Source organism: Acomys russatus, chromosome 5 (genome assembly GCF_903995435.1).
Source record: "Acomys russatus chromosome 5, mAcoRus1.1, whole genome shotgun sequence".
In the NCBI taxonomy this organism is placed as follows: Eukaryota; Metazoa; Chordata; class Mammalia; order Rodentia; family Muridae; genus Acomys; species Acomys russatus.
In genome coordinates, this window is record NC_067141.1 from 49,698,597 (window position 1) to 49,759,544 (window position 60,948).

The 60,948-nt window shown below is 42.1% G+C and overlaps 1 protein-coding gene across 1 annotated transcript; it reads left to right on the forward strand.

The window, feature by feature from the left end:
- The first annotated feature begins 29,122 nt into the window (after window positions 1-29,122).
- Il33 (interleukin 33) lies at window positions 29,123-60,514 on the forward strand. Its single transcript, XM_051146325.1, has 8 exons — window positions 29,123-29,179; window positions 51,016-51,123; window positions 53,829-53,954; window positions 54,470-54,577; window positions 56,239-56,346; window positions 56,861-56,911; window positions 58,316-58,416; window positions 60,249-60,514. Exons 2-8 carry the CDS (start codon window positions 51,027-51,029, stop codon window positions 60,429-60,431), a joined length of 774 nt encoding a protein of 257 aa, XP_051002282.1. The 5' UTR covers window positions 29,123-29,179; window positions 51,016-51,026; the 3' UTR covers window positions 60,432-60,514.
- The last annotated feature ends 434 nt before the right edge of the window (window positions 60,515-60,948 follow it).

Here is a 60,948-nt window from a genome sequence, read left to right on the forward strand (position 1 = left end):
AAGGAAGAAAAGAAGGAAGGAGAAAGAAGGTGACAACAACAACCTACTTGAATGTCCTCATGCTCCTGTGCTCCAGTGGCAGCCCACATGACAGAATTCTGCAGGGTCCTAGAAGTGCTCCAGGTAGAAGGTAGATAAGTTACAGACAAGGGCTGTCCAGTGTTGTGGGAAAAGCCTGTGACCTGTTATAAAAAAGAAACTTAGCTGTAAGTGTAGGGAAATCAGAGGATAGTGAGAATGAACACAGTATTATTGGTAAACGTCCCCTTCTGTCCAAGTGACCTTGCCATGGGGCAGGACTTTCTCAACTAAAGTTAAATCTATGTCCAACCACATAAGCGTCTGTTTTAAACATGTAGCTTATAGATCTTTAAAAGTTTTGTCTTAATCTAATCAATATCCATGATCAATATCAAGGCTAGGCAGCATAAGAGAACTTTATTTAAGGACTCTAGGAAGTGTGATTTGGTAGGCAGATTGGGTTAAAACCAAAAGATTGTTCTGAATAGGGTGGGAACCTACAGTAATGGGTTCAGATAACTACTAGCATGCATGGGTCCATAAATAACTGTTCACTGATAGTCTCCAGGAACAGATGCAATATCAGTTAGGCAGCTTGTAGTTATAGCTGTAGGCAATTCTGAGAATCAAGATGGTAGAGGATTAATCTTTCTGCCTAACTTGGTTCTGGGTTAGTCTAAATGAAGCCTATCAGATAATCTGAGGTTTGATTTTGGAATGCTCTCTCTGACCAAAGCAATTCCATGATTTCCCAAAATGAGGAGCCCACCTGTACCTTCTGGCATCTATGTCTCATCTCCTAAAGCAATAATCTCCCAAGATATACCCTGCAACTGCCAGTGGGCTGTCCCAGTCAGATTTTAAAACAGAGATATGTGTCTGGGTTGTGACACAGATTTGAGAATCACTGACTGATAAGACAAGACAGTTGTAGATGTGAATACGGAATAGTTCTGGGGAAGGACATTACATAAGGAGAAAAGATGGTCTGGAACGGAGGATCACCAAGGCCCTTTTAAACATGGCAGTTACAGGAGTAACAGCCTGGGTCCTGCCCACCCCAATAAACCAGGTTCAGCCACTATTGTAAGAATTTCGTGGGGAGATCCAAGATGGTGGTGCCTACCACAGACCTTGTTTGATCAGCAGGGCAGCAGTGACTATTTAGCAGCCTAAGGCCCAAACTGAGAACCACAAAACACCAGTACAGGTGACCCACAGGTGAGAGGGGTCCAAACTGTGTGAAGCATGGTTGGGTCCTGCCTCTGGCCACCTGGCAGAACCACAGAAAACTCTCGGGTCCCCGCAGAGACAGGCACAGAGCCTCTGAAGCCTAGTACCACACGTCTGATTGGCAGGCAGCTTCTGAAATCCTGGGGAGCAGAGTGAGCCTTGGCTCACAAAAACACCAGCATCTGTGGATTCTAGCACCAAGCAGACACCATAGTCAGGAACACAAGTGGATCTGACCTCAGGTCACTCAGAAAAGACACAGAAAGTTCCAGGGTCCAAGCAGGCACTGGGCACATGCTCCAACCAGATACATTACCGTGGAAGAGGTCAGCATAATAACACAAGTAACAATCCTCAGGACCATTTGATACCACCAGAAACCAGCAGTCCCACCACCACAACAAGCCCTGGAGATACTATCACTGCTGACACACAAGAAAAGGATTTCAAATCTCAGGTTATGAAAAGGGTAGAGGTCTTAAAAGAGGAAAATAAATCTCTCAAACTAGAACAGGAATACACAAAGAAACAGATGAAAGAATTGAACAAATTGCTTAAAGAAACTACAATCAAACAGGAGAAGGAAATAAATAAAAGGTTTCAAGACCTAAAAAAGGAAAAAGAAGCATAGAAAACACAGTCTGAGATAATCTTGGAAATGGAAAACCTAGAGAAGAGGACAGGATCTACAGACACAGGCATTACCAACAAAATTCAAGAGATGGAGGAAAGAACATCAGGGATAGAAGATATGACTGAAAAGATGGATACATCAGTCAAAGAAAATGTTAAGTCTAAAAAGCTACTGACACTGACTATCCAAGAAATCTGGGACACAATGAAAAAAACCAAACCTAAGAATCATAGAGATAGAAGAAAAAGAAGACTACCAACTGCAAGGCCCAGAAAATATTTTCAACAAAATTATGGAAGAAAACTTCCCTAACCTAAAGAAAAAACTGCCCATAAATAAACAAGAAGCCTACAGAATTCCAAACAGATTGGACCAGAAAAGAAAATTTTCCCACCACATAATAATCAAAACACTAACTGTACAGAACAAAGAGTATTAAAAGCTGAAAGAGAAAAAGGTCAAGTCACATCTAAAAGCAAACCTATCAGAATTATACTTGACTTCTCAATGGAGACTATAAAAGCCAGACGCTCCTGGACAGATGTCATACAGTTACTAAGAGACCACAGATCCCAACCCAGACTACTACATCCAACAAAACTTTCAATCACCATAAATGGAGAAAACAAGACATTCCATGACAAAACCAAGTTCAAACAGTATCTAACCACAAATCTAGCTCTATAGAAGATACTAGAAAGAAAACTTCAAGCCAGGAAGGGTAATTTTACACAGGAAAACAAAGGAAATACATAACCCCACATCCACAAAAACAAAAGAAAGGAAGTTCACACACACACACACACACACACACACACACACAGAGAGAGAGAGAGAGACGAGAGAGAGAGAGGAGAGAGAGAGAGAGAGAGAGAGAGGAAAGAGGAGAGAAGAGGAAAGAGAGAGAGAGAAAGAGAGAGAGAGAGAGAGAGAGAGAGAGAGAGCAACATCAGAATAATAGGAACCAATATCTCTCAGCATCAATGGCCTCAATTTCCCACACAGGCTAACAGATTGGATGTGAAAACAGGACCCAGCAATCTTCTGCATATAAGAAACACACCTGGGGCCTGGAGAGATGGCTCAGAGGTTAAGAGCACTGTCTGTTCTTCCAAAGGTCCTGAGTTCAATTCCCAGCAACCATGTGTGGTGGCTGACAACCATCTATAATGAGATCTTGTGCCCTCTTCTGGCATACAGACAAACATGGGGGCAGAATACTGTATAAATAATAAATAAGTAACATTAAAAAGAAAGAAACACACAGCAATAAAGTTAAACATTACCCTAGAATAAATAGCTGGAAAAAGGTATTCCAAGCAAATGGACCCAAGAAACAAGCTGGAGTAGCCATTCTAGTATCTAATAAAATAGATTTTCAACCAAAACTAATCAAAAGAGATGGGGAAAGACACTTCATACTCATCAATTGAAAAATGCACCAAGATGATGTCTCAATTCTGAACATCTATGCCCCAAATAAGGAGCACCCACGTTCATAAAAGAAACATTACTAAAGCTTAAATCACACATCAAATCCCACACATTAATAGTGGGAGATTTCAACACCTGACTCTCAACAATAGATAGATCATTGCGATGGAAACTAAATGGAGAAACAACAGAACTAATAGACATCATGAATCAAATAGACCTAACTGATATATACAGAACTTTCCACCCAAACATGAAAGAATTCACCTTCTTCTCAGCGCTTTATAGAACCTTCTCCAATATCAACCATATACTTGGTCACAAAGCAAACCTCAACAGACACAAAAAGATCAAAATAATCCCTGGATCATTAATCCATGGATTAAAGCTGGTACTCAATTAAACAACAGAAACAACAGAAAGCCTACAAACTCTTGGAAACTGAGAAACTACCTACTCAGTGAAATCTGGATAAGGAATGAAATAAAAAAAAAAAAAGAATTTAAAAACCTCCTAGAATTCAATGAAACTGAAGGTACAACATATCCAAACTTATGGGACACAATGAAAACAGTGCTAAGAGGAAAGTTCATGGCACTAAGTGCCTTTATAAAGAAATTGGAGAGACCCCATACTAGCAACATAACAACACACATGAAAGCTCTAAAACAAAAAGAAGCAGACTCACCAAAGAGTGGTAAACAACTGGAAATCATCAAACTCAGGCCTGAAATTAATAACTTAGAAACAAAGGGAACAACTCAAAGAATCAATAAAACCAAGAGCTGGTTCTTTGTGAAAAATCAACAAGATAGACAAACCCTTAGCCAAACTAACTAAAAGACAAAGGGAGAGTATTCAAATTAACAGAATCGGAAATGAAAAGGAAGACATAACAACAGACATTGAGAAAATCCAAAGAATCATTAGGTCATACTTCAAAAGCCTATATATCACAAAATTAGAAAACCTAAACAAAATGCACAATTTTCATGACAGATACCAACTACCAAAATTGAATCAAGATCAAGTAGACAAATTAAATAGTCTAAAGCTCCTAAGGAAATTGAAGCAGTCATCAAATGCCTCTCAACCAAGAAAAAAAAAAAAAAAAAAAAAAAAAGACCAAGGCCTGATGGATTGATTCAGCATAGAATTCTACCAGACCTTCAAAGAAGTGCTAATACCAATTCTCTTTAAACTATTCCACAAAGTAGAAATGGAAGTAACATTACCAAACTCATTCTATGAGGCAACAGTCACCTTGATACCTAAACCATAGAAAGATTCTACAAAGAAAAAGAACTTCAGACCAATTTCTCTTATGAATATTGATGCAAAAATACTCAATAAAATACTAGCAAGCTGAATCCAAAAACATCTCAAAAATATCATTCACCATGACTAAGTAAGGTCTCATCAATGTAATTCATCATATAAGCAAACTAAAAGAAAAAAATCCGCATGGTCATCTTTTTAGATGATCCAAAAAAGCACTTGACAACATCCAACACCCATTCATGTTTAAAATCTTGGAGAGAGCAGGGATATAATGCACACACCTCAACATAATAAAGGAAATATATAGCAAGACTATAGCCAACCTCAAACTAACCAAAAAGAAACTTTAATCAATTCCACTGAAATCATGGACAAGACAGCCTGTCCACCCTCTCCATATCTCTTCAATATAGTACTTGAAGTTCTATCAAAATCAATAAGACAACTAAAAGAGATCAAGGGGATGCAAAGAGGAAAGGAAGAAGTCAAACTATCAGTATTCACGAATGACATGATAGTATACATTAGTGACCCTAAAAATTCTACCAAGGAATGCCTGCAGCTGATAAACATCTTCAGCAAAGCAACTGGATACAAAATCAACTCCAAAAAAAAAAAAAAAATCAGTAGCCTTGCTGTATACAAATGACAAATGGGCTAAGAAAGAAATTAGGGAAACTACACCCTTCACAATAGCCAAAATAATATAAAGTATGTTGATGTAAGTCTAGCCAAGCAAGTGAGACTTAAATGAAAAAAAAACTTCAAGTCTCTAAAGAAAGAAATTGAAGAAGATATCAAAAGATGCAAAGATCTCCCATGTTCGTGGATAGGAAGAATCAACATAGAAAATATGGCCATCTTACCAAAGGCAATTTACAGGCTCAATGCAATTCCCATTAAAATACTAAGACAATTCTTTATAGACTTTTAAAGATCAATTCTCAACTTCATATGGAAAAACAAAAAGCCCACAATAGCTAAAACAATCTTGTACAATAAAAGATTTTCCAGAAGAATCTCTATCCAGACAGATCTCAAGCTGTACTACAGAGCAACAGTAATAAAAACAGCATAGTACTGACATGGAAATAGGCTATTTGATCAATGGAATTGAATAGGAGACCCAGAAATAAACCCACACACCTAGGGCATTTAATTTTTGACAAAGAAGCGAAATCCATACAATGGAAAAAGATAGCATCTTCAACAAATGGTGCTAGTCTAACTGGACGGCTACGTGTAGAAAAATGTAAATAAACCCATCTTTAACACCGTGCACAAAACTAAAGTCCAAGTGGATTAAAGACCTTAACTTAAAACTGGACACTCTAAATCTGTTAGAAGAAAAATTGAGGAAGAGCCTTGATTTCATTGTCACAGGAGACAACTTCCTGAACAAACACCAATAGCTAAGGATCTAAGATCAACAATTTATAAGTGGGACTTCATGAAATTGAAAAGCTTCTGTAAGGCAAAGGACACAGTCAACAGAACAAAATGACATCCTCCAAACTGGGAGAAGATCTTCACCAAGCCTATATCAGACAAAGGTCTAATTCCAGAATATACAGAGAACTCAAGAAATTAAACATCATCAACCCAAATATCCCAGTTAAAAAAAATGGAGTACAGAGTTAAACAGAGAATTCTCAACAGAGGAATATGGATTGGCTGAGAAACACTTAAAGAAATGCTCAACATCCCTAATCATCCCCAGGGAAATGCAAATCAAAACAACTCTGAGATTCCATCTTATACCTACCAAAATGGCTAAGATTAAAAATTCAAGTGACAGCACATGCTGGCAAGGATGCAGAGAATGGGGAACACTTCTCCACTGCTGGTAGGAGTGCAAACTTGTACAACCACTTTGGAAATCAAACTGGCACTATCTCAGGAATTGGGAATAATTTTACCCCAAGACCTAGCCTACTTCTGGGCATACATCCTGAAGATGCTCCACCATACAACAAGGATATTTGCTCAACTATGTTCATAGCAGTTTTATTTGTAATAGCCAGAATCTGGAAACAACCTGGATGTCCCTCAACCAAAGAATGGATAAAGAAACTATGATACATTTAGACAATGGAATACTATTCAGCTATCAAAAACAAAGAAATATTGAAATTTGCAGGCAAATGGACAATCATCCTGAGTGAGGTAACTCAGACCCAGAAAGACACACATGGTATATACTCACTCATAGGCAGATATTAGCTACTTAATACAGGATAACCACATTATAATACAGAGACTGATGCGCCAACTAAGGACCATGTACGATGTGGACCTAGACCCTCTGCTCAGATGGAGTAGACAGAAAGCACAATCTCCTTGTGGTTCTACAATGTGGAGAGTAGGGACTACTTCTGATATGGACTCTAGCCACCCAACGTTGTTCACTTCCCGTCTGGCAGGATGGCCCTGCTAGGCCACAGAGGAAAAGGGCACAGGTAATACAGATGAAACTTGATAGACTGAGTTCAGATGTTAGGGGAGGAGGGCTCCCCCTTCTGAGGACTAGGGGAGGGAGGGAGAGGAGATGAAGGAGGGGGGGAGGGTTAGGGCGGTGATGAGGAAGGGGGCTATAATTGGGATGTAAAGAGTTCAAACTGTAGAACAAGCAGGTACTTTATATTCCTAGTCCTACTACATGGGAACAGCTCTGAGACTGGCTGAGACATGAATGTCTGTGCATAGCCAATGCTTCCTATTGGTGAAAGAATCCCTGTGATTTAGGATTAGATGCCGTTCTTCATACGGCATCAGTGAAGATCTACAGATGTCTTCCTTCTGCTCATACAAAGAGCAGAGGCCTAGCCTCAATTGTTCTGCTGCAACCTGCGAACCTTATATGTTTATAATTATAGGACTGTATAGTGCTTGTGAGAAATTATATGTTTTCAGAACAAAAGAACTGGACACTGATGCTGGATCAGACCTGACAGGATTCATTTCTCTCAGCATGCTGGATGCTGACATCTTGCATCCTTCATGTTCCTGCCCCAAGTGCTTCAGTTGCTGTTACTCATCAGAACAGGACGGCTCCCAGGACATCTTTGAAGAAAGCTTCCAATCCTAATTGGTCCAGAACTTAAGACTGTCCCACACAGGACTCCTATTAAACCTGGAACTTCTCAACATTTAGAAACTGGACCACAAATGATATTTCTGACTTGTTTAACCGTTTCCCCAAATTTTCTTTGGGCCCCGACAAAGGTATTATTTGCCCCAAATCAGCCAGAAGAAACCATAAGAGAATGATGCCCCATTTCCTTTAATGGCAGGGTTGGGTAGGTTTTTGTTTGCTCTCCTGTGCTACAGGTGCTTATTTTCATTGGGAGTTGGTTTTATAAGTTATTGTTTGTCTTATTCAGAGAAAAAATGAGGTTGGACTCAGGGATGTCTCTCTTTTCCATTATCTTTCTTTCATAGGTATGGAGATAGGTGTTGAAAAAAATAAGGGGATCTAGGAATACATAGGGATGATAGGACAAAAAGTAAATTATTGAATCTATTCAACTTAAGGCCTTAATTGTTACTCACAAATAAGGTTATTTTTAACTCATTGGTATAGAATTTTGTATATTGATGCAAAGTAAGTTTACTTTTGGTACATTGGTATAAAATTCAAATTTAAGATTATTCTTCACACACATTATATATATTTAAACTCTAATATGAGCTATTGTACCCATACACCTCAAGTAGAATACATTTACTTCCAATATCTTGAAAGTGCTATTACAGGCTGTTTAGGATAATTAAATAATACAAGCTAGTTGCTAGTTGATCAAATCATGGTCAGGTCAATTACTATTTTTATCATAAGGATATACATCCTAGGTTAAACAGATAGATATGATTGTATAAATATATAAGGTAAAATAGTTAGATAAGGTTTTCAAAAGCCTCAGAGACCTACACAATATGGAATTTAAAGATGCTTTTATTATTTTAAAGATTCTTCAACAAAACAGGTTAACTCCTGGCAACACCCAGCCTACCTCAAAGAAGATGAACAGAATCAAAGAACCTCCTTATAGAGATAGCTTCAAATGCAGCAAACAAGCCCCTGGGCAAAATGTACTTGTTTCTGCCACAGACAGAATTCTGCCTAAAAATAGGCAAGCCTAGATGCAGGCAGAGTTGATGGCCAAAGTCTGCCAAGACAGGGTAAGCAAATCCTCAATAGTTCCTGCCTCACAGATATGTCTGCCAGATATACTGGGACAGAAGGCTGAAGATGATGCTCCAACATTATAGAGAGTTTCAGGGGATTGTTCAGGCAGCAAACTGACTCTGTCATTTTTTTTTTTCATTTTGGAAGCTGCTCACCTGCACTTCTAGTTTACTCAGGTAATTAATTTTATTCATTCTCAAGTCTCTGATGGGGCTGAAGGCAAGATACTTTATTCTTAGAATTAAGCTTAGCTGTTTAGTGGTTTAGATGTTTTTATGTCTAGATAGATGTTTTAAGTTGATAGAGATGAGATATGACAGATAGTGATTTACATTCAGAATTTTAGATGCACCAGGATAGGAAAGGTGTTTCCTTTAAGATTGCCAAATACAAATAGTCAAAACACTATGAATGTAACATTTATATAATTCCTGATTGTTTCATGGTTCTTCTTGCTATAGGTAGTGTATTGTATTCATGTGTAATAATATAAATGTATATGTAAAAAAAGAAATAAAATAAAATAATTTCTCATAGTGAGGAGAAAGTCAGCAACATCTGCCTCCCTTCCTTATAAAGTCCCAAACAAATTGAGGTACAGTTCCACAACAGTTTACTCTGGGGAACTAATGAGGGTATCAGGATTACTTAGAGAGCGATGGGCAAGAAGTTAGGAGGGTGGGTGTCCTTGAAGCAGCCACACTAGAAGGTCTGCACCACACATGAATGATAACCCCTCCCAAAGACGGAGCTGTATTCTTTCCCAGCCTATGTACTTCTAGCCCGTTCCTGGGACCATTTACAATTAGAGAAGAATTGCATACAAGTGGATGGAGAGGCTGGATATTTGGGTGGGAGTCCCATGACCTCCACTGCCTCTCCTTCTATGGGGACTATCAGGAGTCAACAAACCCATAAGCCTAGAAGCCCACCTATGACGACCTTCTGCAATTGACACAGCTGAAATTGTGATGGATCATTGATGATGGCAGTTTGCTCAGAGCAGAGTCCTGTACATATTGCATGACTGTCAACTAATGTACTGTGAGGTTACCAACAGTCAACAAGGTCAGCTGTGGTGACCTCTTATCATCAGGCACAGTTGTACTGGTGACAATGGTGGCAGTTTGGCTTGAAGATCAGTTCTGCATCAGAGCCACCCATCCTTAAGGAGCCAGTGATGCAAACAACTAAAAAAAGCAGAGAGAGGATATCTGTTCTACATGGTCACATTGGGAAGAGTGACAAAGAGATCCAACGACCCAGCCACGTTAAGTAACTCTTCAAACCCCTGCCCACACCCCACCCACACCCCCGCCAGCCTTTGGCTTTGTACTATACTTGCTTAATTGGTTTATTGAAGAAGGGTGGCTCAGCCTGGTTTATTGAGTCCATGAGGTCTTTGGCTCTGACTTTTAATAAACCGTGAAGAGACAAAGGTCATTTTTAGATGTCTGCCATAGGCAGCACACTGACCTCAGAGGGGGAAGAGGGCTAGACAAGAGTTCACACTGTCATTTGGGAGAAATACTTTGGGAACTCAAAGGAATAGTCTCTGTTACAACTGGTCGAAATACATAAGAAGAACTCACTATTCCATGAGTGTAACATTAGCGAGTGAGATGAGCAGAGCTGCTTTCATTTGGACGCAGAATCCTCCTTGGATCTGTGAAGATAAAGTGCCATAAGCTATTCAACTGACTTTTCAGATGACTTTAAAAACAGATTTTTTTTTTCCTGTTTACATGCCTGTTTGTGGTGTGTGAGTATATGCGCATGCATATACACGTGTGCAGGAGTGGACGTATGTGCGTACACCTGAACGTGTAGGCTAAGCCTGAGGTGTGGAGTCTTCCTTAACCTGCTGCTCCACCTGAATCTTTCTGACAGTCTCTCAATCCGTCCTAGAGATGACTGTGACTAGCCTTGCTGGCCATCTCGCCCCAGGGATTCGCTTTCGGAGGCTGGAACCACAAGCCAGCCTTCACATCCACCTGGCATTTATGTGCATCCACAGATCTGAACTACAGTTCTCTTGCTTGTTTGTCAATGGATTTACCTGCTAAGCCTGGAACTGAAAACAAAGTGCAAGAAGGGAATGAATAAAAAGAAAGAAAAAGGCAGGAAATAGAAGGCAGGCAGGCAGGAAGGAAGCAAAAACACACACTCAGTCATTTGAACTAACTTTCAAACTAATGTTTTTACTACACGTGTCAAGTACAAAAGTGTGTAAGTTAAAGCAAACAGGAAGATGGTTTTCCTGGCTCCTCTATTTGTTTCTGTCACCACATCCCTTATGTCTAAAGTGTTCTTCTGAACAAAGACATTTCAGGGTCTTTTAGTAGTCTTTCCAGCTTTTCTTCCATTTCCTGTGTTCACATCAGGCGGCACAGATCCCATCCCAAAGCATAAGATTTGGGGTCAAGCTGGCTTCGACTCAAATATGAATGTCAGAATTAGCCAGAGATATCACCTTGGATCAACTGTTTAACCTTGCTGACCCTTGACTCTGCTTCTTTTACAGTAAGAATATTATTGAGGTTTTGATGCAAATTAAATGAAGTAAGTATAAAGCCCCAAACAAATAGATAAGCAAAAAAATGTCAGCCATGAAGGTATTTAATGTGGATATAAGATCAGCCAGAAGACAAAATAAGCCAGAAAACATTCCTTGAGAGAAAGAAAAAAAGGTGTAGACAGAACAAGAAAACCTCATCACTTTCTATTAGGGATGCTGTGTTAGTTCAGAAGGTCACTCAGGATGTTGACGTTTGCAGACTGTAACTCACACTGTGTCTGTCAACGGATGCGCTGTTTGAGCTCATTGCAAGGCTAGTTACAGCAACGACCTTGTCCCTCCACTTCAGACCAAAGCATGTTTGTTTAGAGTGTCCTCCAACAGCCCTTGTTCAGGGATGGGCTGGTCACACATCCCTGTTTAAGGAGAACAAGAGAACAATAAAACAGCCCAGGGTAAGAATACCTTGGCTTAAAAACAAACAAAAGAACAAAATCCTTTGAGTTAAAACACCTTGTTACTTGACTAGGCAGATGATCCTCTCCAATGTTCCATGTGAAATCAACTATCTGGTCCAACATGTATACAGAAACCTGATGTATTAGTTGTCCCCGCCCCCTTTTAGCTGCTATGATAAATTACCTGACAAAGGCACCTTGCAGGAGGAGAGGTTCATCTGGGCTCACAATATAAGGGGTTCAGTCCACTCTGACAGTGTGTACTGTAGAGAGCTGGGACTTCTTATGTCCCCATGGCAGAACAGGAGCTGAGAATGACACCTGGAGCAGGGCTGGGACATAAGCCTCAAGGCCAACTTGTAGTCACTCACTCCCACAGTGTCCATTCCTGAGTCCTCAGAGGTCCACAGCTCCCCAAAACAGCACCGCCATTGTTGGTTAGCCAGTGTTCGAACACAGGAGCCAGTAGGGGCATTTCACATTCAAACCGTAATGAAGACAGCTTCAAGGGAAAAGTGGTTCCTAGGCAATGTGTCTAAGATGACTCACCAAGCTCCAGGCCACCAGCTAAGGGGGAAAAGACAGTCCTGCACTCATCAAGGAAGACTGGATCCATTTATCCTAAAGCAGGAGCTCTCAACCTGTAGAGGACACTGTGATTTGCTATTCTGCATCAGATATTCACATTACAATTCATACTAGTTGCAAAATTACAGTTATAAAGTAGCAACGAAACAATTGTGGGGGTCACCACAACATAAGGAGCTGTATTAAAGGGCTGCAGCATTCGCAAGGTTGAGAACCACTGTCCTAGAGGAATATGAAATGACTCCTGTGGAGCAAGAGAAAAGAGACCCAAACGTCTGAGAGGACCTTCAGGGCCAGCTAGTTTTGCCATTCTAGTTTTTGTTTGTTCATTCGTTCATTCGCTTCTGCCTGGGAACAACTTTCATATCTTTGAGTGACATAATCTCTGCATTGGTTTGAAAAACTGCCTCTCCCAGTGAAGAGACTGCCTCCCAAGGCTGAGCTGTTTAGTTCTCTTCCCTAGGACTTTGAATCTTTCAAAATCTAAAGATGAAAGACTGGTTATAACGACTTCCTTTGACCAGGAGCACTTTGCAGTTTCAATGCCACCCCTTCCTGGTTCCCAGTCCTGCTGCCTCTGAAACCGGTTTCTACAGATTTCTTGGATTAGTATGAGTCATCTGGTGTCCTGCCAATAAGTTCCCTTTCTCCTGAAGTCAGGAGAGAACCCCAAGCCACTCATCCTTGGAACACTGAATTGGCACACAGTTTAGACAAAAAGGTGTTTGTAAAACCAAGTGGGTGACAGGAGTCTATGCTATGACCCTACTTCCTGGTTGGGGGAGGGGGGGAGGGTGCCGAAGGATCTGCCTACTGATGTCCTAGGCTTCCTTGCAGTTGTAGATAGATATTCTTCAAAGGTTGGTATTGGGGAAAGACTAGAAGAATGAAAGACTAGAGATGCTGTGGTAGAATTGGGGGTGGAGAGGACCATGGAGTCCCGGGGGTTTTACAGCTTCAGAGGATTCAGACTTTCAGCTTCCGGGATGATAGTAGCCCCACTGTTTAATGGCAGCAGCAGCTACAGAAAGGCAGCGCTGTGTAGAAACCCGTCTCCTTTATCTGTTTACACTGTTATCTCGAGCAAAGAAAACTAGCCAAGCCTCAGTGTCCCTCGTAGGGATAGTATGTAGATGAAATGGCATAAAGTTGTGTACATAATGATATAACACATGAAAAGTGCCTGGCATTCAGTAAGCACTTTAGGTATTTCAGTATTCTGTATTACCCGCACTTGGCACTTGCCAGAGCGTGATTTGGATTTATGAACATAGATCCCTAAGATTTCATCTCAGTAAATCTTATCCTAAGAACTAAGATGCAATAAAAAAAAAAAACAATGACAAAAACATCAAAAGCTAGGTCACAACAGAGATGGATTCTATGAGAAAGACAAATATAAAGGAAATCAAGTAGTGCATTTGGCAGGGAATGTCCAGTGAAATTTCTAGAAAGCCTAGTTCTCAGAAGAGAAATGTTATGCCAAAACAAAATCCTCCCTTTGGGAAAACCTAATTCAAATGTAAGTGAGGAGTCCTCCTTAGAAAAATTATGGCCCTGTGTAAGCAGGGAAAATACATACATTTTTGGAAGAAAGAAATTGGCCGTAGCTCTTATTATAGATGTTTTTATAACTGAGCTATTTTATCCATTTCTACAGAAATTTCGTATTTCTTAATATATTTTTTGAGTTGTAGCCAATGTTAGGAGAGAAAACATATCCTATCACAGGCTCTCCTGCAAGCTTTCAGAGCACAGACACCAGAGAGAAGCATTTGGAGTCAAAAGGGAATAAACAGAAATGACTGAAAGACCTGGATAATGCCTTTGCACAAAAGGATGCTGCTCTTTGATACCAGCTCACACAGTACCAGTTGGGGTGATGCTTTCAGGACCCTCGCCTCTGACCATCTACGTTTAGATGAGAAAACAAGAATCTGTTCCTAAGTTACATGTGACTCTGCAAGGTCACCTGCACTTGGCAGGTGATCTTGAAAGGCACTATCTCTTGGCTACTGTGGGCTGGCTTCTTGCCTCTAAGAAGAGTATGAGCCTGTTGTGCCTCTGGCTAGTGAGGAATCCCCTGTGCCCCCAACACACACGAGAACACACCAACCTCTGAATGCATCCACTTATTTTCAAGGTAGTCATCAATATAAACGTACTTGATCTCACATTTTTCTTCAATATATTTCACCATAACTTGAGTTGTCTTAACTACAAATGATCAAAAAGGCCTCACTTTCGACAAATGTGCATAAAACTAAGAATGTCTGCTGTTCTCTCTGGCTTAGCAAAGGATAGGGTTTGGCCTGGAAAGTCAAAATCTCTCTCCTCCCAATCTTGGATAGGATCTTGCTATGTAGCTCAAACTGCCCTTGCAGTGACAATCCTGCTGCCTCCGCCATTGGAATGCTGTGGTCAGGGATCACTACACCTGACTTGAAAGTAGATTTCTTGATTCCCAGGTCAATGTTCTTCAAAACCCAGACCAGTGGGAATAAAAGGTATTAAAATATAGTGTTCTACACATATCTGAGAAGCAATCTTTGATCTTTTTTGAAATTTAGTTGTAATAAGTGCTCTAAATTTCACCAAGCACAGCAAAAGAACTTGAAGCAAATGCTTTAATCTTATACAAATGGTCACGAGTAGATATCACAAAAGTACTTACTTGGGGATAACTTAAAAAATAAGCATGACAGGAGAATGAAAAAGTAGATACAGAACTGACACTTTATGTGAGAAACCAGACATGGGAGTGGTTGTTACAACTGTTACAATCACTAGTCAAAAACTAACAGCTCCCCTGACATACAATTTATGTGCACGTGAATATACCCATGTAAAGACAGGCAGATCAGTATTTGAAAGCATTTTCATAGATATTCATCCATCACCAACATCGATTTTACGTTTCCATGATCTCATGAAATGCCACACCGTCTACAGTCACCCCTATTTCTTCCTTTATCCAGTCCACACAGAGGCCACCACTCACCTATTTCTGTCTAAGAATTTGCAAATTCTGGGCCTTTTGTATGATTGAAACTAGACAACACACTACTCATGCGTGGTCTTCTCTGTTTAGCATCCTTCACTTAACCTAATATTTTCTGGGTTATTTGTATTGTCATACGTACCAGGACTTCACTATTCTAGTCAATGAACTTTCAAAATTCCCTTTCTGCCATTATGAATGGCAGTTGTAAACATTCGTGTATATCTTGTTTGTTTGTTTGGTTAGGTTGGTTTGGTTTTTGTGGATACGTGCTTTTATTTTTCTCCCCTGTGTACTTAGGAATGCAGTTCCTGTTATCTATGGGAGGCATTTTAAATCTTTTGATGGACTTCCAGACTGATTTCCACAGTGGCTGCATCATTTATATTTCCATCAGCAGCCAAAATGGTGGATCTTTGTAAACTGTTGGTGGGAGTATAAATCAGTATATCCATTATCGAAAACAGAATGGGGGGTTCCTCAAAGAAGTTTGAAATAGAGCCAGTTGTGGTTCTCCTCTTCCCTGGGGTGCTATTGGCCACCAGCCCACCAAGGCAAGAGGTGGGTCATATGGAAGGCCATAAGCACGATGGAGAATGAACACTCTGGGAACCACCTCAGGAGATAGTTCAACTTTGATCAGGGAGAACAACGGCTATATAGCCCTTGGGGAGTGGGTGGGTGGGTGGGGGGCTTCCAGGATAGGCGTTCCTAAGTGGTTGGAACCAGGTGCTTTAAGGATGCTTGTTTTGCATTTGGCAGTATGCTCCTATGACATGAATGGGGACACAGTACTTAACTATCCTATAGGTGCTGGGAGGGGAGAGCTACCAGGGAGCTGTGTCAAGGGCCATATATCAAATGTGGTTAGGGGCATCTATGTCTAAAGACACTCTCCAGATGGAGTCAGGCAGAGAGCTGGAGGCCCTGCTGGGGAGAGGGAGTCCTGCACTTAGTGCCGAACTCAGAGTGGCTATGCAGACTGGGAGAACTGCAACCTCAAGGAGCAGGGTTATTCCAACACTAGTCATGGTGGCACACGCCTGTAACCCCAGCACTCAGGAAGCAGAGGCAGCAGGATTATGGCAAGTTCAAGATTAACACATTCTAGGCCAGTGAGGGTTACACAATGAGAGTCTGTATGGAAACAAAAGTTTCAGTAGATGCTGGAGACCTGAGGTGGGGACCACATCTTACTCTGGGTTAGGCCAGAGGCACGTGGGAAGTTCCACATCTGCAGCATCAGTGGGACCTGGGGGACCGAAGGTGGAACCATATCTGACCTGGAGGGAAGGCTCAAGTTCTGCAACTTCTTCAGTGGAGTCTTGGGCTCAGGGTGGGGACCATATCTGACTCTGGGTAAGGCCCACACGTACACACTGAGTTCCACAACCAGCAAAAGCTGTGGATACATGAAGGAGGCATGAGCTGACACAGGACAAAACCTGACCCTCAGAGGAAGGCGTAGGATGGAGCCCCTGACCCTAAATACCAGGACCACAGAGGCAAATGACACCTAAACCCTACTACGACTCAGTTCTCTCCTGAATATCACAGATGCCACCACTGAGAAATGAGGCTTGAACTTAAAAAGTAAAAGTAAAAAATTCAAAAGAAATAAACCTCAATGAGCAAACTAACTCCAGATGTTCAGAAAAGAAAAAAACAAAAACAAAAACAAAAACAAAAACAAAAAACAACAGGAAAACCAAGAGAACATGTCTTCCTCAAAGATTTCTAATCCTACAAAAATTGCTCCTATGAAAATGACTTGGAAAAACTCCCAGAAAAAGAATTTAAAAGAGTGTAACTGTGTTGAAGAAAGTTAAAGAAGACATGAATGTACTTGAAGAGAATAAAACCTGAAGGAATGAAATAAGGAAGTCAACACAAGGCATGAAAATTGAATTCAGTAAAGAAATAGAACAGCTGAAGGAACACAAAATTGAAATGATGCTGGGGATAAAAAAACAAACAAACTCAGTGAGCCAAAAGAAAAGCTCGGTGAATAGCCTGAGCAAGAGAATCGAACCTGTGGAAAATGCAATATCCAGGCTGGAAGACAATAAAGGAATTGGATCATACAATAAGGACATCAGTGTATATCTACCTCTAGCTCTAATATATATATATATATATATATATATATATATATATATATATATATATGCATGTCTGTGTGTGTGTGTGTGTGTGTGTGAGAGAGAGAGAGAGAGAGAGAGAGAGAGAGAGAGAGAGAGAGAGAGAGAGAGAATAGGAAAATGCTGAGACAACAAAAATACTAAATCTTCAAATTATGGGCATAGAAGAAGGAGAACAATAGCACAGGAAAGCAGAAGCATAGGTCATTTTTTTCAATAAAATCAAAGAAGAATATGTCTCCAAACCTAGAGAAAGAGCTGTATAGCCAGGTACAAGAAAGGCAGAGAACACCAAGTAGACAGAACCAGAAAATAAACTCTCAATGATGTAGTACATTTAAAATACTAAAAACATAGACCAAAAAGAGAAAAACATTAGAGCTGTGAAAGAACAGGATCTAGTCACCTTCAAAGGCAGTCCTGTCAGAATAATACCTGGTTATTCAACTGAAAAAAGAAAGGGGCTGGAGAGAGGACGTTGGAAGCCAGAGAGCCTGGGAAGATGTATTCCATGATCTGAAAGAGTGCACCTGCCAGCACAGACACAGCTGCCACACCCAGAAAAAACTGCAGTAAAAATAGAACTTGCCATGGTGAAAACTGACTAAAGGAATTAATGATCACTGATGCAGCTCTACAGAGGACACAGGAAGGAATATACCTCAGTTCAAAGAGAAGGATGAACACACTGAAGATTCCAGAGGAATGAGTAAATAGTACCAACTTGGCAACGACAAGTAAAACACAAAACAATAGACAAGGAGAAATAACCAAAATTGGCAGAAATAATCAATATAATTCTATTTAAAATTAATGAAATAGAAACAAAAAAATACAAAGAGTGAATGAAACAAAGAAATGGCTCTTGGAAAAGATAAAGAAGATTGACAGCTCTCGGCCAGAGTAACCAAAATCCGGACAGAGAAGACCCAAATTAATAAAATAATAGTTGAAACTGGAAACATTACAGCACACACCAATAAAATCCAGAAAATCATGATGGCATACCTTAAAAACTGTACTTGATTAACGGGAAACTTTAAGAAAAGATGAATTTATAGATGTTTATGACATATTAAAATTAAACCAGGATGAAATAAATCTCTAATCAGCAATGAGATAGAAGCAGTAACAAACGTATCTTAACTTAAAGCATGCCAGAATACACAGGTTCACCACAGAATTCTACCAGAAATTCAAACAACTACAAACACTACTGAAATTGCTCTATGTACCAGCTATAATAAGCTGTCAGGTACCAGGGTAGTTGGTCCCCAGTTGGTGGCACTTTGAAGAAACTTAAGATGTGTAGTGCTGTTTGGAGGAAGTGTGCTGTTGGAGGTGGATTTTGAGAGTTTAAAGGCTAAACCATTTCTAGGCACTCCACACTTCCTATTTGTAGTTCAAGGTACGAGTCCTCAGATCCCTGCTCCAGCTGCTACGCCTCTCAACACGATGGACTCTGAACCCTTCTGGAACTGTAAGCCTAAATCAGTTCTTTCTTCTGTAAATTGCCTTGGTCACGTTTTTTTTTTTAAATCACATCAATATAAGAGTAATTAATAAAAAAAGAGTAATTAATATATTCCATAAAATAAAAAAGCAAAGAAAAACTTGCAAAATTCTTTATAAGGTGAGTATTATATAAAAACCATGTGAAAATATCACAGAAACCAAGAAAACTATAAAGAAATCTACCTGACAAACAGTTAAATCCTCAATAAAATGCTCACAAATTGAAGTCAACATCACTTTTAAAAGATCACTTATTATGACTGAATTGGCTTTATTCCAGCAAGCCAGGATTGGTCCAACATATATAAATCAATAAAGGTAATTCATCACATCAATGGAATAAAAGACAGAAATTGCATAGTCATCGTAACACACACACACACACACACACACACACACACACACACACACACACAGAGACCCTTGGACAAAAGTGAATATTTTTTCATGATAAAAGTCATAAAGAAGAAAAGGATGAAGAAAGTATGCTTCAATATAATAAAATCTGTATGTGACAAACCTATAGCCAATATCATGCTAAGTGGAGAAAAACTCAAAGCATTCCCAGTAAGACCAGGAACAGGACAAGAGTGTCCACTCTTCTGAGTTTTATTCAATATTGTGTGTGAAGTCTTAGAGCAATAAAAAAATAGGAGAAGTTAAATATTTCCATTTTCCTGATTATATTATTCTATGCATAAGAGACCCTAAAGATTCCATCCAAACCTTTTGGATCTGGTAAAGATCTTTCGGCAAAATGGTAAGACACAAAATCAACACACACAAAAATCAGTAGCCTCCCTATTTATCAATGACAAATAGGCTGAAAAAGAAATTAGGGAAACAATGCCTACACACACACAGAGAGAGAGAGAGAGAGAAAATAAGGCTTATTATGGAGTAAAAAGTCTCTACAATGAAAAAGTTAAGACACTGAAGAAAGAAAGGAAGACACTAGTAGATGAAAAGATAGCACATGTTCATGGATTGGGAGAATTAATATTCTAAAAATGTCCACTCTACCAAAAGAAATATATAGATTCACAGAAGTCCCACTCAAAATTCCTCATAGATATAGGAAAAATTTTAAATTATGCAGAGACACAAAAGAACAAGAATAGTCAAAGCAACCATGAACGAAATGCTACAGGAGTAATGGCCATACCTGATTTCAAATTATACTACAAAGACATGGTAATAAAAACAGACCAATAATGGCACAAAAATAGAATAAGAAAACTGTGGCCCATACATTCAATGGCATATCACATGGCTTTAAAGAAAAATTAAGTCAAGCCAGGCATGGTGTTGCATGCCTTTAATCCCAGAGGCAGAGGCAGGCAGGTTGCTGTGAGTTCGAGGCCAGCCTGGTCTACAGCAAGTCCAGGACAGCCAAGACAACATAGAGAAAACCTGTCTCGAAAGACCGAAAAAGAAAAAAGAGCAAAAGAAAAAAGAAAAGAAAAATTAAGTCATGAAATGTGCAGATAAATAACTGGATCTTGAAAGAAAATATGCTAAATAAGGTAAGGCATACCCAGAGAGATAAATTCTGCGTGTCCCCTCTCGTGTGAGGATCCTAGGTTCAAATCTTTTGTTTTGTGTGTTTAAGTTGGAGCACAAGTGGAAGCCAGAGAACTAGAAAGGGGTCTTTTGGTGTGGGGGGACATACATGTGAAGGAGGGGGAATAGTAGGTTGTAAGTAAAACAAAAGTACATATGTGGAATCCTAAAAGCAGAAAGGCTTCGCAGGGAGGGGTGTAGGGGTGTGGAGGAAACCAGGCAGTGGAAGAGAGAGCTAACCCAAAGAATCGACTATGTGAAAACTCATAGAAGCCTGCTATCTCACAACCCAATCAAAAAACAATAATCAGAGCCAGCCAAAATTACAGGATAACCCACATACCCAGGCTCATATGGACAGCAATAACTAGTCTTAGTGGAGTGTGTGTGTGTGTGTGTGTGTGTGTGTGTGTGTGTGTGTGTGTGAAGTTGGGAAGAGGCTATGGGTAGAGATGGGGGGATAAAATGGCAATATTTAATGGCCATTTTAATAAAATATGCATGAAACTCTCAAGAATAAAGTTTGTTTTTCCAGAAATCAGTAGGGAAAGACAGTGGTCCCATTGTTCATCTGAGACAAACCCATTGCAGAGCAGAAGAATGCTCCTCTGTGTTGAGGGCAGGGATGACACATACATTCCATCAGCAGCTGTCCGACGTTAGGAGCAGTGTGCAATTCCAGGAGCGGAAGGGCCTAATTAAATCAATTCTGCTAAAAAAAAGTGACAAGGGGATTCAGTGAATTCAGAGCTCGCCAAAAGGCTGCCAGTGTCCACAGTATCTTCAGCATCTCACTTGCACACAGGGCCACCTAGCATTGCAATTTGTTTCCTTCTGTCTCCTCTCTTAAGCTGCAATGTGAGCACTGCACTTGGGCTATGATGGGCGAGTGCTGTGGGACAGAAATGCACTTGCTTTGGCTACAAAACAGTAAAAGGATAGTCCCTTTGGACACTCAATTCAATTCACTTAGACCTAGCATGCTAAGCAGATGCAGATGATTAACTAACACAGGACGCAAGCGGATATCTTTCTTTTTATGTCCCATTTGTAATGTGATGGCAAGTCAACCTCTGCTGTTCTGAGACTCACAGTCTTTTCAGTGTAAAGGTTTTCTGAACACAGAGATTTCTACTAGTAATGGAATATTTGTCAGCTAGACTGCACTATATTTTCAGGTTCAGAAGTTCTTTGGAAAGGTCTTTGGTGTTCACGACGTAGTGAGCTACAGTACCATGACAGATGCAGTGACAAGGCAAAATGGTTTAAGGGATATTGTTCTGGTGAGAGGGCAAAGGAGTAAAGAATGACAATTGGTATTTAAGGCATGATCCAGTATTGCCAATACCGCGCTCCATGGAAGAAAAGATCTGTGATAGAAGAAATGCTACCACACATTCTAGCAACTTGGTTACTGTCTTGTTATTGTTTGAACGTTACTTAAAATGATATATTAAAAACATCACATAACCTCACTATTATGTACAATTTTGTTCATAAATATTACATTTCTCACTTCAGACTCTTGAATAGAGTCATGAGGAGCATTGGAACCTTTCTTAGAACAACAGAATCCTAGGATCACAATGTTCTTCCTTAATACTATGAAGACATTAGAGTAGACAAAAAAGGGAAATTCAGAGCATAAGCAATCTTTTATACATGGCATGTGTTATTTTAAAGGATAATATAGGCTATGTGCTTAGGCAGTGATAATAAATCTAAATTCCTGGCTAGAAGAAGAAGAAGAAGAAGAAGAAGAAGAAGAAGAAGAAGAAGAAGAAGAAGAAGAAGAAGAAGAAGAAGGAGAGTTCCCCATGCCCCAACAATCCTACTAGCAGGCACACAAATAGGAACTGGTCGTTGCAACATAATACCTAACAAATGGATGGGACTTAAGTGCTGGTCAATGATAAATGAATTAAAAATGTGGCTTATAAAGCTGAAGAGATGGTTTGGTGGGTACAAACATGTGCTCCTCTTGCAGAGGGCCTGGGTTCAGTTCCCAGCACCCAGGGGGTGGCGTCTATCTGTAATTCCAGTTCCAGAGACTCTGATGTCCTCTTCTGACATCCACAGAAATCAGGTGCACATGTGGTACGCACAACATGCATACAACCCAAACACACAAAATAAAATACAACATAACTCTTTTTGAGACAGTTTCTCTGTGTAGCCCTGGCTATTCTGGAACTTGCTCTGTAGACCAGGCTAGCCTTGAACTCAAGAGATCTGTCTGCCTCTGCCTCCCATGTGCTAGGATTAAAGGTGTGTGCCACCACTGCCTCTGATTTTTATATTTTTATTATTTTTTTGTAATGGGGGCATTGCTGTCAGTTTGTATGGCGCAGCTTATGTCTTGGCAGCAGCCTGGGTTGTTTGGGGATTTCCATGGGACCCCTTGGCCAGCAACTCAGTTGGATGTAACCCAGTCTTACTGGAAGCTTCATCTGGTAACAAGAAATGGCCAGTTGGAACTCATTGTTTCCCTTGTTATTTGGAGGCTTCATTAGGATCACCTTCATTTATTTTAGGAAGTTTCCACTGCGCTAGGTTTCCAATATCCCTCAGTTCTAGCAGTCTCAGATCACATTCCCTCCCTCAACTCCCTTTGCCCCTCCCTCTCCCCTTCTCAATAAAGGAAACTGACCTATATGTATTCATGTAGAAAAGCATTTAAATGGTAATAACATCCCGAGTATGCTCATTTTAAGGTTTGTAGCTCAAGAAAGAAAGATCTCTGGGTTGTGCTGTGGTTGGGTTCCTTTTACTACAATAAACTCCATGACCAAAATTAACTTGGGGGAGGAAATAGTTTATTTCAGCTTAAAATTGTAGTCTGTCAACTGTAAGGAAGTCAGGGTAGGAACCCAAGGCAGGAGCCTGGAGGCAGGAACTGAAACAGAGACCATGGAGGAGTGCTGCTTTACTGACTCAGACTTTATGACCGCCTTAGCTTGTTTTTATAGTTGTTGTTGCTGTTTTTGTTGTTGTTGTTTAAAAATAAATTTCAGAACCACCCACCCAGGGTTACTCTGAACCCACAGTGGGCTGGACCCTCCAACAGCAATCATTAATCAAGAAATCACCCAGGTCCTTTTCTTCTTCCTCCCACTTTTCCACAAGGCTCCCTACGCATCACCCAATGTTTGGCAAGGAGTCTCAGCATCTGTTTCGAGGTGCTACTTCTGTCTACAAGCATAGTGAAAATCATTAATAGTATCAAGGGCTGGTTCTCTCCCGTGGGGTGGGTCTTGGGTTGGGCCAGGCATTGGTTGGACATTCCCTCAGTCTCTGCTCTGTCTTTATCCCTGCACATCTTGTAGGCAGGGTGATAGGAGCTCATGAGAAGACCAACAAAGTCAACAACCCAGGGCCAAGAATGGCTTGCTGAGAACAAAACATCAACCAAAGACCTTGCTTGGACTGAACCTAGGCCTCTTAACAAAGATGTAGCTGATGGGCATCTCAGGCTTCGTAAGGGTCCCCTAGTAAGGGGAGCAGGGCAGGAGTCTCTCTGACATGGACTCTCTTGCCAGCTTTTTGATCACCTCTCCCTGGCAGGACTGCCTTGCCAGACCACAGGGGAAGGGGACATACTTAGTTCTGATGTGACTAGATGAGCTGGGGTGCATGGGAATGGGGGTGCTCCCCTTTTCTGAGAATAGGGGAGGTAGAGGGAATAGAGGGAGGGAGGGTTGAACTAGGAGGTGAGGAGGGATGTGGCTATGACCAGGATGTAAAAATAAATAATAAATAAATCCCCACCCCCGGCCCAGGCACTTTCTCATTGAGGTTTCAAGATGACCCTTCTTAGGTCAAGTTGGCAAAAACTAACCAGCACAGCATGGAGCACGTGCAGTCAGGGACAGCTTTAGGCATGCTCAGGCTTTGGTTTTGATGACTCATTGGCTTTTGTACCCTCTCTGCTCTGGTATAGTGAATCAGACTAAGCACATAGAAGAGAAGGGATCTGCCTAAGAGCGGGGTCTCACTGCATGACCTCAGATGAATTTCCAAAGAGGAAAATCTAGGAATACACTCTCTACAAAGAAAAACTTCACACACAGATTGAAAGTATTCAGATAAAAAAAAAAAAAATACCTCTCTGGCAATCACTAAGACTCAGAAGGCTGGATGTCACACCCATGGAGAGACATGATATCACACCCTCGGAGAGATGTGCCTGATGACCAGTATCTTTAGGAAGTCCTTAGGCTGTGGCTGAGTGGCTTCTGTGTGCTTCTCTACGGCCTGAGCCCTTTGACTCTGCTCTGGGTCCATAGAGTTGCTCTTGTGGAAAGTCTCGGGCAAGATGACAGGGCTTAGTAAGCTTTCACTGTGTGACGAGGTGGTCACAGGAAGTGCTTATTCCTGTCTCTTGAACAAGGGGTCAGGGGAAATGACACATCTGTGGTTATCTGGCTCAGCCATGGGTGTGAGACACTGGGGATCTGTAAACACATCCATCTTTCTGAGGGACTCCAGCTGAAGTCACTCAGGGAACAGATTCAATGAAAGATCCTTTCTTTGCTGGCCTCCCTCTTACCTGGTCTCTGTTCTGGGCTGTAAATCCATTCCTGGAACAATGCTTCCTCGGTTCAGCCTCTACTACCAGCTCATGATTCAGAAAAGAAATGAAACTACAGCAAAACTTTCATCAAATGAGTGTGATAGGGACTCCTGGCCTTTAGCCATGTAAGATAATAAGCTTGTGTTCTTTTCAGGCACTGGGTTTGTGGTAAGTCAGTATGACAGCAATAGAAAAGCGTTGGTTTCCAGTTTTAGGTGGATGAAACTGTGAGTCTTGGGAAACAAACCCTTGAGGTTATTGGATCAAAAAGAAAACATGACTCTTTCAAATAATCAAGAGCCCCACAAGGAGGCCATCAAGGCCGGTGTATCTGGACCCAGGGGGCCTACACAAACTGTTATACCAACCAAGGGTAATGCATACAGAGAACCTAGGTCCTCTGTTCAGATCTAGCCAATAGACAGTGCATTCTCCATGGTTGTGGGGAGAGTGGGGGACTGCCTCTGACATGAACTCTGGTGCCCCTGATTTGATCACTTCCCCTTGGTGGGGAGGCCCGGATGGGCACACAGAGAAAGGGGATACAGGCTATCCTCATGAGACCTGATAGGCTGTGGATATATGGTGAGTAAGGGGGTCCCCTTCTGTCAGAGGTCTAGGGGAGGGGAACAGAGTGAAAGAGGGAGAGAGGGAGGCTGGGAATGCAAAGATACAAGTGAGAGGATAACACTCAGGATGTAATCAGAATAAATCATAATAAATTTTTAAAATAGCACAGCACTGATAATAGTATTTATTGAATTATTGAAAATGAGTAAATTGGAGCTGTAGAGATGGCTCAGCAGTTAAGAATTATTTGCTGCTTTTAAAGAGGACCCAGGTTCAGTTCCCAGCACCCAGAAGGTGGTCCTCACTCATCTATGCCTCTTCTGACCTCCACAGGCTCCTGCATATGCATGCATCACAGGCGCACACATGTACATAAAGCGTACATCACAGGCGCGCACATGTACATAAAGCGTACTTTTAATTAAGAAAAAAGTGAAAAAATGTGCGTGCTCTATAAAACATTAGTTACACTGTGGTTGGACTCACTCGTGATCCAACAATGGAGCCTGTACAGGAAATAAAGTGAATGTGATTATAAAGCAAAGAAGTTGGAAATGCCTCTGCAGAAGGGCGTGGGATGGGCAAACAACCAAACTGGACAAGAGAGTCAAGGTCCTGCTGTGAGGGTAAAGTTGCCCAAAGCCTCTTTGCACTAAAGGAGCAGGAGGAAGGACACACTGGCTGCTCAGAAGCTGTGCCTATGGCCAGAGTACAGATCCTCTTCTTCAAGACATCCTCAGCCCAGCAAAACTCCAAGGACGCACACTTTTGGTGTCATTTCACCTATATCCTCTCTCTTGGCCTGTCATGTACACGTGCAGCAACACTCTGGGAAATGAAATGCTGAAGGCTACCTCTCACAGAACTTTCCTTAGATGTGGGACACAGTAGGACATCCTGATAGCTTGCCAGTTGTTGCGTCTCTTCTGCAGAACTCTAGTGTGTGGAAGCCTCCCTAGATGAGAGGGCTGGAAGCAATAGTGCTAGTCGCTTTGACTGCAGGGACTCTACACACACAGGTTGTCATACATGAAAGTTTTGGTTCATATTTTATCTTGGGGTCTACCATGGTGGCACACGTCTTTAATCCCAACAGGGAGGCAAAGGCAGGTGGATCTCTGTGAGTTCCAGGGCAGACACTATCTCAGAAAAAAATTATCTTAGAAAATGTTTGTGAGCTGGGCATGATGGGACATGCTTGTAATCCCAGCACTCAAGGGAGCAGAAACAAATGGATCTCTGTGAGTTCGAGGCCAGCCTGGTCTACAAAGCGAGTCCAGGACAGCCAAGGCTACACAGAGAAACCCTGTCTTAAAAAAGGAAGAAAAAGAAGGAGGGGAAAGAAGAAGGAGGAATAGGAGGAGAGGAGGAGGAGGAGAAGAAGAAGAAAGAAGAAGAAGAAATAGTAGTGGTGGTGGTAATGGTAGTAGTAGCTGGTGGTTCTGGGAAAGGTCTGAGAACTGCTAAGCTTCTTATCACAGCAAAAGGTGAACCAGCAAAGAGGTAGGAAATGATATCAAGCGTTAGCTTGAAGACCTCCCAAGGCGGCTGATGGTCTGGGTGTTTTTCCCACCCACTAACCCATGATTCAGTAGGTTAAAGCCTGCCTGCTGACTGTTTAGTGAGGGCACCCCTCCCAGAAGCCGTCTCCATTCTTTATGTGACTCTCACTGCTCCTTAGTGAACAAACCTGACAAGATTTCACTAACTGTTTTCCTAAGAATTATAGCAAGGGCACTAAAATTTTATTTTTAGAATTGAGTCATAGGACATGGAACTTACTCTTCCTACAACTTGGAGAGGGTAGCTCCATCTGTCTCTCCACTTCTCTCAACCCAATCGCATCTCCTCCCAGAACTGAAGGGATTGTCACCTGGCGTTCCTGTTCCTTTCTTAAGACACACCGCCCTCCACCATGCAGGGCCGGTTCCTCCTGAGTTCATCCGGTCTGGCAAGCTGCCGTCTGAGGCTCTGACTGGCTGTCACTAGGGATCTGCTCCTGGTGCTGCTCTGTGGCTGACAGAAAGAAGCAATGTCCATCTGAAAGGACAAGGATGTCGGCTCTCCTTCAACTCCAGATCACTCTCTTTGCAATGAAGTTTCTGTGCAAGAAGGAAAACACTGCTTATCTCTAGAAACATCCTTTTTTTCTTCAAGCTGGCTTGTTTGATCTATGTGGGAACCACAGATTTTTATTGTATTAAAACAAAAAAATTTATTTATTACATATACAGTGTTTTGCCTACACGTATGCCTGCACACCAGAAGAGGGCACCAGATCTCTTCACAGATGGTTATGAGCCACCATGTGGTTGCTGGGAACTGAACTCAGGACCTCTGGAAGAGCAGACAGTGCTCTTAACTGCTGAGCCATCTCTCCAGCTCGATTTTTATTGTCTTGATGGTGACTTTACATCATATGAAATAATCACTTTGCTTTAGTTATCCTAAAGGATTTTTTTTTCTTCTTTCCTGGTGTGGAGTCTTCAAACCACTGGTGTTTTCTTCCTTTGCTGCTGCTGCTGCTGCTGTTATTATTATTATTATTATTATTATTATTATTATTATTATTATTATTATTATTATTATTATTAATAGTAGTAGTAGTAGTTGCAGTACTAGCCTACTTGCTCTGAGGTCAGAGTAGGGAGCTAGGTGAGCTATGTCAGGGTACACAGAGCTCCCAGAGGCTTTATTTGTAGAGAAGCTGCACACGCAATAGGAAATGACTTTATTATATAAGAACTTGGAAGAAAAAAACGTAACATCTTAATGAAGGTTGCAAAATAAGCCAGTGGCAAAAGTGGAATAGAAAAGCCAGAAGATTGTCAGTAAGAACAGCTGGAAGTGAAACTTTGGAGTTCAACTTACAAGTTTGGAGTTCACGAGCCAAAATTTGAAGGATGAGGGCAGGGAAAGAACAGGAACATGGAGATGGGGGGAGAGCTGGATCTGAGGTAATTCTGGCATGCATCTGAAGAAGGGGGGGCGAGAAACACAACACCCATCACTGATAGTTAACATGTGTAATCAAGGCAAAGGAGAAGAGCAGGTGCGGGGGCCTTGTAGTTCCGGCCCTGGAAATTGAGGCAGGAAGATCACAAATTAGAGGCCAGCCTGGGCTACATAGCAAGACCTCCTCCCTCACCAACGCCCCCCCCCCAAAGAATACACACACACACACACACAGAAAATCAACACAGAAAGAAAAGGCAGAAGGGAAGGAAGAGATCAGCGAATCTTATCTAGTGACAGATGACAGTAATGTAGACAAGATTGTTTCAAAAAGAAGTGAGTAAATTGGCCCTGAGCCTGCCTCCCATGGCGCCCTTCTAAGACCGTTTGGTTCTTTGCCAGATTCTGGGTAATAAAAAGAGCCTGAGTGAGAGGCTCAGAGGAGAAACTGCACAGAGGAGAAACTGCAGCTGTTGAAGGAAGAAATCAGGACAAGATCCCCAAGGTAAGACTGAGACCAAACCCTGGGAAATGTTTCGTCAGATTTCACATGGAAAAGTCTTAGGGAGTATGGCCGGCCACCTCCCTCCTTATTTCTGAGGAATAAATGACCAGGCTGACTTATTATCATTGATAATAGACATAAAGTAGATGGAAAATGTTGCTACTAACTCATAATGGCACTTGCTTCCTTTTGGGGTGATTTTTTAAAATTATTAATAAATTCCGATTAGACAGTGCTAGCCTTTAAGTACCCCACAACCATGAAACTTTACAAAGCAAGATGATAATTGGACTTCTACTTTATACTTAGTAAGTGTGTGCAAATGGCTCTCGGTCACAGGAAGATGACAGGAAAGATGTGAATAGAGCATTGTGTGTGTGTGTGGGGGGGGGAATACGGAGCTGACTATTTAAATCCTCTATTCTCACTTTGTCTGTGACACTCGTCACTGAAGAGACTTTCTTCTCAGGGCTGCGTCCCCTTTATGCTCCTGGCCTTTTTGCCTCCTTACAATCATCTCTCCTTCACCTCTCTGTATATCAGTGCTTCTCAACCTTCCTGATGCTGTGACCCATTAATACCGGATCCTCATGTTTTGGTGACCCCTAGCTATAAAATTATTTTGTTGCTACTTCATAACTGTAATTTTGCTAGTTATGAATTGTAATATAAATATCTAATATGCAGGGTATCTGATATGCGTCCCCCAAAGGGGTCTCGACCCACTGAGTGACAGCCACTGCTCTAAAGGCATGTATGGGGTTCAGATTGTTTTAATAAAGAGCACAGCATGACCTGCCCCTATACTGTGGTCACACAGGAGCCAGAGACTGCATGTGGCTGCACTGGCTTTCCACCTGTGTCTGCTTCTTCAAATCACCCTTGCCTGTCATTGTGGTCCAGCACTGGCCCTAACATCCTGGACAACCACTTTTTCATGTTTGTTTTTCAAATACTTGATGTTCCCAGTTAGGGGCCCTGAACCTTGTCACACAGTGAGAGAGTTTCCTTAAACAGTTAAACATGCCATGCAGCTTGCACTATTGTTCTGGCTCAAATTTCACATTTTCTCCATTCTTCTCTGAGAGGGAGGTTCTGGGATCTCCCACGTAATCGTGAGTAGAAACTTCTGGTTTCCTCGGCAATCGGATTGCTATTTCTTTGGATCAGTATTAACTTATAGGATATACTTCACGTTTACAGAGAAAAATTTTCCACAGTGAACTTTAACTTTTGTGTACTGGTTGAGATGAGGTTGGAAGTAGGTTTTCTTAGAAGGGGAACCAGTGAGGACTGCTCCTCCCAGGGTCTGCCAGGGGTTACAGGAAAAGAGCTCTGGGAAAGGGAGTATCAATTGTCAAGCTATGCTCCATCCAGAAATGAAATCATTGAAAGAAAATGCTACAAAGAGGCAATGCTTCAAGGAGATAATGGTGTCACCGGGAATATTTGTACTGGGGAAGTCTGATAATACAGTTTTTGCTTCGCTTTTACAACATGAGTGTGACCTTGCCAAAATCAATGCACCTTTTATGCAATAGTTGGCACTTTTGCAAACATTATTGAGTCCAAGGTTGGGGAACAGAATTTCCCTGTTATGCATCAGGCTGCAGGAGGGACAGTTAGATTCTATAAGATCAAGTATGAACTCCCCAAACAGTAGAAAGGAACCATAATTCTGTAGAACAATGGAACAATACAAAGGACAGCTGGTTCAAAGACTTGAGGATTACGGTGGAGCCCTTTGTCTCAACCATCCCTTACCAATTCTCTCTGGAGCCGACGTCTGGCTGCGGAAGGAACTTTCTGTTTGTTCTGTGGTGCTGTGACTCAAATGTAAGGCTTTGGACATACTAGATATCAAACACCCACAACTGAATTATCTGTCCAGCTTACAACAGGTACTTCTAAGGGAACAGCTCTTACAGGGCAGGCAGATCTCAGGGTGAGAGGAGACCAAAGAGTGTGGGAAGTTTGGGGCACTTTCTCCTTGCTGCAGACTCCTGGCACACACTGCTTTTGCCACTGATTGGTTATACCCCTGAGGGGTGTTGTTTTGGTTTGGTTTGGTTTTGTTTAGGGGAAACATAATGTAGTGCAATGGGGGGAAAAGCTGCCACAGTTTCTCTTGGCAGCTTCAAGGCCACTATCCAGCTATCATTTATTAGCTGCGTGAATCTGGACCATACTCAACATGCGCAAGCCTGGCTTTGCCCCCTTCTGCTGTGAAATGTGAAACAAAACCAATATCAATGACCACTAAGACCATACTCAAGAGCAGTCCTGTGACTGTCCCACAGGCTGGAAGTGGCCAACACAGAGTACGGTCAGGGTCATCTCTGACCATCTACTGAACATGAGACGCTCACCTTGCATTAGCCTGCTCTTGCAAAACCTTTGTGACACAAATGTTTGTGACACCAAGAAAGTGAGATTTGGAAAGATGGTACCTACCCCAGATGGCAAAGTTGGTAAATTTCAGTCCGGAGATTAAAATCCAAGGCTGTTTCACTGAGAAAACAACAACAAAAAAGACAAAGAAGTAAGCAAAACTTGAAACCAACTCCATTAGTGTCTTGAAGCCTCTCTGGGAAGGAAGACTTTTAATTCAAAATTCCCATAATTTTCACATGTAAAATACTACTGTGAACAATAAAGTCTCCCACCTATCCAGGCAGGGCTGAGTTCACTGCCACCTGAGGGGAAGGTGCCCAGCTGCCCCTACCTCATCTGTTTCCTTTCCTATTCCTGTTGCTATGACAAGCACACCACACAAACTTGGCTAGGAGCTTTACAGTTTATATCTAATTCAATTTCCCTTTGAACATCTCTTAAATCAAAAGATTTTTTAAAAATTCCTTAGCAGTTTGAGGGCATCTGAGAATGCACTAAAAAAATGCCATCGGAGGAATGTTTAGCTCATTAATTCCCGTGGAGTCCTAATAGAGACTCGGCATTTCACGGAGGAGTTTTACAGAGCTGCATAGCTGTGTATGGCTATCCAGCTCAGTCTCTTTTAGCTTGCTGTCTTGTTAATGACCAATATTTTAAAAATGATATTTATGTAACTTATAGTTTCTTTTGTTCGTGTGTGTGTGTGTGTGTGTGTCTGTGTGTGTCTGTGTAGGCCACAGGATAACTCTGTAGAGTCTTTTTTCTCCTTCCACCTTCTTGTGGGTTCTTGGGATTGAACTCAGGTCCTTGGACTTGATAGAAAGTGCTTTTAACCACCTGAGTTCTCTTGACAGCTCCCCTCCCCCACCCCTTCCCTTTTTTAAGAAAGTTTGGGGGTTTTAAGACAAGGAAGGTCTCATGCTATATCCCAGGCTAGCTTTGGAATCCTCAGGCTGGCCTTGAACTCATGACAATCCTTCAGCCTCTGCCTCTCAAGTATTACAGGCATGAGTCACCACTCATGACTTTTTTTTTTCCCCCAATAAAGGATGGTAAGCTTTTCACCACTTGCTCTCTCTTGAAGTTTATCACAACCAAACAGGAAGTTCCTCAAATCTGCATGTGTTAGTTCAAGATCTCTACTCCCTGTAGTTGTGTGTTCTGTTTTCATCTATGCATACACTGTATATGACCTGCCCATGTTCACACCAGTCCGTCCCTGTAGTTGTATGTTCTGTTATCTTCTGTGCATATATTCTATATGACCTGCCCGTGTTCACAACAGTCACGTTCAAAACTACTTTGTAGCCAAGCATGGCGGTGCACACTTGTCATCGAAGCCCTGGGAAGACAGAGGCAGGCAGATCTCTGTGAGCTCTTCCCCACGGCTACAAAACAAGCTTCAGGCCAGCCAGGGCTCCATGAGAGCCTGCTTGTCTCAAAACAAATGCAAAACCACACTTCATCCAATCTCTGTATATCTTCTTCATATTGGCAAATTGAAGGGCCAATATGTAGCGCTAAGATTTCAGGAAGACTAATTCTTTCAAATATTTTTTTGAAAGTTTCGGTCACAGAAACTGGTACCAACACTGATTCTGACTTACTGGCAATGCTCAGCTTCCTGGCTTGACTTCCTTAACAAAAATTCCATGTTATCTGAATGGATATGTAGATCATTTTTATTAAAGAAGGCATATTTTTCTTCACTGACCTAAGAGTGTGTTTTGTAAATATACTCATAACTCATACATTGTGTAGTAGACATTTAATATAATAAACTGTGTGCTCTTTTTGTTTTATTCTTCTCTCATATACTACATCTCAACAGTTTTCCCTCCATCCCTTACCCACAGGACCCCCCCAATCCTCCACTCACCCCCAGACCTACCTCCTCCCTCACAGAAGACCAGGCCTCCCAGGGACATCAACCAAACACTGCACTAAAGCCTATAATAAGACCAGGCACATACCATCACATCAAGGCTGGACAAGGCAATCCAGTAGGGGGAAAAGGGTCCCACAAGTAGGCAAAATAGTCAGGGACAGCCCATGCTCCTACTGTTAGGATTCCCACAACAGCACCAAGCTACTGGTCCATAACATATACCCAGAAGACATAGGTCGGACCCCTACAGGCTCCCTGATCTGTGCAAGGTAAACTGGGCCCTCTTAACTGCAAAGAAGAGAAACAATTTAACTGTTTTAAGACTGCCACACCATCAGGCTTGTGATCTGGACATGTGACTGTTATCTCCTTCATTGTATCAAGTGGAAGGCATCTCCTCATCTCCTCAGTGTCAGACCCATGAGACAGGCTCAGACACAGGAAGCTTAAATTGGAGCCATTATTATCCTGATACAACAGGAGGATGTCTTCTTGCTGTGACTCTGAGAGGCGGCGTACCTAACAGTCTTCTCCCTTCAGGAGCTATCATGTCAAACCCGGCTACTAGGTCAGAATGACTAAGCCTGCTGTGGGTCTCATTGAAAGTGATGGAGGCAGGGATCCAGCCGGCAGCCGCAGTGGCATGTGAAGTTCGTCACATCACACAGTGCTGGTGCATCTTCAGACCTCTGAGTAGTATTCCTGTTAATGTGTGATGCGTAAACGTTAGGTTGTGGAACGATACATATTCCAAGGTGTGGACTGATGCTTGGTTCAGCTAGCTCCATGACTGGGATCTCTCATTATCTGTGTGTGGAAAGCCCCTGTACCCTTAACTTGTCTCATCATCAGCTAATGTTACTCAGTGCCCAATGCTGTTCGCTAGTCTTACCTCTGAGAAGATCAGTGTTCGACGGTCTTTTTAACTTAATGTTTTTACTTCAGCCCAACTTCTAGTAACCAAGACTGAGCCCACTAAGAATCCTATGCCAAAAAAAAAAAAAGAAAGAAAGAAAGAAAGAAAGAAAGAAAGAAAGAAAAAAGAAAAAGAAAAGAAGAGAAAACAGAAAGCTGGGGGTGTGGAGAGAGGTGGAGGCAGCTGAAGATGCCCAAGAAATGGGACAAGTAGAAGCAAGAAGCAGCCTTACACAAGTCTATGCAGCCTGGCAGCTGAACGGCAGCATTGGGAGGGACTCTTGCTTTGGCCGTTGACTTTGCCAGCTGGCTTGGGAAGGTATGGCAGTGAATGCATTATGAAACGTGGAACTTTACTGAGCTTTTAACAGCCTGCTCTACAATGCATTTCTGTGGCCCTCCAATTAGGACATCACAAACACAAGAGAAAGCCCCATAAAAGCTATATTGGGAGTGACTACAGCCTTCCTACAAGGGAAAGCTTTCCTGTATTATACAGACATATTTAAATTAACCTTGGGATAAAAGTGATATGAAATAATATTTTCATCGGAAAATATTTTATAGTTACTCTCTCTTCTGAATGTCACTGTGGAGCTACGGCTTTATTATTGTTTTAGCTAAGTCATTTTAGTTAATTTATTTCAAAAGTCAAATCACCACAAATGACAAGTTGTTCTTTTTAATTTTTTTTTTGTTCTGTTTAATTTTGGGTTTTTTTGGGGTTTTTTTGTTTGCTTTGTTTTGTTTTGTTTTATTTTGTTTGAGACAGGGTTTCTCTGTGTACCCCTGACTGTCCCAGAATTTGCTCTGAAAACCAGGCTGGCATCAAACTCACAGAGATCCACCTGTCTGTGCCTCTAGAGTGCTGGCATCGAAGGTGGTGTTGAATGATTATTAGTATTTAATATTAAATTTTTATTCTAATAAAATCAGTAATTACTCCTTAATGAGCTTTTTACACAAATAATCACATAGAGAGACTAGGATCTATTTAACTAGCCTATAGCACAATGCTGCGCAATAATTACTCCATCCTAAACCTCCGTGCTAGTACAGTTTCCTCCCATTCAGAATTCCTACATTACACTTGCTTTTAACTCTTATCCTAGGCCCAGTTCATTTCTCCTGATGTTTCCCAGTCTTCTCCTCCTGGCTCTAACCTGTCCTTTCTTCTCTTTCTCACTCTGCTCACTCAACAGGATGTCCCACCCTATTCTCTGTTATTGCTCAGCACTGGCTTTTATTGGCAATACAGAAAACAAATGGTGACATGTTTGCACAAACTTGAGACAGGAGATACTTAAAATAAACATCGCAATTGAAACTGGTTAGTGGGGTAGAGAAATCAGCATTTGAATGAACAAAGGTAAACTGTACATAGATGTGCTGCACTACCATGTGTGCCTGGTGTGGGTAGAGGCCTGAAGGGAGCTGCCTTGGATCCCTTGGGAACAGAGTCAAAGGTGGGTGTGGCAAACCATGTGGCTGCTGGGAATCAAACCCAGGTTCTCTGCAAGAATAACCAGTACTCTTGACCACTGAGCCACTTCCCTTAATAGTTTAAGGGAAGTGAGAGACCGTCCAGCTTGGGGTGCTTTGGATTTGGGGATTCTGCCTCAAAATAAAGTTCACTGTCTCCTTAAATAGCTTCCCCCCATAAAGGAGCAAGCGCGTTTGAATCTGAGGCATTTCTCAGAAACACAAAACACTAAAAAGAAGTTTGGTTTCTCCCAGATACCACAGATTTATATTTAGAGCCAGTAAAAGTATCCCTGACTTCATTCTTGGTGCACAGGATGCTCCAAGAAGCTTCTAGAATAGGCCTTATGCACCTGTAGACTTCATTTAAAGGCAACCTTAGAAAACATGAAGGACTAAGAAGAGGAGTTTCTGAAAGGGTGAGACATGCATTTATAGAAATGAGAAAAGAAGATTCTAGACCTTAACATTTAAGATCCAAAAAAAGATTGCACTGATAGAGGAGAAATGTGGCAACTCTATTTAATTATGTATAGTATCTGACATGCATATCTATGCATTAAAGCCAGGCAGGTTAGTTCACACCTGTAAGCTCAGCACGTCTCCTGCCCTTAGTGTTGGTTTTACTTTGTTTGTTTCTTTTAAGTTGTGAGTTACGTCAGCTCCTGGAGAAGATAGGGGTCTGTTTAACAGCTCAGTGTATGAAGGAAGTGTTTAATTGCAGCTTTAAAGTTAGGAAACATCTTGTACATTGAAACTAGTATAAATGTAAATGTAAATTTGGAAGAAAAAAAGAACAGTAAAATGATTCTGTCACTCAGCATTAAAAAAAAAAAAAAAGAAAGAAAGAAAAGAAAAAAAGAAAAAGGATGCTACTGGGGCCAGTGAGATAACACTGCGGGTGAAAGTTCCTGCCACACAAGCCTGACAACCAGGTTCAATCCCTGCAAACCACGTAAAAAGTGAGAATTTCATTTTAGTGTTTTGTGTATCCGAGAAATGTCTCAGATTCAAACATGCTTGCTCCTTTATGGAGGAAGCAATTTAAGGAGACAGTGAACTTTACTTTGAGGCAGAGTCTCCAAATCCAAAGCACCCCAAGCTGGAAGATTTCTCATTTCCCTTAAGAAATTAACAGCAAGCAAGCTGATGGAATTCAGGGCTCTGTCAAAAAAGTTATTCTAGTTAGGATCAGGAGTTGTGCACGCTGCAGAAAACATCTGAAGCTTTGGAATCTAGGACCTGTTTCCAGGCTTCCACTAGTGAGCAACTTCTTGTCCTTAGCTAAGCAATCTATTTTTACTGTACTGCTGCCAGTTGTGGTTGTTCTCAAATGTGGCGGGCTATCTCATGGTAAACTAGGCAAGAACTAGAAAGAATTTGTCATGCATGCATACAATACTTTCCATGAATACGCAGAGTGATATATTCTGACATAACCATTCCTTGTTCTTATAAACTGTCTTCCTTTGCGGGTTTACAACATAAACATTCTGGACAGCAAGCCACATCAGTTCTGACGGGAACTGAAGTAAAGCAAGTTGGATTTCTCCTACCTCAGTTTAGTGAGATGACTGACTCAGAAGCCGTGCTATATTTCTCAGCAAAGCCTTTGTAAACACCGAGGTTTCTCCTGCCTGTCCTCCGCTGCCTTCTACACCACGTTGTGCCAAGCGTTCTGTGACTCAGCCATGAGCATATGACTACACCTGTCTTTTCTGCCTCTTCCAATGGGACGGAAACTAATCAGGACTCACTCCATTCCCTTCCAGCTGAAGGAGGGTCTTCCTGGAGAAAGGGGCACTGGCAATGCAGTCAGCCATTAAACCCATGCACAAAACAAGAGTTGCACCAAAAAACACACAGCTACAGTCCAAGAACAGCCACACAAATTACTCAGACACTGGTCTCATCAGATAAGGGTGGTTTGTTGAATGCACACCCCAAGACTGATCGAGATCAGGGACGCAGCCCAGATTTGGCAGCTGAACTGTAAAAAAGCTGGTCTGCTTCTAAGGCAGGCTTTTTTTTTTTTTAAATAATAAAAACTCATGTTTGACCACGTCCCTTGGATGGGGAGGCCTGGTGGCACTCAGAGGAAGGATAGCAGGCTACCAAGAAGATATTTGATACCCTATGAGCATATACAGGGGGAGGAGGTTCCCCTTAGTCACAGTCATAGGAGAGAGGAGTAAGGGGAAAATGGGAGGGAGGGAGGGACGGAGGGATAGAAGGATACAAGGAATAGGATAACAATTGAGATGTAATATGAATAAGTTAATAAAATATATTTTTTAAAAAAGAAAAACCACAACCAAGTAACAACCAGGTAACCAGGTGTAGGAAGCTAGGGAAGGCAGCATTACATCTTTTTTTTTTTTCCTAGCTAGACAAAGCATTTCTAACTGACCTTTGATTTGATTGGTCCTGTAGATGAGGACTTTACAGAATATCAACAACAAGTATACAAAGTTTGAATAATGAAACCATAGAGCCATAACATGGTAAGAGGTTATTCTGGCCTTACAAAGTGTCAGCATGTTATAATCATTGGGACGCAGAGCCTGAGAACTCGAACTTAATTTCACCTTATGATCAAGATGGAGATTAAAGACAAAATGGCTGCAGTTATGCTAAAGGCTAAAACAGGTCTCAACAAAACAAACAAACAAACAAAAGCCTCCATGACAGACTAAGTGATTTTTCTCACATTTTGTTTTTTTCTTCACTGTTGAAATACCAAGAGGATGGGAACACGACAATCATAGCTACTGCCCTGTGAGTTGAAAGGCCTGAGTCCTGGCCCTGAGTCTAGCTGACTCCAGCTCACCGTGTCACATGCCTCACCGGTAAAATAAGGCATCGGGGGCCATCCCATAGTCTCAAGAGTGTTTCATAGATGACAGAAGTACTTCTGTGACTATGTGATGTTCACTTTAAGGTTCTGGGGCTAACGTAAGACATAATCTGTCCCCCAGAAGACTACTCTAAAATGTTCATCCAAATCTTTTCTCTCTATCTTCGGAGACCGGCATTATAATCTCCTTTTAATGTTCGTCCATTGCACAAGATGTGGAGTCCTTCCTTCATCCTCACTTCTCTCCTGCTCAAGATCCTTTGTTGTCTTTGGATCTCAGAGTTGATATATTTAAAAAGTTCTGATATCCAGGTGTGGTGGCACACTCCTGTAATCACAGCACTCCTGCAGGCAGAGGCATCTGGATTGCTGTGAGTTCAAGGAAAGGCTGGTCTACAAAGTGAGTCCAGGACAGCCAGGACTACAAGAAAAGAAACCCTGTCTCCAAAAAAAAAAATATTATTTTAAAGTTCTGAAAAGTTCTTAGCCCCTCTATCTATATTCAATATTGCTCCTTTAGATACACACTAGACACCCCCACTATCCTTGCACATTTCCCGCCTTCTCTTTAACATTTCCCATCTGTTTGTGTCTCTTGTTTCTATCTGAATGAACGCTTTCACACGCTTCCTAGGTCATGGGCTTGCTTCACCCGCATCAAGTGTGTTGCTTGGTTGATCCTTTCAGTGTTAGCCTTTATGCTACGTTTTCATTTCAAGATTGCAAATTCATGGTTTCTGTGTCTTTTAGAAAACTTGACGGACAGATGAAAAATCAGTTCTTTTACATGTCTTTTCGGATTGCTCCAGTGAGTAAAGTCTTTGTGGTTTGTCTCTGCTTCTCTTCTCTGTGTTCTTACCACGATTCTCAGAACTCTTATTTGCTTTGTAAAGTTGGGCAATAAACTGTTCATTTTCCCTGTAACTTCTCCTGTGGAATAGCTGGTGGCTTTCAGTTAGCTAACATCTTTAAGATCTGTGTTTGCTGTTCCCATTTGTTTTAGGACACTGCTGTGCTAAAACTACTTTACGTTGAACTCTCAAGATCAGGATTTTGGAAGCACCGAGGCACTGTAGCGTGAGCATACACACTCACGAGGGGTCTGATTGGCAGAAGACAAACAATTCTCAAAGGAATGTGGCTGAGACAGGTTTCCTAGCTGTTTCCCTTGTGTGCTGGGTTTTTCTACTCAGTCTCTCCTCTGCTCTGAATGCAGCCCTCAAGGGCTCCGGTTCTAGCTGCCAATTTTCTGTTAGAATCTCCATCTTAGGCATGTCCTGGCCCTTACTCCTCTGTTACAGTTATTTATCAGTATGGCCTAATAATGTTTATTATTAGGCCTATTATTATTATTATTGTGGTTATTTTCTAACCCTCTAGAAATCAATCAAGACACAGACATCTAGACACCTGTTATATTTTGAAGTAGCCTTAGTTAATCCGGGGTAAGGCAGATATTAATCCCCTAAACTACATCCCATATTGGGGCAGGTATCCCATATGCTGCCCCAATCCAATGCCATCCGTTTCTAATAATTTCTACAGAGCTCCCTCTTTCCATAATTCTAAGCACTTGCTAATTATTATTATCTGGGCCAAATCTTCACCCACACTGGGCACGTGTTTCTTCCTGCACCTAACCCACCACACCTCCTTCCTCCTTCCTGCTCTTCTCCTCTGGACTCTCTTTCCCAAGATTCCCTCTGTTTCCCAAAACCGAGAACCTCAACGTGACTATCCTATTTGCCCTGCCCAGGTTTGATGGCCCTTTATTGGTCAAACAGAAAGTTCCTTAGGCAAAGTTACATAGCAACCTTGGGGTCCAGAGATAGCAAGCAGTAATCAGCATCAAAGTATGTAAGACCAATCTCCAACACTCCTCAATCTTGGCACTTCCTGTAACTGTCTATCTTTTCTCTGGGGCCTAAAAAGATGGTCCTTTGCCATTGTTCTGGACACTCCAGCCCAAACTGGCTGCAAACTTGAGATCGTCTGCCCCCATCTCCCAGGGTACTGAGACTACTGATGTGCACCTGCCACATGCAGCCTTTGATTTTTTTTCTTTCTTTTACATATTTATTTTATTTTCTGTGTATGAAAGCCTTACTTGCATGTCCATATGCACCACAAACACTCCTGGTGCCGCTGGAGGCCTGAACAGTGTCAAGTCCCCAGAAACTGGACTTGCCGAAAGCTGTGTGCCTGCTGACCCACGTCCTCCCCAAAAGCAGCACGCGCCATCTCTCCAGGCCTGACTATTCCTTTTAACGCTTTAGTTTCAGCGTTCTTGTCAGGAAGGTTTCCACGGCAACTAACCCACCAGTATGCTGGAAACAATTTTTACCTAATTGAATTCATAACGACCAAAGATGACTTTAAACTTAGAACCACACGTTTATTAATAAATCAATGTTTTTACCTTTAGTTTATCCACTAGGACTCTACAAAAATGTGACTTATTTTGAGAAAAGGATTTTCTGCCTTGTAATGCTTTGAGAGTTTCCTCTTCTAACTGCAGGACACAGGTCTCTCGTTAGGACACTAGTAAATCTGCTCTCTCCGGAGGCCACACCCCAAGATGCCCTGCGTCTTGAGCATGGCCCTCACTCACAGGGTCAAATAGTCCAGATGACACTGATCTAATGCCATACTTGCAAACTTCTAGTTTTGTTTACTTAGCAGCAAAACCCTCTGCTACCTAGAAAAAGTGTAAGCTCAGAATGGAAAAGGAAGTGTGCTGGGATGTGAGGGTGGTAAGGGAGACACGGAATGCAGCAAATGGGTTGCTTCGCCCGTTTCCTTAAAGTGTTTGCTTTGGCTTTTACCCATTGTACCTTGGGCAAATTACTTCCACATCTGTGCCTCATTTTCTTCATCTGTGTAAGACAGAACATCGTACCAACCTGGTGAAACTTCTATGATGACCAAGTTACCTATGTGAAGTTCAGTACTTGGAAAACAATACTTACTCAAGTGTTAATTATATATTATATATGTAGACAGAGGCAGGTGGATTGCTGTGAGTTCAAGGCCAGCCTGGTCTACAAAGTGAGTCCAGGACAGCCAAGGGTACACAGAGAAACCTGGTCTCGAAAAAAAATGTGTTTCTGGTTGAGCATTAAAAAGAGAGAAAATGAAACAGACAAACAAAAGCTGTATTGCTATTGGCTATTTCATATTTAAAATGATTTATATTTATACATTTTATTATATTTATAAAATTTATAAAAGTCATTTATGTGCTTACTTGTTAAGTTTTACTTAAAACCTATTCTAAATGTAGAAGAAAAACCAGTTTTGCTCTTTAGAGTTAAACTAAAGGCAAAGGTCTATGTGTTAAGCACACCCTTCAGGTCACTATACACACTTTCCTCTAGCACTGACAGCTTTCTGAATACGTTAAAAACAAAACAAAGCAAACTCCACTGTGAACTCGCCAGCCTCCTCCTGTATACAGGAGCTAATAATGGAGGGAAGAGGATCAGATGACATCTTTGGGCTGAGCAGGGGGCAGATACGAACGGGAACTCTAGCAGACAGAAAGCAATGTACACAGTGTGAAACGCAGTCACCTGACTTGAACGATGGGAAATCTGACAGAAACACAGAAAGTGCCCAAAGGTGGAGAGGCTGTGGTGGCGGTGGTGGTGGTGGTGATGGTAGAAGAGGCTGAGGTGGTGGGGATTCCCAAGCCTAAACTCTCAGGAACGGGGAGAGAGTCCACCTTTTTCAAACTCACTACAGACTTAATGCACAGAGCATTGGGAACATCCAAATCCATAAAGTACAGGGTGGGGCTCAAAAGAAAGCTGGGTAATAAAGGAACTCCTTGAACTGAATGATTTGCATCATCGATCTAAGATCGAAGTGCATGGGCCAGCCAGAAAGTCAACTACTAAATACTTTCAAAAAGAATCGTCACCCAAGAGCAAGAAGTCTGGGTTCCATTAGGCTAAGATGTATAAAATCATCACCACGTAGGTCAAAAATATGGAGTGGTGCTAATTTGGCACAGCTCAACCGGGAGTCCCACCTGCCCTGCTCTGTAGACCTCTGGGGTTTTGGTGGCCCCACCTATCTTCAGTGGGTGATGACTGCCTTACGTGGAGATTCTGCAAGCACTGTTCCAAACTACATAATATGTACTAAGTACCTGCTGTGGATAGTCCCCTGGAAAATGAAGATGATGCCAACACAGCCCTTACTCCCCCGAGAGTTAGCAGTTCAACAAAAGGGACAGAGACACAGAATTGGAAGTGGTAAGTAATCGTGTTGCCATAGTTGTGAGCATTAGGAAGATGAACAATTGAATTATGCTCCAAGGGTCAAAGTGAAATGCTGCCGGGCATGGCTGGCAAGAACAGGTGAGGACGTCCCCTTGATGGGGAGGCCTGGTAGCTCTCAGGGGAAGGATAGCAGGCTACCAAGAAGAGACTTTATACCCTATGATCATATACAGGGGGAGGAGGTCCCCCTCATCCACAGTCATAGGAGAGGGGAATAGGGTGAAAGTGGGAGGGAGGGAGGAATGGGAGGAGAGAAGGGATGGGATAACAATTGAGATGTGATATGAATGAATTAATAAATTAATTTAAAAGCAAGAACAGGTGAGCAAAGGTGTGCAGGTGTGAAAGCAGGTAGGCACCGAGGAATGACGAGTGTTGCCCTATGATCTGAAGGGTAGAGGGTGTGGAGGGAGGGGACACAGGCTGATGGGGCACGACCTGACATGTAGGAAAGTGAGTGGCCAACACTATATGCAGAGAAGCAACAGAAAAGCAGCATAGCAGAGATCAGACAGCAAGGGCTGGGGCCGCAGAGAAGGCTCCATGGTTAAAAGCACATGTTGCTCCTCTAGAAGACCCAAGTTCAGTTTCCAGGATCTCCGTAGGGCAGTTCACAACTGCCTGTAACTCCAGTTCCAGGAGACCTGATGTCCTCTTCTGGCCTCTTTGGGTACCTACACACAGGTGTGTGTGTGTGTGTGTGTGTGTGTGTGTGTGTGTGTGTGTGTGTGTACATAAATATATTTAAAGAAATACTAAGTGCCCATCACTTTCAAAGCTTATAAGAAATCTCTCCAGCAATAACACAAACCCCGTCCTCCTCTCTCCAGTGAGCTGTCCTGACTGACTGATTTGTCAGGTTTCTCTATGGGACATTTCCTTTCCCGGGAGAGGGAAATTTCAGAGCAGTGGGACGAAGGAAAGAGAAAGCACCGGTGTGAGTGAGGGGGTCGCTCTCACTGCAGCCTCCCCTTCCTGTGCATCCTTTATTCTGACTTCACAAGAAAAGAAGTGAAACCACTCTACCCAAGAAGCCAGGGGGTTGGGGTAAGAGAGCTGCTCTTCATCATTAACTGTCCTGTGATGGCGTCATACCGTGCTAGAAAACTTAGCCATGATCCCAGCTTCCTCTCCTTTCTATCAGCTAGGACCATGTGATGGTTTTAACTTGACACAACCTACATTCATTTCCTCAAGTTGCTTTTTTGTTGGAACATTTTATCACAGCTAAAGAAATAAAACAAGGGCAGAGCATTTGGTGAACACTGTCCTTTTCTATGAACTAGCAATAGGTGATTGAGATCCCATCATGGACGCATGAATCTTCCCCCATGTTAGATCACAAAGGTTGATAAAATGGTGAACGAGAATTTGAGGCCCTGGAATTTAACATCGCCCTGTTCTATCAATGTTCCCTATGCCTTAAGGGAAAGAGCGTGGTATCAGATCTGGCTTCACTTACTATTTAAGCAGTGTTGCTTTTGGCAGGCTATCCCTCTGAGCCATGATTTACTCACCTCTAAAAGGGAGATAATCACGTCCAAACAACTAGAAGGAAAGCCTCTGGCTCTTGTGTGATGGTCAAGGCACTGAGGAAGTTGTCACCATCACTGTCCTCACTCAAGCGTCTGACCCAAGAATGCATACTCTTCTCGCAAAGTACCTGAGTTTGGCTCCCAGAACTCACATCTGGCAGATCACAAACACCTGTAAATCCAGTTCCAGGGACTCTGTCACCTCCTCTAGGCAATGTGGGCACACACACACACACACACACACACACACACACACACACACACTGTACATATAATCACACAGGCACATACAGTACACATAAATGTTTTTACAATAAATATTTTTTAAGGAATCTGACCTGTTGTAGATTCCCTGCTCATCCTTCTGTTTGAACTTAAGATGTTTCTTGGGTGGCATCCATAGTTCTTATAAAAAAGGAGCAGCCAGGACACACAGCTCAGTTGGCAGAGTCCTGTGTCCAGTCCCCAACATCCATGAACTGCATGTGGTGCCAGCCTACTTCCACCACTGGTGAGCTATCAGAAGTCCAAGACTGGGTCACTAAGATGGTATAGTAGGTCAAGGCGCTTGATGCTAAGCCTAATGGCCTGAGTTCATTGACTGGTACCCACATAGTGAAAATGGAATAGTGGCTCCTGTAAGTTGTCCTCTGACTTTCATCCATGTGCCATGGCACATGAATATAAATAAATACAATTTTTAAAAAGTTCTCTCCACACACACACAAGTCCTCTACACAGTAACTTTGAGATCAGTCTGGGATACATGGGTCTCTGTCTAGAAGAGGAGGGGGGAAAGGGAAAGAAAAGAAGACAGAAAGATGCGTGGGGGGGGCAAATCATGCCCTTATTGCTTAAAACTCTTCTTTGGCTCCTTCTGTCTTAAATTGAGATGACCTACTTCCTGTGGTTTCTTGAGTCTAGCCAAACCAGTTCCCTGCCCTCTACCGTCTCTAACCCCGTCTACTCTGTTCCTGGTAGCCTATGTGTTTCAGCCATGATCCCCTGTTCTTTAAGCAGATATGGCTACCTGAATTGAACCCTTACCCTGGAGTGTCTTTTGCCCACACGGCATTTCTGCCTCTCCCTCCCACCTCCTCTGTTCTCCTTCCAGATGGATCTTAGATATTAAGTCGTGAGCACATTTCCTCAGGACTGCTCAACTCTAGCTTGCAGTGTTGGGAAGAATGTATTTGCATGAATATTACTCAAGGGCAACCACCCAATGCAGAGTAAACTTCCAAGGGTAGAACTTTGATTGGTTCACAACTGTGGCCCCAGTATCTAGCCTAGCAACAAACTGTTTGACTTATTATCAGTACTATCATTAGGCAGGCCTCTGCAAACAGACCCAGGCCTACCAGTGCTATAGCCTCAGGACCTCAGGGAAGTTAGGCTTTCCTCACAATGATTTCCAAAGAACTTAATTGCTTTCCTGAGGGTCAAAGGTTGAATTTCCTCTTTCTCAATAGTATCTAAATTTCCCAAGTTGAGTATGTATGTTTAATTAAAACTTTTCTTAAGAACCTTGCATTTTAACAATATTGATTATAGGATATCAATCTGGTTCAAAAAGTTTTCAAAGAGTCTTACTAAGGAAAGAAAAGTCATCAGCCAAACTAACATTGTGACAATACATCAATAGCTTTGATAAGCAAAGGTGCTTAGGTGCCTGACATCTAAGAGGTGTTTTACTAAAGGACTTAATAGTTGACCAGATGTAGATAACACAACAAAGGGAAAAGGAAGTCTCCGCATGGTGTCCCATGGGTTTGTTCTAATGAAATGCATAGTCCCTGACCTAAAATGGGAATGCGATGTTTGGAGCAGTGTATAGAAAATATTTCTCTTCTTCAGAAAGGCAAATGTATCAAAGGTGACAACAACCATTGCAGCTTCAGGACCAGGGAAAAGGAAACTCATGGAGATTATTGACAACCATAGACCAACACAAGCTCTTTGGAAGTCACATGAAAATACCGATTAAATCACAAAGGCATCATCTCTTGATCCAGAGAGAAATTTCACTGTTATAAAATCTGTTGCCAATGAACTTTCAAAGTTTTCTAAGAATCACATGCATGTGCTCTACCCCTTCAGCTAGAAAACTAATGTTAGGAAAACAGAAGAGCCTAGAAACACACAATGTGTTAAGCAAGAAAGAATTGGTTAAATAGAAATGTGTATGATTGAAAGCAGAAAACACTCAGGATACAGCGTTCATTCTAGAAAACGGAAAAGGTGGTGCACAAAATATCTGGAGTATGACTCTACTTTCTAATTAAAAATAGATACACTTTTACCATTTTCACATTAAGGAGAGAAAAAAAATTGATAGCAGGGACACTTTCTAGACATACATTTCTCTAAGGGCACACATATCAGTTTTACAACCAGAAAAAAAAATACCTAGGGAGGAAAAAAAAAAAAAAACCAACTTTCAATAGAAGAGACAGTCTGTGCCGTGGTATATTCTATGTTCTGGAAAAGGCATCACTGAGCACCTTTTTAAAGATGACATTTTAAAAATAGTACCTAAGCACAACTCTGCAAGCTCTGCTCTGTTGGGAAGCTCCCCAGAGGAAAAAGCTACACACCCACACTGCAGTCCACCCAGGGAGCCCTATTTGCATAGCTTCATTCACCAGCCACTGTCACCTAAGTTGCTTAATCTGAGCTACTGTATAAATAGAATCAGAGTGTGACTGCGTTAGCTATCAGCAAGTGCTGACTGCAGGAAAGCACAGCATCCAAGTCGCACTGTTCCCTGCCACTACCAAGGTGAGTACCACACCAATCTGCGAGGACAGCTGCTCTCTGCTGGTGAGGGGGAAAACAGTACTGTCTACAGGCTCTCAAATAACTCTCATATAGAACGGTAAAAGACTTGTTAGTGGATAAAGTGGTTTGTTCTTCAGAATGAGAGCTTAAAGGAGTTCTGGATTCTGCTTTTAGTTTTGTAATTCTAATAAAGACGCTGGCATTCTAGATGGATGACTCCGTCATAAATGTTTATTCCTTAGTTTCATTTCTTGTTCAACTATGCAGGCTAATGGTTCTTTCGAGCAGAGTTCTTCCACAAGTGCTTGCTCAAGCTAGTCCATGGGAGTAACGAAGGGAAGAGAGGGCTATGAGATCAAATAAATCACTGAAAACAGAGAAAAGCAAAACCAGGCATGACTCCTCAGTGAAGGGCTACTTATGGGCGTCTTTCCTATGCTACCACGAACTCTAAGCCTCCAAAAAGATAAGCTATTGACTACAAACAGATTTATTTAAAAGACAGGTTTATGACTAGAAAAAAAAATGTTCTTTCTAGGACACATGCACCCTTGGGTGAAAGAGAAAACACAAACCATCACTGTTTTTGAAGCAGCTCAGCTGTTTCCTGTCCAGCTGAAAAGATAACTTTTATATGGTTACCTAACGCCAGTTTCCCACCCACAAGGGTTAAAATTTAACTATCCTGTAAAAGTTACAGCTCTGCTCTAAAGGAAATCATTTCTTCTGAGCCAGCAATGGTGTCCGATACGATGATGATGATGATGATGATGACTGATAACAGGTCAGTAGCATGGATTCAAGTTACCCTAAGCGATGCATTCCTAAGCAAAAGCGGTCACATGAAGCTCTGCCAATGGAGGACAAAGGAAGCCCAAAGCCAATACAGTCAACAACTGCGTTAGTCATAATCAGCACATTCAACAAACAGTAGGCCCAGAGAAGCTAGGAAATCTCTCTTGTAGGTTTTGTGTTGCTGTCTCACAGCTTCTTAGCTTTGTGCTAAGCATAAACTCAAATGCCAAGCACTCCGAAATCAAGGCAGCCAGAGATGATGTTGGCTGTTGATCTTATACTGCTTCACAACCGCAGTGTTTTACTCAGCCAAGGAGAAGAGTATGTGGGACATTTAACACGGGGACAGCTTCTTCGGGGAACTTGGCCTTGTGCTAACATCTTCAGAAGTTTATTAGTACCATTTCAAAGGAGCTGGGCACTTGCTTTGAGCATAAGAAGGCCTGAATGTTTAAAACAGAGTGCCAAATTCTGATCCACGGAGACCTCCCCACGGCTGTAACCGACGCAGTTGGTGAATGTATTATTGGCCTACGGCTTCCTTTGTTCTTTGCCTTCAGACTTTCACTTCACCCCTTTTGCTCAGGGATGCATCATTTAGGGCAACTTGGAATGCGTGCTTGTAGGCTCAGAATAAATGATTTCCTTTAATTCAGGGTGGTAATTTTTACAGTGTAGTCAATTTTTAGTCCCTTTGAACAGAGAAAGGAGGGAGACCGCATGATAATGGAAGGAGAGATAAAAGATAACAGTTGTGTTTCACTGTTTGTACAGAAGGGGCAGGTTTCTATCTTCAATTCTTCTACATGTGGATAGCCAGTTTCCCCAGTAAAACAAACAAACAAACAAACAAACAAACAAAAAACTTAGCTCTATGTTTTTTAAAAAATATGTTTTTATACCTCTTTCAAGAATTAAATATCTCTATTTGTCTGAGCAATGAGGTAATTATATTGTGATTTTAAAAAGGAGAAAAGACAATGTGTTAAGATTGAAATGATGCAAGGAAGATAACAAAAGATTTAAAACTCAAATATAAAAGAAGTAGATAAAATTAGGTAGAAGAGGAATAAAAAATTCAAAATAATAAATAATAGTATTAATTGAAATTAAAAGGGGAGACAGAAGCACCTCTCCAGGTCTGTGCGGGGGAAGGCAATGGGTTGGAGCTTGCTCTCACTAAGCAGCTAGCATATGTGAGGCCCATCGTAGGTATCAGGGCTGTGTTTACTACCCTGAAAGTCTAGAGACCTCTTCCTTTGCATTTATGGGGCCTTTGCCTTCCACAGTAATTTCTACATCCTATAGGCTGAGCAGGTTCCCAATCACTCCGGAGAGTCTCGGTCTACAGTCCACAATTGTGGCAAAGTCCACCTAGTTCACCAGCAAGTTTTGTCCTAGACTCTAAGTAACCTGGCAGGCTTGGAGGCCTCTCAATCTCGGCCCTCAATCTGCAGGTCATAGTCCTCGCCACAAGGGGACAGAGCCACTAATCACTGTCCCTTCCACAGCCTGTGCTCCGAGTTACCCTTGAGTTGCTCAGCCTCAAAACAATAGCGGCACCCCCTCCCCACAGCTGCCCCACCTGAAGATATCACCTGATCAAAGCATTCTTTAAACTACAGGGAGTGATAAGATGGCTTCTTAACGCTAGTAAGCAGTGACAGGAGACTCGCCCTCAGAACAAATTCCTGCCTTGGATTTAAGGCTGGTGAGAACTGTGCTGTCAAACCTGGCTTCTCATTAAAGCTCCCTAAACCAGAGCTAACCTAGTGATGGTTGTTTTCCCTCCCTCCTGACCCCTTCCCTGCCCTGCTCCCCACCCTCCACCCACGCAGGGAGGCTGGCATTCTGCACAACATCCCACTCCTCCACGTTGTCTTTTTGTTTCCTAGTGACTTTAGCTGCCCTGTTTTTGCTGCAGTTGCGGTTGTTTCACTTTTCTTTTTCACCTCTCTTCATCCCCAGTGGTCTTCTGCTGTCTTCCTGGAAGATAGCTTCTCCTTTTGACCCTGATCTTCTGACTCGTGAGTAAGCAGAGAAAATCAGCAATCTTTTTTTTGTTTTGTTTTGTTTTGTTTTGTTTTTCAAGACAGGGTTTCTCTGTGTAGCCTTGGCCATCCTGGACTCACTTTGTAGACTAGGCTGGCCTCGAACTCACACCGATCCGCCTGCCTCTGCCTCCTGAGAGCTGGGATTAAAGGCGTGCGCCACCACTCTCGGCGAAAATCAGCAATCTTATTCCTTCCATTTATCCTTGAGAAATTGTTTATTCTTGATCGCCATCACTACTCTTTTTAATATCCAGCTGGTGCCCAATCTGAAAAGCAGAGACCCTCCACAGCCACTCCCATGTGCCTTTGCCACAAACTCATTTAGTTTTCAGTAACTGGTCGTTTTCTGGCATAAGGTGTTTCATGTTCAGTATTACTTTCCTGGCCCCGTATCTGTGGTTCCTTTTAGTGGACAAAATATTTACAAAATAAGGTATGTGCACATGCTGCTGGACATCTGTTTAACAGTGACTCAAATTTAACATTACAGGGGCTTTGCCTTGGCATCTGAGTTATATATTATATGTCTTTTTCTGTACACTGAAAAGTCATGCAAGATCAGTACCGTTACTTTTTTTTTTTTGCTATGTACTAACTACAACAAAACAATCCTGAGGTTTCAATAAAAGCACTGCCATTAATGATAAGCATATCTAGTTTCATATTTCTCTGTGTTTTTAAATTTTTTCCCTATGACTAGGTTCTAGTGCAAGTGGACAGTCAGAATACTGAGCTCAAATTTATTTTTTTCTTCTATATGACTATCGATTTCTTGTTGAGTTACTTAAAGTTGTTTCTGGTTATTTCAGGTACAGATAGTTAAACTAATATTATACTTTAATCCCACAGAAACCTGAAAAATGAAGCCTAAGATGAAGTACTCAAAATCCAAAATTTCCCCAGCAAAGCTTAACAGCACAACAGACAAATCCCCGGCACAGCCTTGCAAATTAAGAAGTAAGAGCCTACGCATTCCTGTTTCCCACACTGTATTAAATCTACTCTCAAATATTTACTGTTTCAATGTTAAGGCATGCTACCTTACCAAAAATTCCTGAGAGTATAAGATCTGAAAAAAGAGAGAGAGAGAGAGAGAGAGAGAGAGAGAGAGAGAGATGGCTCATAAGGATCTAGTTTAGAAACCTTGTTTTTTGAACAGAGTTTATGCCAACACTGTTGTTACTTGGTACAAGACAGGATAGTGACAGCGTAGAGAATCCGAGACTTTTGAGGAGTGTAAACTTAGGGAAAACGGTCTTTTATATCAACTCCTTCACACTTCTCAGAGCTCCTGCCATCAACTCCTCAAAACCCCTCCCCTACTCATCTGACAAACCTCTCAGCTGACCCACTTTCCCTCCGCATGGTTGTCAGGACCTGTGCGGTGTGGATGGAAGGGTTCTCTGCAGGAAATAATCACAAATGAACACACCCAGGCCTCAAAGAACGAACCAAATATAATTATCTAATTATGAACTCAACGTTTGGAATACGAGGAAAGAGAAATGGAGTTAAATAACAGGTACACCTCTGTGGAGGGACAGGACAAGAGAATCTTTGATTCTTAAAATCAGCAAAGGAAGAACCCTTGCTTTCAACAGCACGCTTCTTGTATTGGAATAGTAAACACCAAGGAGGGTAACTAAGCTCTGGTGGGCTGGAAGGAAATTGGAGTGTGATGGATGGCCTGAAAAGAAAGCAAGGCCCCCTTCTGCCTTCCCTGAGGCTCTGGGCCACCCATACACTTGCTGTTATGTCAAAACGCTCTGTGCAGAAACAGTGACTCGGTGGAAGTGACTTGATGCTCTGAGTTTCCTCATATTACCACCCGTCTTTATACATAGAAAGCGAGAGCCTTTCTAGACACTGGGACCAGAGCTCACTTTGAATACTGCCATCTTACAATTCACCTGTGGAGGTCCCTTTCCACCTTGACCATGAAAGGCTACTTATAGTGTCCAAGACACAGATGAACTTTTCTACGTGAGACTTAAATTTTGCTTTGGCTAAGTGAAATGAGGCTCACTGAATAACTGGCTAGCCCTTTTAGAGCGGTTGACTGAATCTGCATTTCGCTGGTCCCTCAGACTGCAGTGCCCATTTCTTTCCCCCGCCAACAAATCAGACTCTCCAAAGCTCAGACCAACCTGTAAACCCGCAAAGCTCCTGCTTTAGCCTAACTCTTGAGTGCTGGGACTAGAGACAAGATCACATCTGACCAGCGGCCATTTTCCTCCATGGCGATAGAGTCTAATGAGTAACTTTGATATTAAATGCACTGCACTAATTAATTTTGCATCTCTATGGACAAATACCTGGCAGAAGCAACCTGAAGGCAGAGAACTCATTTTGCTCCGTGGCTTAGGAGGTACAGTCCATCGTGGTATGGAAGGGATGATGGCTGGACCAGTTTGAACTATGGCGGCCAGAACATGCAGCAGCTTCTCATATGGCACCAACCAAGAGGAGGAGGAGAAGGACCAGGCTACAATCTTCTGAGGCTGGCCACTGTGATACACACACAAACAAACACACACACACACACACACACACACACACACACACACACACACACACACATCAGCAAGGTCCCAAAGGTTCCACAACTTCTCAAACAGTATTACCAGGTTAGGACCAAGTGTTTAAGCACAAAAGTCTGTGGGGACATTTAACACACTTCTTAGCACAGCTCAGGAGCCACGTAACCTTGAGCAGTGTCATGACTCTTAAAAGCCTCAGATTATCCTTGTAAAACTAAGGTAATAATACTCTGCAAGATTATTATGAATGGCTAAATTAAAAGGCAAAAAAGGTAGTTAGCATAGTGTCTGGCCTAGTGTTGATGCTTGTTTAATGGCAGTTATTTCAGTATCAATAACCCTTACGGTTTGCAGCCATTGCCCAAAAATTATTAAAAGCTTATTCTAGATGAGCAGAAAAACAGCTGAAATCTCATATGGGTGACAACATTCCCCTCGGTTAGGCAATGGCTTGTACAATCTGAATGTAGAGCCATCATTCCTCAAGTGGCATTCTGAAACCAAAGCAAACATTTCTAAAGACCTAAAGTGTTTCAACAACTCATTCGGCAGCAAAATACAACCCCAGCTGATTGTCTGTTAAATCCCAAGGTCCGTGACGGTTAGTTTCAAACGTCAACTTGACTGAACTGAGGACCGCTTGAGACACTAGGGAAGCATATCCTTAGGAACATGCTTATGCCAGCATTTTTCTGAAAAGGACTAACTTAGACACACCCTGAAAATGGGCAGCCCCAACATCCATCCCATGGGCTGGGTCCAGAACCTACTAGAAAAGATCCAGATCAAGACAGGTAGGCAGCACCCTACCTCATTCTCTGCTTTCCAGTCTGCTGAGATGTGAGCAGGCGACCTCCCAACTGCCACACCCTTTTCTCCATGAAGGACCCTGCAGCCGGAGCACAGCCAATCCTTTTCTTCTTTAAGTTGCTTTTTGTCACAGGGTTGGTCGCTGTGAGGAGAAAGTAACTAATGCAAGGCTGTGTTTCATTTTGTATAACATAACCTACGGCTTGCTACAAAACCAGTAAAGTTAATTTTTTAATCAAGTAGTGCACTCCAGTCTCTGTTGGAGGTGCTGTATGACCTACATAAATCTACTTTTCTTTCTCCTGTTGTTAGGATCTCCACAGAAGGCCAAAGAGATTTGCCATGTCTACTACATGAGGCTCCGCTCTGGCCTCACCATAAGAAAGGAGAGCTGTTACTTTGTGAAAGAACCTGCCAAAAGATACCCACTAAAATCGCGTAAGTCCATCCCTGGACAGACTTATGGGCTTCTATTTGCTTTCACTTTCCACATCTATCTATACAATTCTTATTCTTTTCCTCACACAAATTCTCCTTTAGGAAAAGAATAAAGATGATAATGGGTTGACCATCTTAGAAAGGGTTTTTAATTACATGGGTGAAATGGTGAAGCAAAAACAGATGATACAAGATTAAACGTATTATATGCAATCACTGTGGGTGATATTTTCTAATATAGAGGAAGTAAACTAAATTACTCTCAGTGGCTGCTTTGAGTGTTGTGACTGTGGCAAGCAGGTTTTTTTCCTCTTGGTGCTCTGCTGGAGTGTGGATGGAAAGATGTTTTAAAGCGATGACCTCACCATTAAGGAGGAACTGATCTTACCAGACCATTGGGTGACCATGGCTCTGGGGTCACTTACCCCTGTCACCATACTACCCATCACAAAGGATGACATCTTTGCAGAATGAAGAGGGATGGCTCACCCCTGACCCCTGCTGCTGTCTTGCAGGCAGAAAGCACGAAGAGAATTTCTCTTCCTACTCACAGGATGCTGTGACGAGATCCCTGTTTGAAGCGCGCAGTTTGCAAGCACTTGCAGCAGCACCGAGTATTCGAGGTGTGACTGGTTACGTGGGCTGTGTGGGGGGTGAGGTGGGAGAGAAGACACAGGGCCTTGGCAAGTGCTACTCTGCGGAGCAGACTCAAGAGTGTGTCTTCACACATATCAGGAACTTTTGTTTCCTGACATCCAAACTGGGTGTGCACACTGTGCCTGTGCGGTCTCTGGTAGCATTCCATTAGTATTCTGGAATACTTGCTCATGATTGGAATCATGTCTATATCAGGCCTGAAAAACGTAACATCATTTGAGATTTTAAAAAATGCATTAGTCCCCAAATTTTAAAATATTCACCATGAAAGAAAATAAGAGAACTATTATTTTTTAAATATAATTTTAACATGATATGGCTTAAAGAATAGTTTAAAGTTTTTACCATTTGTACAGAGTTCCTAATAAAATGGTGATAAGTGAGAACTGACAACTCAGGAGGGCAATTCAGTGGTAGAACACTTGGGTCATGGGACAGGCTCTGCAGCTAATCTCAATGAAGGTGTGTGTGGGGGGGGTAATTAAAGGTGAGGGCTGGGCAGAGTGGCAATGTGCCTTTGATACCAGCATTTGGGAAGCAGGTGAATTTCTGGGGGCTCAGGTATGCCTGATCTACATAGTGAGGCCCAGGATAGCCAGAGCTGTATAGTGAGACGCAGTCTCAAAAACAAGCAAACGATCCAAAATTAAGTAATTAATTATCAAGTGAAAACCCCACCATTAAGGAAACTTGATTAAAGATCAATGTTGCCATTTTAACATATATTGTTTTTATATAGGATATTATATGAAACAAAATCATATGTATTTTATATAGTATTTAGTATGTACTTACTATAAAAATATGAAATTCCTGATTAATATTCGAGTTTCTCACAGTTTTTAAATTACTTTGCTTTATATGTTCATATACAATTTTATTTTGTATATTATTTTTCTTTGCAAAATTCAGTAACATATAAGATAAAGTAAATTTTAATGTAGGATCCTCATATAGGTCCAAGTCTTCTTCAGTTTACCCACATATGCTTTAAAAATGTCACCATGTGCTCCCTGTGTGTCTCAGTTGTTCATGCAAAGTCACAAACTAGCTTACTTCTGCATGCCCCGAGAGCAGTGGTTCTCAGCCTTCCTAGGGCTCTGACATTTTAGTACAGTTCTTCATGTTGTAGTGACCCCAACCATAAACTTATTTCCTTTGCCACTTCATAACTGCGATTTTGCTGCTGCTATGAACAGTAATGTAAACATCTGCTGTGCAGGCTATCTGGATATATGATCCCTGTGAAAGAACCAGTCAGTCTCCAAAGGGCTCGCAACTCACAAGTTGAAAACCTCTGCCCTAGAGTGCTGGAAATCTCTAAGTGATCACGTTTTATAAAGGGGACATTCACCTATGTCTTCCAAACATGACCATTCTTTTCCACTGTCCCCTAGACTGTAAGTAGGCAAGATAGGGAGCTGTCCTCCCCACCACAACTGTGAAGGAAGTTTAGCACCTTTAATGCCACCCTGGTATCATGGCTTTTGCCTATGTTACAATGACAAAATAGAGCTCACTCTAAAGGGCAAAATTCTTCAAAAGAAATATTTTAAAAATAGCTAAGAGAATAGTTCATAGATTGTTTGTTTTTATTTGTAGTGACAGGAATTTCACTTTTTTACAGAATCTTGTGCTTCCCTGAGCACATACAATGACCAATCTGTTAATTTTGTTTTGGAGAATGGATGCTATGTGATCAATGTTGAAGATTCTGCAAAAGACCAAGAACAAGGTAGGGTATTTCTTCACATCTAGAGTTAGTAATGATGACTGGCAAGGTTTAAAAAAAAAAAAAACCTACCAAAGTTATCAACACTGGATTAACTGGGATATTCATCAGCCATGGATTTCATCATCTATGCTCATTCCAATCCTTCCTGTGTCAAGAAGGACTCAGTGTAGTCACATTTTCTGGGAATAATACTGACATTGAGAAATACCTACTGAGAAATGCAGAAACAGGGACCACACAAATTTATTAATGCTGAATACAGATCTCTCCAACTTTCCGGTGGCACTAAAGTGTAGTCTTTTGGGAAGGAATATTCCTCTGCCATCAACAATAACACCTGTGTTGGAGAACTGGTCAGAGCACAATATATTCTGAGATATTTCTATGAACCACCACAGTTTCGCTATTTCTGATGTATGACAAAAGGAGAGGACATTTGTTTTCTGGCCTTGTGTACAGGATGGAGCTGAAATCTTTTGTTGCTCACCCAGTGATACCCTGTGTACTCTTTCAGACAAGGTGTTACTGCGTTACTACGAGTCTTCTTCTCCTGCAAGTGAAGCAGGTAATGTGGGGGCGGGGTGTGCATGCGTGCGTGCGTGCGTGCGTGCGTGCGTGCGTGTTCGTGCGTGCGTGCGTGCGTGCGTGTGCTTGTATTCTCATTCAGAACAGAGATGAATATAAAATAGCCCATGATTATCAGTAAAGAGAGGCTCAGAGGGCTCTCTTCAACCCCACACTCACTGTAAAATCTTAGCTTCTTAGAGCATGTGTTCCACCTCACCTATTTTTGGGTTAGTGGGCTAAAGGCTTAGCTACACTTGTAATAGCACAGCCCATCTGCGCCACAGCTAGACTGTGCTCACAGGCTGCCCAGACGCAGTACCTCCTACGTCATCATTCTGTCCATGTCTAATGGCTCAACACTATGCCCAATCGGCAAGCGAGAGGAAGGCGGCGGATAAACGCGTGCTTTCCCTCCTTCAGAGCACAGCTAAAAGTTGCACAGTTCAGTTGGTCAGAACTTAGGGAGCCATGAGAAGGCAGGCAGGGGAGTGTTCTATTATCAGCGGCTTCGCAAGCTCGCGGGAAGCCGATCCCTGAGGGAGTGTCCATTGGAACCAATTCAATTAGAACAGAGCAGAACAACAACAGAAAGTGAAATATGCAAACCCCTCCTCAGAGAGATTTAGAAAGACTCTTGGGTTGGGCTTGGTGGCGCACACCTTTGACCTCAGCACTAAGGAGGCAGAGGCACGCAGATCTCTGGGTTCAAGGCCAGCCTGGTCTAAAGAGTGAATTCTAAGACAGCCAAGGTTACACAGAACAACCCTGTCTCAGAGAGAGAGAGAGAGAGAGAGAGAGAGAGAGAGAGAGAGAGAGAGAGAGAGAGAGAGAGAGAGAGAGAGAGACTCTCTACCTACTTGATAATGACTCTTTTAGTTTTACTTGGGTACAAATACTTTTAAATGGATAAATGAGCTATTTTCCTTCACAACTTGCCTTCTTTGGGTTAAGTTAACTTAAGATGAGTTACAAGGCTTAAGCTTTTTATTTATAATTCCTTTTATTCTTTTACTTTTGATTGATAGGCAAAAGTGTATTAATCGTGTACAACAGAAATTTTTGGAGCAACAGATTTTTTTAAAAGATTTTATCTTTATTTTATGGGTATGAATGCTTTGCCTGCATGTATGCAAATGAACCACATACATGCAATGCTTGAGAAAGCCAGGAGAGAGCTCTGAACATCCTGTAACTTGAGTGACAGGAAGCTATGGGTCCACTATGGGTTCTAGGAGCTAAACCCAAGTCCTCAGCAAGTGCATCAAGTGCTCTTAACCACATAAGTATCTCTCCAGTCCCATAACAGAATGTGTGGAGCATCTGTTGTCTCCGTCTAAAAGAGAGGTCAGATGTAGCCAGGTGGCAGATGTGTTACCTCACGTGTCGTCATTTTCATTGTAAGGTTCGGACGATGTGGATAGCAACATGCCGATGGTGAACATGAGTCCCATCAAGGACACAGACATCTGGCTGCATGCCAATGACAAGGACCACTCTGTGGAGGTAACAGGGACATGACTCTAGAACAGCCACGAATGGACTCCACCTGTTTATGTGTATTTAGATGCTTTGTGCATACGATTGTAGATGAAGTACAGTCCCTTCTAATGGCTTGCTTGGCAGTAGGGAAGGGAGAGACGTGTGATCTGTGGCCTTGTTACTTCTGGTCTGGTCTCCAGCAACAACACAGAATCACCTCCCTGGGGAACTTGCTAGAAAGCAGGCTAGGAGCTTCATCTTGTCACTACACAGTTTGTGAGGCACTTCCGCAGACAGCAACCTCACAACCTTTCCATTTGGCTGTGTTCTTCCACAATTAGTTTTTATAAAATAATTTCTGGCTCCGAGTCTGTAAAGGGGAGAGTAGCCAATGTGTCCATACATCGAACAGCATTTCTAGCAGCATTGCACTCTACATCAGATCCATTCTTACTTAGCAAACAGCAGGTAGTCCTCAGCCATGACAAAAAAGAATGAGCATGTAGAGGACAAATGAGCCAGAGCAAGAAGGAAGGACGGAAGGATGGAAGCATGGATGGAAGGAAGGATGGAAGGAAGGACAGAAGGAAGGAAGGATGGAAGGAAGGAAGGAAGGATGGAAGGAAGGACAGAAGGATGGAAGAAAGGATGGAAGGATGGAAGGAAGGATGGAAGGATGGAAGAAAGGATGGAAGGAAGGAAGGAAGGATGGAAGGAAGGACGGAAGGATGGAAGAAAGGATGGAAGGAAGGAAGGACGGAAGGAAGGAAGGATGGAAGGAAGGACGGGAGGATGGAGGACGGAAGGAAGGATGGATGGAAGGAAGGAAGGAAGACAGCATAATAAAGATGCTTTCCTTAAATATACAAAATTTCAAGGCGATTCCGCCTCGTAAGACATTATCACAAACAGCGGGCTGTGAGCAGCATTCTGCCCAGGAGAACGTCCCCAAGTGTGTATAATGTAAGAGCTAGCATAAATAATGCCTCAAAAATAAAAGTGGACTGCCATGGCGTATCAAGTTCTTGCTCAATGCTTCACAAGCCCTGTCTCTGTGACCCTCATAGTAAGCTCATGGCGCAATAATTACCGTGGCCAGCCACTGTGTAGCAAACTTTCTCAGAACTCAGTGGACTGAAATAATAGTCACGTATAGGTCCTTAGCAATTGAGAGCTTATCCTGAGGACGCAAGTTGGGCCCCCAGTATTTCCTGTCAGGTGACGCACAACCGCCTGTAACACCAGCTCCGAGATAGTCAGATGCCTCTGGCCTACACTTACGTGCACATACCGACACACAGACACTCGCACATACATATAATTTAAAACAAAAATAAATTCCTAAAGATAACACAAAGAATGACAATACTAAGTCTACAGTTAAATCAGCTTAATTTAAGTGAATTTAATTAAAATATGTCTGTATTTAAACTGGAAATGAACCGACCTATAGGGAATGCTGAACTGATCCATAGGGAATTTTGGCTAAACTGAAAGGGAGGTTTATTGGATAAAGCAACATGTTCTCTGCATTAGAGGCGGAACATGGCAAAAGAAGGTGAGCATGCAGAGGAGCCACATGTAGGTCTGGTCAGCCTATGCCAAGCTAATTATCTATTTCGACTCTCCATAAATCACTTCCGCTCCTGCCTGCCGCAGATCCTTCACCTCCTGCCATTCCCTCCACTGCTTACCCCGCCCCCGCTCCACCCCACCCCGCCCGACTCAATACAGGGACTGGCTAGAAAGACCACGTAATAAATGCTTATTCCCCTATGACTCCCGAGCCAGGACAGCAGTGTGAGCTCTGGACTTACTTCCCCGTCACACACTGGCCTTTTCTCTTCTTTCCTCAGCTCCAAAGATGCCAAGTCCCGCTGCCAGATCAGGCATTCTTCGTCCTTCACAGAAAGTCCTCCGACTATGTTTCATTCGAATCCATGAGTCACCGCGGGGCGTTCATAGGAGTGAAAGACAACCAGCTCGCTCTAATAGAAAAAAATGACATGAGTAGTTTTTTTAAGCTCTCTAAAGTTTAATGTATCAAAAAGCTTGTGGGCTCTGGGTCAGATGACGTAAATGTTACCACTGAAGAAGGGATAAGAGAGAGAAAGAAAGAAAGGTTGAGGATGATGTGGAATATTAGTTTATTATATGTGAAAATTATTTTATTTCCTTCCGCACCACTACACAGTCAATAAAAACATGAACATATGACTTAGGTCACTGAGGAAGAAACTATTTGAAAGAGATTCACCCTTGGCCTTTACTTTTTTCTGCTCTGGGTCCTGAACAAAATCACACAGATTTCAGAGGAGTAAGCACGATAGCTCAAGACTCGCTTTAGGCAGGGAACGTTTTTAAAAACCTAAAACAAACAAACAAACAAACCAACTACCCAAATTTCCCTGCTTCTAAACAGAAGCTTGAATACTAGGGCAGCTAGTGGGAGAACCTGCTGCTGCATAGATTGGCTGTTTCTCAGCTAGAACAAAACACCAACCGTATCTGTAGATGCCCCAGGCAACCCTCAGACCAGCTGTCTATCAAGAACCT

Excerpts from the sequence above, each read along its gene's own strand:
- Il33 (XM_051146325.1), top strand. The coding sequence starts at position 51,027 with ATGAAGCCTAAGATGAAGTACTCAAAATCCAAAATTTCCCCAGCAAAG. Across the intron at positions 53,955-54,469 it reads AAGATACCCACTAAAATCGC|GCAGAAAGCACGAAGAGAAT; the intron begins GTAAGTCCATCC and ends GCTGTCTTGCAG. Across the intron at positions 54,578-56,238 it reads AGCAGCACCGAGTATTCGAG|AATCTTGTGCTTCCCTGAGC; the intron begins GTGTGACTGGTT and ends ACTTTTTTACAG.